General features: G+C 37.3%; 2 protein-coding genes across 4 annotated transcripts; both read left to right on the forward strand.

Moving 5' to 3' along the window:
* Positions 1–26715: 26715 nt before the first annotated feature.
* On the forward strand, positions 26716–51265 carry LOC306754537 (immunoglobulin-like and fibronectin type III domain-containing protein 1; the record flags this gene model as incomplete). Its single annotated transcript, XM_079238555.1, has 27 exons — positions 26716–26892; positions 34477–34513; positions 35504–35563; positions 36570–36692; positions 37481–37523; positions 37618–37783; positions 38163–38367; positions 38863–39135; positions 39245–39622; positions 40202–40354; positions 41049–41171; positions 41717–41842; positions 42555–42677; positions 43166–43288; positions 43408–43524; positions 43742–43866; positions 44962–45103; positions 45246–45539; positions 45744–46037; positions 48628–48804; positions 48886–49014; positions 49134–49442; positions 49993–50078; positions 50202–50394; positions 50478–50774; positions 50859–51185; positions 51261–51265. 27 exons carry the CDS (start codon positions 26716–26718, stop codon positions 51263–51265), a joined length of 4605 nt encoding a protein of 1534 aa, XP_079094681.1.
* Positions 51266–52989: 1724 nt separating this feature from the next.
* On the forward strand, positions 52990–59006 carry LOC306754766 (uncharacterized protein). 3 transcript variants are annotated; one of them, XM_079238848.1, is made up of 5 exons: positions 52990–53563; positions 55232–55719; positions 56132–56198; positions 56713–57382; positions 57477–59006. In XM_079238848.1, coding segments are annotated over exons 1-5 (1509 nt in total). In that variant the 5' UTR covers positions 52990–53281; the 3' UTR covers positions 57479–59006. The 3 variants fall into 3 exon arrangements, with proteins under 3 accessions (XP_079094974.1, XP_079094973.1, XP_079094972.1); XM_079238847.1 differs by having other exon boundaries at positions 55235–55719; positions 56132–56294; XM_079238846.1 differs by having other exon boundaries at positions 52992–53563; positions 56132–56294.
* Positions 59007–72089: the final 13083 nt, after the last annotated feature.

Below are 72089 nucleotides of genomic sequence, written 5' to 3' on the forward strand. Positions count from 1 at the left end.
ACAGTTCGTTGCAGTGTCATCTATTGGCATCCAGTCAGAAAGCAATCTTGTTCCTGGTTGGCCCATTAGTGATGATGGAAGGAATTATCCATTTAATTCCCACAATAAAAGATGGCGGAGACCTTCCTGGGCCAATGATCTAAATATCATGAGGCATCAGTAAATTAGCCTATATGGAAACCACCGTTTCTCAATCTGACAAAAATAACAGGTATGGAGTAAATTATATTACTGCAAAATTATTAAAGACAAGGTGTAATGCACATGCCACTGTCAGTTTGGAAAACTAAACATGTAACATTTGTAATGATATGAACCATAAACTAAGCAGTAAGAAAGATCCATTCATGGCATTGTTGCTAGTTTCATTTACACAAGAAGAACCTTTCTAACCTCATGCAGGAAAACTACAGTTATGATAGATTTAATTCTCCCTTTTAAAACCCACAGAATAAATTAGATAAAATATTTATCTTAGCTGCGAATTCAGCTTCCAGAATTAGTTTAATACAAAAAGTTCAGTAACAGCTTTAATAATAAATGTTTTGGTAATAAATTGTCTAAATATGTAAAGATACAGTGTGCTCTTTAACATTCATATTTTTCTCCTCTAATACCCATTCTTTTTCTTTTAAATTACCATAACACATGCTTTTAATTGGCAAAGTATTTCATGAGCAATACTGTTAAGATAGAACACCTATAATGTTTCCTGCTACTGACATTCAAGCGACATTAGAGTGCCTCAAAGTATTAATGGGGAGAACTGGTGCTACAATGGAGATGAAAGCCATCAACATTTTATGCATGTTCCAAACATCTTTTTAACAAAGTGTTTGCTCAATTTGTTTGTACAAGAGCATCGGTCTGAATATTTCTAAATGTTTAAATGGCTTGTGCATCTTAAGATGACATGTAGTACTTTATCACACATTATGCGTGTACGACAACTTTGTTGTTCTTAGTTTTGACAAGTTAAAGAGTTTATGGACATGATCTATCAAACAATTAGATGGAGAATTGCCTCAACACTGGAATCCCATAATTGAAATTCAAATAAGCACATATCTGCACAAACATTTAAATCACTGGAGAAGAAAGTCATTATGCCTAATAGCATTTTTTCCTTGACCTCAAATAATGTTGAAAAAGCGCATGACAACATAATGGAACCCTGTTGAGGAATGATAAATCCTCGATCTGCAACACACACTTGAGTCCATCTTTAAATCTGCAAACAAAAACACTGTGCAACAAATTGTGCATTTAACAAAGTATATCTTTATCCATCCATTAACTACAAGGTGCGTCATCTTGAATATGCATGTTTCCCCTTTGGTCAAATATAGTTGTCATGGTATCTGACAACAGATCTACTTAGCTGCTGTACGCCAAATTTACTTTGGCTGTGTACAAGTATCACATTTATCTGTTAAGCGAGTACTGACTACTTAGGGAGAGTTGAATGAAGAAACATTTATGGTGTCAGAAAGTACGCAGTTCTTTTTTTTTTCCTGGGCAGTAAATGCTGTTGCACAATTTAACACAGAAGGTCAGCACTGATATGCATTTTTGAGTATTATGAGGAAAGTTTCTCTTTACAACCCCCACTCCCCGCAAATGTCTGAAGCCACTTGTGTTATTTTCTATTCACCTTACATTAATTTCAACACATTGTTTCCGTGTCATAACTTATGAATTGGTCTCGTGTGTGTGCCTGCAGTTAAAAGGAAAACGAACAGATCTGTTGGTTTTTATAAAAGATACTTTGATATTGAACAGCTACATTATTCTGTAATTTATACAGTAAAGAAACTGGTAATAAAGACTGCAAAGAATCTGGTTTAAGAGGGAACATTAAAACTTGAAAAATCTTAAATTTGAATAGAAATTTTACTATATTTTGGGAGCTTAGCCTGCTTTACTTTTGTTCTTTTAAAAGCACTGCATTGTGTGTTCATGAGCATGGATTTTTCATAACTTCAGTGTAATAGGGAATATTTCTAGCATGATGCCATTTGCCACTGCATATTTGCATAGTAATGGCTTAAACAGAAAGAAAATGTATATTAGCGAAGCTGCTTCCCCCTGATGGCCTTATCAGAACCTGCCCACCATTTTGTCACTGCACTGCTACCACAAGAAAATTGGGAAACTGCATTTCCACTCAAGCAGAATTATTATACAGTACCATAGCTTGTTCCCAATGTTGTGTTTAATGGAGAAGGAGGAGGCACAGGTGGCCCTGGCAGAAGGACTGCAAGGACACCTGCATAATCATCCAGACCGTCGCTGAATGACACAAGTCCAGTCTAACCATATAAATAGATCAGTTCACTCCTCCATCCTGCTTTTCTTTTGCAACCATTTTTCCTTCACGTTTCTCATTACTAGCTGACGTCACCGTGTACCCAAAGGCTGCTTATCACTCACTCACAGCTTATTCCATGGTTTTTTTTTAAATAGCGCAAAAACAACCAGTAAATAAAAAATTGTATTTCATTTTAAATGAAATAAAAACCATTTAATTGATATTTTTATATAAATCAGCAGAAAAGAAGAAGCATATTAGGCATGATGCCAAAGTGTCTGCCAAAATTGCTCAGGACATCCTGTAATGTAACTGATGCATGACATGTTCTGTAACCGATGCTAAAATCATCATGCCATCCCAGAGTGCAATTTATAACAATTATTATTAAATTATTGTCATAAATTAGAAACTTTGGGACATGAGCAGTCCTTTTTTTGGATGAAGTACAAACCTGTTTTTAAGATAATGAGACTTTAAATTACTTTTGTTATAACTTTTCGCTGTAAAGAAGACAAGATCAAAGTATGTCAACTTGACTTTGTGGGGTTGGTGAGCCTTGCAATAATTGCTAGGAAATCACTGCCAGCTCTGTATGTATTTATTTTGGAGTCCATACATTAGGGCTGCACGATTACGACCAAAATGATTATCACAATTTTTTTGAATCAATATTGTAATAATCCCGATCATTCATTGTGTCTGGAAAAACATGTATTTTCGTTCCACCAATTGTAAACAATCGACCTGGCAACATTTTTTAGTGAAAACTGAAACTTCAAATTAAAATATGTGATAAATACTGCAAAAATAAATAAATAAATAAATTTACCTAATGCTTGAGAATTAAAAACATTTTAACTGAATGTGTTCTTGCAGAGTGCAATCTCAAAGTGAAACTTAGTGGAAACAATTACAGCTTGTACTGAAAAAAACCCTAGATCTAGGACATAGGGCCTACAGGTTTTTGTTAACACTAGCTTGTCAACATTTTCTGGCTTGAGAGATGAGTGAAGGCAGGTCACTACACATTCCCCCGAGCTAAAGACAGTTGACACTTGTTGCAGGAATGCACAAGTACGTTTGAGCCAGCTTTCGAAGTCATGGGAAGAGTCTCTGATGTTCCTTCAACCAGTCCAGTGGGTTCTCTTCACTGTCAAGGCTGGCACACTGTAGGTAAGACTGGAGCTCAGAGGCAACAGCCTGTTGTTTGGTGAGTAGAGGGTCTTAGTGTGGTTACCTCGGTGATCTTAAAGAAGCTTCCCAAGGTCTTCTTTTTCTTAGATGTATAGGGTGCATCCTTTGCAACTCCTCCACTTGGATCTGTTGGGCCTTTTACCTTGAAAAGTACATTGTAAAAGTCAGATGTGTTATGTCCTTTATGATATTCCTGCACCTGCAACATGCACGCAAAGGCAGCCATCTCAGATAGAATTCTGTTCAGGATCGATGCAGTACTGTCCTTACAAACGTATCACAGATTAAAGCATGGCTCAAGTGCAGAGGCCATGTCAAGCAGTTCTCTTGTGTCACTGGATCCTTGTATTTTTCCTTCAGATAAGTGAGGATTTGGTTTTTATGGCGTTTGTTAGATCTGCAACATTATCACTTACGTTGAGGATGGAGGAGCTCAACAGGTGGAGGACTGGCTTCACAAAAGAATGCTGACATACCTTTCACTGGACAGTGAATCAGTAAACTGAGGTTGAAGGGCTTTGGTGATGGCTTCCAGTACGTCAATGTCCTGCCATGTTGTGATGAGGTTCCGTGACTTTCAATCAGAAGATAAGACTTGGGAAATGGTAGCTCCCTTTTACACCTCCAGCTGTGGGAGAAACAGCTGACAAGCTTTTTTCAAATTCATACTGCTCGGTCAATCCGTGGATCGTTCATTGCTGTCTGTATTTGAAAATAACACAAGTCATGTTAAAATTAAACAAAATAAACAACATTGTATATTGTATGTATATTTATTCAATTTACTGTTTACATTATTGAAAATTTTATTTTAATCTTAGCGTATATAGTGTTTACATGTTATTTTGTTTAGCTTTTTTTTGCATATTTTGTTGTCTGCACGAAATAAAGCACATCATTTAATGAATCTCCTTTATTTAAAAAATAAAAAAAATAAAAAGATTTATTCATAGCTTACAACTCACCTATTGCAAGATAACACCTGTGGCCAAAGCACTGAAGTCTGGTCCATTTATTCGGGGGGGATTTGATGACATTAGAGCCACTGTCTGTTGTGATGCAGACAACTCTCTCTTCTTGCGGATTCCAAGAAGCCAGTGTCACCTTCAGTCCCTCAGCTATCACCTCTCCTGTGTGGTCTTGTGGAAAAAATGATGTTTACAAGCGATTTAATTTGGAAATCCTCGTATATGTAGTGAATCGTCAAGGATAGGTACGGTTTCATAATTCTGCTTGACAATGGGTCAGTCGTAGCTGAAAAGAACTCTAGAGCTGAGAGCCCCCTCTCTATTTCCTCCTGAGATTTTTCATACAGCGCAAGCAACAGCACTTTGAAAAAATAATTGCACAAAGGGATCTCATATTTCTTGTCCAATGTTTTGACCATTTTACAGAATTCTTCATTGCTCACTTTATTGATTGGACACGTGTCTTTGGCTGCATAAAAGGATTTTGCGTCTGTTATTTCACTGTGTCTTTGGGAGGTCAATGAATAGGGTGTTTCTCTGTGAAGAGTTGCTGTAATGCTGATGGATATGGACGGGGAATTGGTGAATTTACGTCGGCTTTGGCCTTCATGCATTCCTTGTATATATGATTATGATGCTTTTTCAGGTGGTTGAACAAATCAGTTGTGTTGCTCTGCTGAACAGCCACTACTCTGTTACACTCTTTACATAACATCACTTGCCCTGAATCTGAAACAAGTCCAGACAATGGATGTCTACCCGTTTCGAGACACAAGCTCCTCACCACGGTGACAGTCCTCCCCAGATGCCGCTGTATTTTCTGTTCTTGACATAACTTGCTCTCATCAGTCTAACAAGCTGCCAACTGTAAAAAGGTGTGCATGCTTGATATTCAAGCGCTTAATAAAGCCTTGACCACGCAATCACCCCTGGTGGTCGGCAGACTACTGGTTGAGAAACTGATCAGAAACGCACGCAGCAGAGCTCGTATTCTGACTGTAAATATTGTTGATGATCAGATTTATTTAATTGTGGCCACCAAAACCATGATCACAATCAAAATCCAATTATTTGTGCAGTCCTACCATTCTTGGACGGTGACATCACTTCCTGTTACTTTCAAAACACTATGTGTTTTGAATTTATAAAAATGTATTCATTGATTTTTTTAACCCAATCCCAAATAACTAGTTACATTACAAACAAAACTACAAGGAATAGTGCATCCATTTAAGCTATAATGTGACTCAGAAATGACTACAATGCCAGTAGATTCAGCTGCATCTCTGCTCTGAACATGTATGGCAAGTGGAAGGTGCCAATTCTTTGCTCATCTAACAAGAGAAGGCACAGATGACCCGCACATCTCTACATTAGTAGTATTTTCTATCTTCACCACCCTGAGAGTTAACAAATAGCAGGAGGATTTTCAGGTGGCTGAAGTGACATATTGTTCAACATGTGTTTTATCTGCTGCTGTCCTCACCTGTGTGCGCACACACACACACACAAACACACTTCTGTGTGTATTGCATCGAGGCAGAAGTTGATGAGTGAACTGCAGAAAGCATGCAGAGAAAAATGATGTGCTGTGTTGTAAATAAGATAACATCAGAAAGTTTAGTTCTTAGTTCAAGGACAAAGTATAAATCTTTTCTTGAGGAAATGCAACCTTCAGGCTTCACAGTTTTAACAACAAATTGCATCTTGCAGTGAGTAAGTGAAGCATTTCAGAAGCTGTTCTCAACTTTGTGTTAGAATATAGTACAGCTCAGACTTTGATGTCATGTGGAAATCTTCATTTGGAAGTCTTCATGTGGGATACCTTCCACTTAAATTGGTGTATCCAAAAATGTTTATGTGAATTTCAAGGTAAAATCAATGTGAATGTTGGCTTTCATACCAGAATAATACAATATCACAATTATTTTACCTTCAGTGATTATTTGGTTTGATTGTCGTGAGTCCTTACGCTGCTGCTACACTGTCAACACAATAACAGCTCATGATTTAAGACCATCATGACTCATCTACAATTCCTCTTCTTATACCACATTCTCCGTTCATTCCTCTGCTTCACCCGCCTCACTGTAGGTATTCATGTGTTCAGTTAGCTGTGTTACTGAAGGGGCCAGCACATATGTCTCCCTGAACTCTGTTAATAATTTAGGCGAACAGCTATTCCTATAAAAACCCTATCTATATTAATAAGCAGCCTCCAACCATTTGGACCACTGAATGAAGGTTAGGGTCCTTTCATCGTGTCTGAGGTGCCGAAGAAGGCTGGTCTTCACCAAAAAAATCTCAGGCAGTATGAATGAAAGATACAGTGTGATAAACAGGTCTGATCAAATTTATCATGCACTTTTACTGTCTTCTTAAAATGAACAGATTCAGTTTAACCCCAGTGAAACATACACAACTTGTCCAATATTTTAAGTCTAAAAGCCCTTCTGCACACTGGACTATATGGTCACAATGGAAGGAAGTTAGCGGAATATTGGGCTCTATTTACTTTTTATGGGTCCTTCTGAATTGCTCACGAGAATTATGGCATCTGCTCTGTCAAGTCCAGAAGGCACAAATTAGTTTGAATTCATTTGTGGAACCAATGTTCATATCCACACCATCAATCCTAAAGTAAATACTAAAATCTCCAAATTCTGCTGAAGCACATTCAAATCCAAGTCAAAACTTTAGAAAAAGTAAATATGGCTGTCATAAAGCAAGGCACTGTTGTGGAATTAATTTAAATTTTTATCTGTCCAAATACCTTGTTTTTAAGTAACTTTTTCTGTTTTGATTTGCGTATATAGAATTAATCAGGAGATAAAGTCAGTGAAATGTCAATGAAAATTCAGTGGAGTGTATATTATATTAGATAATATTTAGATAAATAAGTAGAAGCAACAAATTCAGAACTCATCTTTGCCATCTTCTGTGTTACAAAGCACTGACACAATAACGTAAAGAGGTCTTTGGGTAGATTTAGAGCTTAAAATTTTGCTTTAACAGGAAGTCACTGTTGGAGAGGTGTGGGAGATATGTACTGATCACCACAAGCTGGGGAATTGCATGAAATGAAGATTAAAGGCAAGCAAAGTGCAGTATTGCTTTAAATTGCCCCACCCATTCAATCTGTTTCCTTCCTTTTCTTTTTCCAATGAACTCTCAATGACACTTTGTCATTCCTCACCAGGACATCTGCTTAAACATGTGGCCATTTGTCTTTATGGTTCGTAATTCACTTTTCAACAAGAGTGGGGCATGACCAACCTGCTGGAGTGTTTTCTTTTACTTTGTTTTTTCATGGTAAAGCTATTTAAATGCATCGGAAAGTAATTGGCTACCCCAAGAAAAAAAAAAAATTAAAAAAAAAACAAACAAACAAAAAGCTCTTCATGGCCAGGAACAGAAAATTCTCCATGTGTCACTCGTGATGGTTTTGTGTGTGAAGCAGTTATTCACTGTCAGTATTCAACAGCTTGCTTTTAAGTTGTGTGGCCTCCCTCCAGTTGGACAGTTTGCACTGCTGTCTGCCACCTGTCCTATCAGTGCTATGCTGACATATCTATTAGAACTAAATGAGTTTGCTCTGAAGATTATTATGCTGAATTTTGGCATCTGCATTTAAAATGAAACTGTAAAACAGCTATTATCAAAATACGGTGTCAACATAGAGAATGAAGAGACTGGAATGATAGTTATATTGTCTTTTTCAGTAAGAAGAATAAGAACAGGTCTCATAGTCCCTCAGTACAACAGTACATGTGCAGTAAGCAGAAACAAACAGGGTTTTACATGATGTTATAAAACTACACTTTGAAAAATATTTGAGGCCATCTTCACTTTCTCCAAAAAGACATCTCTGCACACCCACCACATTATGTATCCTCCACTGCAGAACATAGTGCAAGACACAAAACTGGAAAAACTAAAAAGGGGGATGTGGTACAGATCACTTCTCACTGTCAAGAAACACGTACATTTAAAGTTATACTCTCTGAAGGTATCTGACAGAACAGCTGTATGATCACTGTGGAATAACAAGTTGAATGTCATCCAAGAGTTTTCAGATGTGCTTTTCAAGGCAGGTACTGTTACGTGAAATAAAATTACAGGATTTGATGATCCATCTATTTTTAGTGCATTTATTGGAGGCATTTGAAAATGGTAACCTTCTCTACAGGCTTTACCAGCATGGGGGAGGAAGTGACAATATTCTAAGGCTTCCCAGCATGATACAATCTGTCAAACAGTTATGTGTGGAAACTCGGTATTGAATTTACACAGAGAAACAAAAGCAAAGCTTAAGAAACGGATTATTATCTAATAAAAAAAATCAGATTCAATCTTCCAATTTCACACTGATAAGCCATGAGCTAATCCTTTCAGACAGAAAAGGGAAAAATTGTTGCTCACGGCACAATGTTTGACATGTACAGGGAAATGACACATTTGGCATTTCAAAATGAACTACTACAAACATTAGCTTTATGAACTCAAACAAGAACTATCACGCAGGTAATTTATCTGACTTATAGTACAAATGCAAAAACAAACTGGAAAGTCTGGTCCCAGCTTTAATGGCCTCAAATTCCAATTTTTTATTCTTTTTTTACATTATGTTCTTCTACTTTCCTTGAAAATGGTTATTCCGTTGGAAGGCACAAATTAGTGTGCCAAGTTGAAGAATTAAAAATGTTGATGTTCAAAGCCGCCCCTGTATTTCATCTGGTTTAATGTTTTTCTCCTCGTATTGAGGTTGAATCCCAAATACAGTCTCAGTCCTAACATAAGCCCTTTATAGCACCACCCCCTCAAAATATCTCATAAAATACAGCATACTGCTTACTGTGCTGGAAGACCAAAAATGGAAATTGACATAACACGTCTCATTATTTGCCTTTCACACTTGTGCATTAGCCTCAGCATACAATTTCAAGGAAAAAGAAAGTGAAGAATTACCAGAGAGTAAGTTTTTAATCTTTTCAGTATACCTCATCTGTTCTCAGAAGAAAATGTATATATTTATTGACGCACAAAAGGATATATTTTGGATCAAGCAGCTTTGGTCTACTGTGTGTAGTTGGTGGTGGATGTGTGTGTAGTTGGTGGTGGATTAGTGTGTGTTTGCAAAAACTGTCTTGGCCCAGCAAAAAAGATAAAACATCTCACCACATGTTGGAAAAAATACATGCCTCATAGCAAAAGATCCCAAACTACTTAACTTTTTTATATATAAGAAAAAGAAGAAATTCTCATAAATTAAATTAATTAAGTGCCTATAACTTCGTACTCTTATCTCCTAGTCTATTACTAAATGTCAATTTCTTGTCTGTTGTGTTTTACTTGATTAGATGTAAAGTTAATTTATAATTCTCTTTTGAAAATGTTTACACAAAATGAAGTTTGATCCTGAGCTGAAGAGGTTCCTTTTGCCTTACCTAGAGCTTTATATTTTTCAGGTGTTGGAGGTTAATTTTACTCTTCACTTCTAGTCTTGTTTCTGAACAAAGGTTTAAAGGCATGTTATGGAATGTGGATAGAATGCTGTAAAATGCATGGTTTACTAAAGCTTGCCCCACAAGTACTATCCCGTGTTTTACCTGAGCAAAACCATTCACATAGCCAAGTGCTGGCTTTTCTTAGTTATAAGACATACAACAGTCAGAGGAAATATAATTATTAGATTCCATGTTGATGCATAGTATGCAGTCATGTTCTTTTGTCCTCACAGATGCAATGTGTTTCACTTGTTTGGAGTAATACCTCTTTTATAGTGAATAATGGTTCTCTGAACAGGGAAAGAATCCAAGTTCTACCAATAAAGTGGCAGAGGTATATCATAGCCCTCATTAAGCAGAGCCATTATGAACCTGCTGGTGCACAGTGCCACAAGACAGGATGAAAAACTAGCTTGGTGGACTTCTATTCCTCTACACTGGGTGAACAATGCAGTACTCCTCTCCCTTAATATCATTTCAGCAAGCCCAATAAAGTGGCTGTATATTCATGCGGTGTCGTTTTTGTTCAGTAATAAACCATCTGTTCTAAGTCTCTATAAATTTACCTATTAGGAAAAGGATTTAAGGAAGCAGGGGTCACCAACTCTTTTGAAACTGAGAACTACTTCATGGATGGAGTAGTGCAAAGTGCTGTTTGCTTGCTCACACTTACAGAAGGCAGAGTTCACCTTAACTGATTTTTTACGTTCACGTCTTAAAAGCCCTGCTCGATCAAGTCTTAAAGCTGGGGTAGGTAATGTTCAGGAGCTAACACGATTTGAAAGTGGCACCCTGTCTTGCCACCCCTCCTTTGGTTTTGCTCCTTGCGTGATCCAAGGCTTTTTTGTTTACAGCTTTTTCCACCAACGATTTTCTCTTTCTCAGCTGTTTAGGGGGAGGAGGCAAACAGACCAAGCCGGATCGGGGAAATCCTTCCTGCATTTTCTCAGCCATGTTTGCCTTCTGACTTTCTTCTTCACTACTTTGTATTTTCATCCTAACAGGCTATTTATATGCAGGGTGTAGCTATCAGGTATGTGCTGTGGGAGGAGGGGAGCCGGGAGAAGGAGCTTACGGAATATAAGAAATGAACAACTTCATTTCAGTCCGAGCGTTTAGATTGGTCAGAGTTTTTACAGATTTACAGAAAACTGAGGGATCTAACTATACTTCTTATTGTTCATGATTACAAAATGTACAGACTACTATTAGGATGAGGAGCAACTTCACACAGAGTAAAAAAAAAATGTCTCTGAGCAAGATTGCTGTTGAAATCATTGCTCAAAATACATATCTAAATGTTTTATCTTTAGTGAGACCATATTTGAACATACATAACATTACATCACATTTTAAAAGGATCACTTTTGTAACTTTTTTACCCAAATTGTCAACATGTTTAGGTCGCATTTGTATGAAACAGAACCACTGTTAAGCTTTTAGCAAATTACAAACTGCTTCATGTTTTTAGGATTGATCAGTTGTGTAAAAAAAAAAATTTTTTTTTAAATGATCAAATCTAACGACATTCTTACTAAACACTAAATATGCAGCACTTGTGCTAAACACAACAAATGTAACACTTTTAGCAAATTATGAAAAATTCTCCATGTTTGTAGAAATAATCACTTACAAAAAAAAAAAAGTCAAAGCTTCAGACAAATCACGTTTATACTAAAAGTTAAACCAAAAAGGCAGGTGGTTTTTCACGCTGCTGTGCATAGAACATTTCTGCATCTACAAAGCACTAAAAGTTTGGTGCACTCTGGTGGGCTTTGAGGTTGAGGTCATTTTGCAATTTTAGGATTTCAATTTCCATCTGTCCAGCATCGAACAGGGGCCCAGTCCTTAGTCGCCAACACCAGTGTTTCCAATGGTATTTTTTACTCCACAAAGAAGCTCAAACAGCGTTGTAGATATCGACTCTTTGGTGAGGACATCTGTTAATCTGTGTCATGTTTGCAGGAGCAGAAAACATCTGAACATGCATCTGAACTGGAGGAAACATTGATCCTGTGCCACCCCCCCATTCTCAAGGGGTCTGTTCTGCTTAACTATGGTTCAAACTCAAGTTTGACAGACAACAGTTTTCAGACCTTGCAAAGCAGTTGTGGCTTGCGAGAGGCTAGCAGTGGCCTGGTCTCTCCCTATAGTTGTATTAGTTTCATCACCGACATGAGGTCTTTATTTTCCATGCCTGAGAAACTGAGCAGTTAACAAAATTTATAAGAGTAAAGGCTAAAGGATGTGCACAATCCTAAGGAGTAGTTGTTTGAGTCCATCATTGCATCAAACAAAATGTGTTTAGTTATTCAAAAATAGAAAACACTGCAGACAACTGTTCATCTAAGTAGGAGTGGACATCTGACTAATTTGATTCCACTGCAAAATAGCAATGCTCAAAGAAAATGCTGGAAACTGATATCAGCTGTACATTGCAGCTTGTAGAATGTAATTAAAATATTCAGTGGTAAATTTGGAAAAAACTGCGACCCTTCATTAGATTGAGAGGTTAGGATAATGAGTGAATGAATGAAAATTTGTCACAAAAAGTTATTTAGGAAAACACTTGAAAGTTTAAAAGTTTAACTTGTGTTGAAGGGTTAAGTCTGTTTGTCCATGAGAAATGAGATCTTTTTTGTTGTTCACAAGGCCACAAGAACAAAATGACGTTATGTTAGTCTTGTGGAAGTTATTGGGGACATCCTGCAGCTTGCACTTTATGGATCAGTCAAGCAGAACTGATTATGTATTAGGTGACTGGCCGAATATTTGATGTGGCCATGGTTAACACAGAAAAGCATGAAGTTGTCCTTCTGCATTTTTTTCTGGATTTTATAAACAGCTGATTGAGGTGGTGGGCAAGTATGAAAATGTATACAACATGTGACATTTAAAGGCATGGATATTGTTGCATGTATCTCTGCTCTACTACAAACAGAGCTTCTTGCAAAATATGAAATAACCTGGTCAGATATTCATTGCACACAAAAACACAGACAACGCCCCACAGTCCACCACATTGCTTAGAAAGCTTATTGTGGAGTATGAATTGACCAGACCAAAACTAACTTTTCTTTTTTGTTCTTGCGGCCTCGAAATAAAACATAAAGTTCTATTTTGTTATTCTGTTTGCACCTGATATAAAGTATCAGGTGCCACATGCAGCATATAGTCAAACATCAGGTAAGTGCATACACCAGATGCATGTTTTCAATCAGTCAGTCGTAACACAGGTGCACACACTAATGGTTATTGTGCATGCCATGGTCAGGAGTTGCAAACATGGGCACCGCTCACATGCTCTTTGAGCACACAGTAATACAACATTTTACATGAAAGTTTTGGAATTCAAGTATTGAGAAATTTTTTATTTGTCTAAACAGCTGACGGTATCTTGTTTCCATAGTTACAAGCTGACGTCCGTGATCCAATTGGAAAGAGTAAAGCATTATGATCATTTCAGGCAGTTGTGATTTTAAAAAATTTTGTTTCTAGGATACAAAATCATGCTGTCCCTGTGACAGGAGTTTTACTCCCTGGATGATAGCTTAACTCTAAACTGGTTAGTTGTAACCCTCAGACACAAATAACAAGCTGTCTGTTTAAACACGTTACTTTTGGTGTAAAACTGGCTTTACCAGAGAACTAGCATCACATTTTATGGCTTTGTTGATGTTTCCTCTTTACATAGTACTACATAATACAGAGTAATCCACTTTAATATAGTGTTTTAACAGATAAACTAAGCCACATGCAAGAAAAATAACCTTCTGCGTTGTCATCACAAACTTAGTGTATAACATCAGCCAAATTAAAAAAAAAGACTGTAGAAATTATCCTAACCGCTTAGTCCGAGGAAGGGTCACAGGGAAGCTGGAGCCTATCCCAGCAGTCTTTTGGGCGAAAGGCAATGGCACGCCCTGGACAGCTCGCCAGTCCATTGCAGGGCCACACAGAGACAAACAACCACTCCCGCTCACACTCACTCCTCTGGGCAAGTTAGAGTAACCAATCAACCTAACATGCATGTCTTTGGACAGTGGGAGGAAGCCAGAGCACCCAGAGAGAACCCACGCATACATGGAGAGAACATGCAAACTCCACACAGAAAGGCCACCGTCCAAGCCCCGCCCCAGCTGAGGATTGAACCAGCAACCTTCTTGATGTGAGGCCACAGGGCTAACCACTATGCCACTATGCAGCCCCTACAGAAAGACAGTTTCCTGAAAATGGGAAATGACACACTGTCACAGTTGTCATTTAGTCTTATCATCTGGACCCACAGAATTAGTCCGTGTACATGAATTATTGGGTTTTCACATCTGCTTCCCATAGTCCCATCGAAGCAGTGAAGTGATTGCATTATTTTTGCAGACTGTGAGTACACACTAAGCACTAAGTTTGCCTGTTATCAATGCTTCAGGCCACAAACACAGCACTTGGATGGCACGTAAAGAAACAGACTATTGTTACATAATACTGTTTTCAAGTGAGGGAAATACACAAAGAGCCCAGAGGAAATTACTGTTATACATGCCATGTTTCCTGATGACACCAAACCAACTGAGGCCCTTTCTAACTGGATCTTAGAAATCAAATCATAGAAGGCAACAAACTCCCTTCAGCTCAACCAGGACAAGACAGAGTTTTTAGTCATTAGCACTGGTGTGGAGAAAGAGAAACTAAACAACAAACTTTGAACAGTGTTGGTAAAACCACGTGAACAGATGAGAAACCTGAGAGTCATGTTTGATTCTGAACTGAGGTTCAATGTCCACATCAAGCCTGTCACCAACACTTCTTTTTCCACCTTAAGAACATCAGCCTCCAACCGTTTCTCTCTAGAACCAATACCGAGGCTGAGTCATGCTTTTATCACTTACAGGAGTTGATTATTCCTCTCCTTTCTGGGTCCCAATGAAAACTTTCAAAGCACTGCAGTTACTGCAGAACTCTCCAGCAAGTTGGACATGTAGGACAGCCACATTCCAGTTCTACAGTTTCTTCACTGGCTCCCAGTCCACCAGTCCAGGTTGATTTTACGGTTCTTCCGTTGCTTTTTAAAACTCTTGGGCCTCCTTATCGTTCAGACTTTTTTAAATTCTACTAGCCCTCCAGTGCCATCAGGTCCTCCGAAAGGCAACTACATATAAGAAACATTCACAGAAAGACTTGTGGTGAATATTTGTGTATGTTTTATGTTTCACATATGTGGAACAGTCTGCCAGAAAACCAGAAGGTATACAATTCTGTTGAAGTTAGATTAGTCTTTTTACTCTGACCCTAAATAGAAGGTCTTTCTCAATTAGATTATTTCAATGTCAAGTCGTTTACTTTTCCTATGGTGTTTGTATTCCTTTGCATCAACGGAATAAGCTCCACCCAAGACAATATTGTGGGATCTATTGTTTATTTTAACAAAGGGACTATTGCAGGAAGAGACAGAAACACACAAAAAAATTGCACTGCCTACAGTGCTACTTTGCAACACCTGTGTCAGCTGGACTCACAGCAGTTTGACCAGCACTTATCTATGAAGTACCCAAAATGTCTTGTTTGATTTCTTGCTTGTGTTGTTCTCACTCAGATGTAAGTCAATTTAGATAAAAACATCTGCTAAATGACTGTAGAATAGAATATTCCTATACTATACTTTCTTATTTCTGTACTATTTTGCAATATAAAGTCAGTTTTCCTTTTATTAATCTAAAATTAAGGACAGTCTGATTTAATGAATTTTTTATTCTTAATATTTCTTAATGTGTTATCTTGTGTTTTTATTACTTTTCAATTTTACATTATTTGATTTTTTGTCTTCAACATTTTGTTTCAGCTCTAGTTATTCTAAAGTGCTTATCAAATAAAGTTGAATAATCACTCCAAATCACCTTTATTTTATTTATTTCATAGTCATAATCTTACCAAAACTTGAACTGTTATTTACTCCAGCATTTCCTTGACCTGGTAAGTTGGCCTTCCCACAGTTTCATCTTAAATATGATTGGCCTTAGCCATACTTCTTTTCTTTTGTGCTAGTGTTTTTTTCTTTTTTTCCAGCTCACGGTGGCTCATCTGTCCTGAATAGGATTTTTTCTAATCTACAGGTCCAAGTGGGATCAGCTGTTCCGTTGGTGTGTCGTCTTTTGATTGGCTCCTGTTCAACACCAGGCAACCCCGGATTGGTCCCTGCCAGTCCCCACAGCTTTGAAAAGTCCCGCTGCTGCTGCCTATGTTCTGGTGGCAACACTCTGGCAGCAGCAGTGATCAGCCTCCCGGTCCTCACATTTCTGATTATTGTGATTGTCTGGTTCCAAACTGTTGTGAGTGGTCTGTTTTCTTTTGTTATATAAACTATCTTTTGTAAATAGATTATTTCTCGCAAGCCGTAAGCTGTAGGAGTGGAATGCCATTTTTCTTTTTTGGGGGTCTTCTCCTGTTTTTTTGGTAGGGAGTTAAGGTTAGCAAATGTGTTTTGTTTATTTTCCTGTAGGGCTTACTAAGCACAGGGTTAAGTTAGTCAATTTTGTTTGTTGTTTTGGCCTCTGTTCCCCCTGACATTTTTGCTTTTGAGGCTTGGTGACACATGAATTATATTCCTGTAAATAGTTGATCATTGAAAATTTTTTATTTCTGATTGAGGGCCGGGACCAGGAATTGTGTTTTCTTTCTGTTGCGCTCCTACACCCTAGGTAGGATGTAGCAATGATTTTAACCATACATTTTTACTGACTGTTGTGAAGACGGTTTGCTTTTGTTACTGGTTCTTGATTTGTGTGTGAAAGTGTGTGCTTGTGCATCTGTAAACATTTGTTTGTTTTTAACATGTTTAAACATCATCTGTATGAGAAGTACGATTAAAAATAAAGTTTGACTGATTTATACCCACCAAATACAGACAGCAGGACGTATGTGAAGTGACATGCATTTTTATGTGAATGCGTGGGTTTTTCACCGGCTTCTTCCCACTGTCCAAAGACATGCACGTTAGGTTAATTCAGTGTTTCTCAATTCTGCACCCCCTGCATTTATAGGCAACCCTACTTTAACACAACTGAATTAAATTAAGGGCTTGTTAACAGGCTGCAAAGAACTTGGAAGTTGAATAATCTGACTCAGGGGCTTTGGAGGAAGAACATGTCTAAAACATGCAAGGCAGGGAGGCTTGAGGACCGGAATTGAGAAACACTAGCATAATGAGTATGAATGTGTGGCCATGTGATGAACTGGTGACTGCTCCAGGGTGTTCCCTGCCTCTCGTCTGATGATTGGTGGGATCAGCTCCAGCTTTCTGAGACCCGGTTAAGATAATGAATGAATGAATGAATGAATAAATGAATGATAGTTATTCGTCTTGCAGAGTTTACCAGATTTCAAACTGTTGAAGCATCGAATACTCCTACTGCAGCTACTGTTTTTAGTTTTCAGCATCTAGCTTGAAAAGTCTAAATTACTATTAAACCTCAGGTTCTGAAAAGCACTTTACAATGTGTTTTTCCATTGTCACACACACAATTGGTTCACCTTACAACATGCATCGCCAAAGGACAATTCAATATGCTGAAGGCCAGGAAATGAACCAACCATGCAACTAGTGTGAAACATGCTGTATCACCTGAGCCACAGACTTACAAACGCTATACTGACTTTGAGGTTTTATGTCTTTTTTTGTTTGTTTTGTTTCTTTGTTTTTGATTGTGGCTTTTTTTTCCCCAGAGGATAGAGTTGGGGATACAAACACATTGGTGGTGAAAAGAAAAATAAATAAATGCATGAGTAATAATAATAATAATTCTCTGCATCACCGTGATGCTTAAATAGACATAATTTGTTTACTATACTGCAGTGTTAAAGTATTTATACTGCTTCAATGGAGGAAAAATAAACCTACATCTAAAATATGAATTGATTTTTTTTTTCAGGGTTTCCTTCTTTATTTTGTTTATCTTCTAAATAGTAAATTGCATTTTTCTGTCTATTAAAATTTCATTTAAGAGTAGGACAGGTTACATTCAGGAACAGTTTTTAGGTGATGCAGGTATAATCTGTGAAGGGATGCAGCATGGACAAAAGAAAAAAATATATAAATATCTGTATAAGTGCGCAACTGAGCAGTGCTCAGTGCTTTGTTGATGTCCAGATGGACACGTTCTCATCTTTATCTTCATTACAGATAGTTACTGCTATAGCAACCAGTCTTCCTGGGCTCCATACACAAAAACAATGCATACATACATAAGATTTTAATGCATTTTAAAATTTAACAATATAGTACACACTAAAATATGAGATTTCAATGAACAAATACACAAATAAATTAACTCATCACAATGAATACAATTAAAGTCGACAACTTAAATTTGGCCATTTTTTAACATTAAGGCATAGAGTATCCGCTTTTTACTGCTACCTACTTTTTGTCTTGCAGATTTCCATTTCTTTTTAAACCAAATCTTGCTGGTAATGTGTTCCAGTGTGACATGGCTCTATACATTACAGTTTTCTTTGATGCATCGGCTTTTAGTACTTGTATTCTGAAACATTTCCTGCATGCATGTCTAGTACTATAGCTGTGTTGATCAAATGTATGTTAGCTGTGATCAGGCTATAATCTAGTCTGTCTTCTACCTTCAGCCATGACAGCTTGGTGTCCCTTCTACAAAGCCTCTTATTGAGCAGTTCAGGGCCAGACGAGCTGCTCTGTTCTGAGTTAGCTGGATCTCATTAAGCCCCCGTCTAGAGGCATTAGACTAGACAGATGGACAGTAATCAAGGTGGGAAAGAGCTAATGACTGTATTACCTGCTTCAAACTAAAATCTGACAAATGACATCTTATGATGGTGGAAATACCTCTACTCATTTTGGCAAACATATTGTTTGTGAGTTGACCATCAAATGTGACCCCTATTAGCTTTGCTTCTCTAACTTTAGATAAGACTGTTTTTTTTTTTTTAAATCTTTTTTCATAGCACACTTGAATCACAGATCCTTGGATTTTGAGATGTTTAACTTCAGCCTTTTATCAGGCACCCAAGCTAACTCTAGAGATAGATGGAGATGCAAAGTTCTTGTGTTTGTGCTTGTACATCAGATGCTGAGTGAGATCAAAAGAACATTGAGAACTAATGGATTAATTTGTTCAGGAGTAAGAGGATTAGCATCGAGGATGTCAGCATCTCAAACCTGAATAACTTCGTGAAAGTCTGTAAATTCTAACATGAGGGAAAACTAACTCCTCTGAAAACTGAGCTTGGTGTCTAAGAAATAAAAGGTTGGAGAAAACATGATAGTGAGTGATTCTGCTGTTAGCCAGAATCATCCTGTTAGAGACCACTACAGCAATCTGAACTACAATATTAAACTATCTAAAATCCAAATTTAAAAAATGGTTTTTAAGCTTTTTGTTTGCTGCAAATGCCAGAACTCTATTAAAAGAGACTGGTTACTCGCTTAAATTAGGAGGAAAATGTATTTAATAAATAAAAATGACTATTTCACTAAATTTTGTTGTAACCCTTTGTATCACCAAATATTGAACTGCACATACAGCCTGAAAACATGATTGTCCAAGTCCTATTTTGATCAAATTGTGAAATTTGTCTAATTCTACTTTCCAAACACTATTATTTCAATGTACATCACTGTACATAAAACCTTAAAGTATGCCTTGGGTCAGTGATTCTCAAACTTTTTTCATCACTGATATGTAAATTTCCCCCATCCAACCGCCACTACTTCATCAACCCAATGCCTGTTTTCTGTCTTCACAGAAATGTGCAGCAGGTCACCCACTATGTTGAACAACTGTGTTATCAGAATTTGTTGAAAGTGCTCCATAATCCTGCACAGAACCTTATCGGACCTGTAGTTGTGAGATATTGTTGAAACTGAAGTTCCTGTTAATGCAGAATGACTGTTCTCTCTCATCTTAAGTAAGCTGCTTCATCCCTTAGGGCTGGGCTACTGCACATTTTGGTATTAATCTGATACCAAGTAAATCCAGGGATGGTATTGCTAATACCTATGCCATACCAGTATTTTCAGCTTTTATTTTATGATCATTTAATGATCATCCAAGGATTTTTGTCAAATAAAACATAAACTAAATGGAAGAACTGAGATTTAAATTTAAGCTTGTTTTTGCTTTCACATTATATAAAATTACTTTTTTTTTTTTAACCAAAATAAAATAACTCCCCTTTATTCTCTTATATCATACATGTTTAAGAAAAAAAAGCCAACTGTGCAAATAGTTAAAGAAAACCAATATCTGCCATCAGTTGGCTCTTGTTCATTTTCTTTGGATGGTTCTATCCAGCCATGCAATAACAGCAAAATGACTGTAGTATTGTAGTGTTCAACAGTGGTGTCAGTAAAGCTGCAACCTAAACATTTCATAGACTGTGCAGGAAGATCATATATGACAGCTTGCTGTGAATTGCAAGACAAGTGGTTGGAACAATTATGAGGTAAATATATTATCAATTATTTGCAGTTGGCTGTTGCTGTGAAACGTATGTTCTACTTGCTTTACTTTCATTTTTTGTTTGTTTTATACACATAGTGGGGCTGTTGTCAACGATGCTACTTATCGGAATATTAAGGAAGTAAAAAACAAATACCTTTGTCAAAAGACTCATTGTCATGGATATAATACCTTAAAATTTAAAAATTAACCTATACAAGCTAATCCACTGAAGATGAACAAGAAGTAGATCTAGATCTAAAAGAAATGTGTTTTAACTGTCTATACTTTAACTTTATTTTACAGACTAATAAATGTTTTTTTAAAAAATTGTAACAGATTCATGGTTAAAGTGGAGAAAAACAAACAAGTGAAAGACCAAAAGACAAAAAACCAGCCAGAAAAATTTACAAGCCATCGACCTAACTAAGCGCTCAGTGATTATTTGTCAATGCTGGTTTACTGGGAGACTCGGCCAGAGGGGTTTCATCAATTGGTGGAAAATCACAGAGGACACATCAGGTTCTTAAAGCAAATTAAAACCAGCCCATAAACAATAATCACTAGACCCACAGTAAATTGATGAACAGGAACTATTCTCAGGTTATTGATAAGTAAACAGAAAAGACAATAGCTCATTTTCACTCAGTTAAAGTCAGTGTTACGTTGTGATGAAAGAAATACTTAGTGGCACACAAATAAATTGGGGACAGATAAAAATCTTTCGAGGCAATCCTCTTCTATAAAACATATTTTTTCATGAGTCCAGTTATTTGGAAAGGACATCCTGTATAATTTCTGGAAAATTATTTATTTCTTTTTTAGAAAGTTGTACCCTTCTACATCATCACAACTATTCAACGCCTGTTGCAAAAAATCTGGCATTTGGTTTCATAGTAACTCAAATCTTAATCAGCACAAAAAAAGTCTATTTGAGAAAATATGAGTTCATGCTGTGATGCATGCATCAAACTTCACTGCAATAAATAGAATCAGCATTAGTATCAGTACAGCTTAGGTAGCAGAAACTTTGTTTGATAGGTTTACAGTCAAACCCATCACACAAAGATGAGTGGTAAATGGGCTGTAGAAAAGCATCCTCTCTATGTGACAGAGGCCACAAAACGCATTCCCCTGGAGTTTCTGAAGTGCTCTCACTGACAGAAGCACATCATATCTGTCGATTTCAGTCTAAAGGATGTCTTGACCTAGCCTGCAGATGGGGGCATTTGTCTGCTGGTCATTGGAGTGCAGTCAGAAGTCATTTAACATCCACTCCAAAAATCCAATGAAAAAATTTACTTGTAAACTTACCACAAGCAAGTGAGTCACCCATTCTATATATTCCCATCTAGACTCACTTACACATCATTCACAGTAAAACATGAGATTGTGATTTATATTTGAACTTATATTTCCCCGTTTCACTCTCAAAAACTAGAGAAGAATATTTTGACAAATGTATATTCCTTTCTTTTACATCTGACAGATAGAACTACATAGTTTCTGAAATTACAGCTATACAATTGAAAATGTATCGGAAGCCTACTAACCATTACTGTCTAAGTAATTTTTTAAAGGGCTCAGTTTTCTGAGCTTTCTACAGTGTTACGCTGTTGAATACGGAGACATATGAGCAGTACAATTTATTTATCACCTAAATGCCTGTTTGAGTTTTCCAGCACTCTCTACTTTCGGTTTCCATAGCGAAGGAAACTTTTGGTTTTATAGAGTTTTTTTATTTTGAAAATTTTAGTGACGTGATGAGGGACTCAGCGATTGGTCATCTTTTCAAGGTTGTGCATGTTCACGAGAAGAAAGCCACAGCCACCTTCACTGCTCAATCTAACTACTAGCAGGTGACCAATCAGACGCAGCCTGCAGGCAGGATTTAGGGTGGAGCCTTCTCTGTTCGCTGGTTTCTGGCAGAGACTGATCTGAGAGGATCTATACAAAATTAATGAAGGGGTTGTGAAAAAAGCTTTGTTATTTCTTGCCCTTCTGGAATTGCATATTAAAATAAATTAGACTGATATGTGCATAATAGAGACACTTCAAGGTTTTTTAGCCAATATATGACTTAAATATTTACACAGTCACACTAATGGTAATATTGTGTGAATTTTTGAATGAAAAAAAAAGGTATATTGAACCTCAACCAGATTGGGTTAAGCCAACCATAGAATCCTGGATAAATGGTATTTTACTACCCGAAGTAGGCTATTGTGTGTTCCAATATGTCAAAAAAAGAGCATAAATGAATTTATTTCTGGCCAGTCTAATTGTACTCTGTATGCTGGCAATATAGAGCAGTTCAGTTTCGGTATAAAAAGAGTAAAAATTAACAGGCCTTGTCAGCAAATGCTTTCATATATGGAAATATTGAAATCTGTGTCTATGACAGAAAGTACTCCCAGAATGGGACAGAAGTCATGAAATACAAGGTTTTTGGGCCAAAATCTGTTTTACAAACAAAATTTGTCTTGTCTTACTTATTAATTATAAAACAAGACAATATGAACAATAATCATTTTTCTTGCTCAGATGGTTAATTTGTGAAACAATGGCACCTATGAGATTTTGTTGTTGTTGTTAAACAAAAGCAACCTAATTTTTTCAGTGATACAGTATGCATCATAATCGACCAAGAACAAACAAAGACATTTATGGTTCAAATTAAGGAGCAATGATTGAGCTAAATTTCCTAAATAGGTCAAGCTTTTTTTACGAATAAATGGAGAACTTATTGTCTGTGTGTGATAAGATGCTATATACAGTCATTCTGTTGTTGAATACTTCGTCAACAAATTAGTTGTAGGTGGTGGTTTGCATGAGAGTAGAACTTATATGTATTTTTACCTTACATCCTGATTATGAAGAAATATTGAGACCAGAAAAGAAAATTTAAATTAAAAAAAAAATTAATGTTATTATTTTATAAAAAAAAAAAATCCTCTTGTGGTTAATTCCAAACAAAATTCAGTGGTAGAAGTAATTGGTTTTCTTTTTCTTTTTTTTTCTTTTTTTTTTTTTAAAGTAAAACCTAAGGCTAAAATGTAGTTTCAGGACAACTTTTTTCATCATCATTGAAGAACTAAGGTCCATAATTGTCACAGGATTATGTGCTGCCATCATTCCTAAGCTTTGCACATTAAGGAAGGAGCTGTAAAGAAGAGCTATGGTCTCTTCAAGTGGAGATATACAGCAAGCGGGGTTTCACATGACAAATGAGGTGACAAAAGGGTGACCGCTTGATTAGAATGTGCTAGATCGGTCCAGTCCTTGTGACCTATGACAGGAACAGATGAGTGAGGGAAAGGTGGTGATAACGCCTGTGAAAGTGTTTCGTTCTTGACAGGTTCACTGGTTTGGGATTTTGGCAGACGAATAAAGGATGACTGCAAAGGATGTGGATGACGGCTTGTCTTGAAAGGTGTGCCAATGTCAGGTCCATTTCTTTTTCTTGTCTAACTCACATTTGCAGTAACTGGCATCAAAGACAAATTGTACAGCGTGTCATGCACTGATTATTGATACACGACAGAGTAAAAAGTTGGAGGATTTAACAGAAAATAGCAGGTAGACATGGCTCAGGTTTTCCTGAGTCGTGACAGAAGAAATTAATCTGATTTCCTGCTCAAAAAAATTATTTGCAATTATTTTCATTAGTAAATTATATCCAATACTTGGATGTAATCCCTAAAGTATGACGGCGGTTCAAGTGTGGTTTCTAATTTCTTTTCAACAAGATCAATCCAAAATCCTTTGAAAGACTGAATGAAGACGTAAATACTTTGGTTTATTTTATACACCTTCAGATGATTGTAATTGACAGGTCAGTGAAACAGTCTGCAAGTAATTTAAATTGGAACATTAACACAGTGCATAATCAATAATTCTCTAAAAGTAGAGCTCTTAGATGACCAGTGTATATCCTAAGAAATCCAGATAGCTTATCCACCATCTTTTGAATTAAGCGTCTCTTCTACTGCAATGCAGTTAAGCAGTGGTTCAAAGACTGATAGGCTTTTTAGACCTCCCCCCCCTAATTCACTGCTGCACCATTTTGTTAAGTGGACGGTTAAGTATTATGGTCTTGCTGAAGAGTGCTGTGTTGGTTGGTGGACCAGCATTTGTTGAGAGATAAGGAGCCGCAGAAACCAGTCATTATAACGGCAACAACCCCACCAGTTTGATTACAACTCAAAGTGTCACAAAAAGCTTTGCTCAGAGCTGTTATTGTTGGGAGAGATTTGGTCATGCTGAAGCCTCAGCAAATATCCACAGGTGGATATTTGCACATGGGTGGGTATTTGCTCACCACATGGTGTAAATATCCACATTGTAGCTCTCAATATCCATTTAAAGAGGTCAACTAACAACTGAACTGTTGATTTAATTTTTTTTTCATAAATAAAGGAAATATATTGAAGCTTAGGAGAATGTATATAGGTGATCAATTCCCCATTAAGTGAAATGATATATTATGTTTAACAATATTGTACATTTCAGAGGTGGAAAATAGGTTTTGCTTAGCTTCAGTTTTCCTTTTAAATTTAATTATTTATCTCAATAAGGCATATTTGAAATACAATCATAATGTCTTTTTTATATCCACTAAAATAATTTCCTTTCAAAGGATTCAAGAAAAAGCTGATAGAATTAAATCTTATTAAAAAAAATAATATAACTGATTGTTTTTCCTTTTTACATCAAAATAATTCCAGTCAGTATATTGTTTTAAATATTTGATTGGAAATAGTGTATAAAGTATTGAAAATAAAGGTGTTTGATCAACAAACAACAAAATATTCATGAAAAAGAAGTACCTTGAAAAATGATGCCGTAAACAATATCATACATGGGTCATTAATTTGATGCACTCTTAACAGGACACTATATTAATGTAATCTTTACAAACCAAGGAGATTCACTGCCATCTTGTGGAATTAGAACAGGAAATGCATCCTTAAAATCATGTTGAGAGGAAAAAAAAAAAAGCAGCACTTTAGGACACAAGCTACAGAAAAACAAGCTAAACCTGCCCATCAAAATGCATATCACAGCTACTGAGGTCCTGTGATCCACACATCAGAGAGTAATGGAACTTACTCTCGTTGCCTTTAGCAATGGCCACACACACACACACACACACACACACACACACACACACACACACACACACACACACACACACACACACACACACACACACACACACACACACACACACACACACACTACAACATCCTGTTGCCAAGTCCCCATCTCATCCATTTTACTCTACTGTGAAGTGTAAACGACCTATAGCTGTCTCTGCAAAAGAAACTGTCACATGTTTATGGTGATTTTGTCAACATCTTATCCAGACTGTCTTCTTCGTTTTTTCTGGTTCAGTTCCTCCAACTGTGACAATAAGTAGGCTGGCTGAACTGGAGCCAGTCAGAACTTATGGGTCTGCTGAATATATTCAAATATGTTCATTGCCTTTGCCTGTATTTGTCTCATTTTGTGTTACAGAAATTTTAATTCATGGAAATGTGATAAAGCAGTTAAATGAAAATGTTGCAAATACTCACAGCATCTGTATACGTTACCCATCCAGTGAAACTGAAAATAATTCATGAACAAATGTTTTACTTTTGTTGGTAATGAGAACCTTTTTCTCAGTGACAATATTTCAATTCTCACTAAAATGTAAATTAAAGTGTACTTTAAAAAAGCATGAAGATACTTTTTGACAGTGTGCAGCGTTAAATTCATAAATGAGCATTACAAAAAACTAAGAAGGTTATAATAAATCCAAATGCAACTTATACTTGAAAGTATTACTTTCTTAAGTTAATCTGTTTTTATGGCAACCTTTGGTTCATGTTCACAATACACAATCTGACAACCCTTCACTGTGAAAACAGAGTAGAGAGGTACCATTGTTCTAATTTGACACAGTATAGTACTGAGAGCACAGGTTTCTGTAATTTATACTTTACCCCTTAAAGAGTTGGTAGCACACATTGCCCTGTTTTCTGGCTTATCTTCAGTGTTAAAACAATGTACTTTCATCTTAAAGCATCACTTGAAACTTTAACAACAATAAAATCACAAACTGTCACACATTGTTCAGCAGCACTATCACATCAAAGTTCCTGTATTTCTTTGGGTGTCCAAGTATGGTGCTCCAGCTAAACCCTTTTAAAAGCATGTTTTTGCACCGGAAGGGACAACCTCTGACTGTAGCAGGATGGGACTTGTATGACTGTTAAAACATGTCAGTGTTCCTAAAAGAGGCTAATAAGACCAAACGAGGAAACAGTCAACATGAGCTGGGAACTGACCTGAAAGCTACCTCCCAAACACTCATCAGGAGTGGTTCCTCTTGGGGAAACCTAGCCAAGCACAAGCAGCCGTTCTCGCTCTTCATGCAGAGGGGCAGTTCGGGCAATGTAATAGCTAACAGAGCTATCAGCACTGTAACTGCACTAACCTTCTGATTGAAAGCACACATTCTAAAGAAAACATGACCCCTTTGCCACCTCCATATACACTCTTGTTTTACAGGGAAGGAAAATCTCTTCCTCAGATTGAAATAATTAGTCTATTTGAAGTTATGACGGGGCAAAGCTAATCCTGGGGTACCAAAGTGAAGGAAATAAATTAGTGTAAACAATCGTGCCAAGTCCACTTTAAAATCGATAAATTCCATTGCATTTTTTTTTTTTTTTTACTAAGCTCCTGTCAAGTTCTGGTGCAGATCCATGCATGTGCAAGACAGCAACATCTTTAAATAAACAACAGGAAAGCAACTCAAACTCAGACTTCAGAACTGCTACAAATAGGATAATTTCTCCATCAAAGTGCTTTTCTTTAAGTTATACCGCTTGTTTTGATGCATTCAGAAGAAGAAAACATTGTCTTACAGGTTACATACTTACAGGTTCTATGATGACTGTATCTGACAGAACCTGAACACAGTTTTCATTATATATCTACTTTCTGATTTAAACAATTTATGATCTTGCATTCACTCATAGCCAGTAATGCCAGGTGAAATTGTATATATATTTAACTTAAACTGTGTGGTGAGATAAGTTGCATTTTAGTGCCATGTTTCTGTCATTCCTAAGCTCTTTAGGCATTTCCATAGCATAGTGCTGATCCCAGCTAGACCACGTTCCAGACGAACATTTATGAATCTTAATAGTTTTGCTGAGGCAAATTGCACTGGATGCCACTTGAACCAAAATAAGCTGTGAAAAATTGCAAAGCCTTGTTGTGTCTCTTCCGCTCTAGAATGAATTGATTCCAATATAGCTGTTCTGAGTGAGCATGCAGACAACAATCAGAATGCCAAAGTCTAAGTGTTTAAGGCACACAGATTCTGTGTCAGTGAGGAGAATTAATGGTGCTTGGAGCCTTTGGAGCTGTGAGTAATGAGGATGGAGACGGGCCACCAGGAGGATGTGATGAGGATTTAGAATGCAATTCATGGCAGTAAAGTACTTCATCACAAAGATCTCTTCTCCCTTACTGCAAGTGGACAGAGTTTATAGTCAAATCCCTTTCCTGTCTGTTTCATAGCACACAGATGACTGTGTGTGAGTCCTTTTGCTATCATATTATATAGGTTTAATGTAGAACATAACATTACTAAAAATTAAAATGGTAATCAAGTTATTAATGTACTTTGATCTTTATTTAAAGTAATAGAGCGGCATTCTAAGTTTTAATTACATTTTTTAATTAAATGAATCTCTAAAACTTATTTACACTCAAGACATAATTAACAACCACTCTTTAGCTCTATGAGATCAGATGCCTGTAATGAAGAAGTGTGTGTTTTTCACAGGGTATGAAACGGCCCAACTAAAAACCTTAAATGAAGTTTTTAAAAAAAGTGCTTTTCTCTTCTTCTGTATTTCTAAACTACTTAGAGCTCATTTTGATTAATCATCAGTTGGCAAATTTTCAAACCAACCTTAGAAAATGATAAACGGTCCATGTAGAATTTAAAGCATCTTATTTTCCAATGCAAGGTTTAGCTACAAGCTGCAAGCAATTTCTTTCTAATCTATTTTCTAAAACAGTTTAAAAAAATATAATATTCTTATTGTTAAAATCTTGATTAACAGATCAACAAAACTCATCAGTAAATTTAAAAATACAGATTTAAAAATTTAGCTTATCTGAAAATCTGGGAAAAAAAATCTGAAGCTGGAAGCAGTGACCGTGTATCTTCCTGTCACAGTAACCTTGCAGGCAATCAGTGGCTCTGGGAAATCACTTCAAGAAATAGTCTAACACACAAAACCACCTCTTCCTATTTTCACTCCATGCAAAAAGAAGCAAATCTGAATGACAATAACCCTCTTTTCCAGAATATCTAACTATTTAAGTAGCACATAAATTCATATTTAAAAAGAAAATGTCAGAGTGTGAAAATGTTATTGCTGCATGTTACAAATCTGCGCCTCAGTGTTAAGTATTACTCATTCATTTCTAAGCCACACCAGCACACAATGTCCCATTTTCAGCTGCACGAGCTGTTAAAATTAAACCTGTATTTGTTTGGCCTTTTCTGCTTTGGATACCAGATCACCTCTGGATGCTGGTAATCTCATCAGAAATAGCTTTTCATCACTGAACAAAGACGCCTTAGCTGCTCTGGTCTGAAGCCCAGAAATAAGGGGCACAGCATATGTGGCACACAAGTCTTCCACCAGCTTTCATAGATAATTCCTGTGACTAAAAAAAAACATCCAATTCCTGTCTTGGAGGGATGGCAATACAAAAAATACAAGCTTCACAATCACAGCATCTCCATTACTGTTCTGTTATCTTGATGTCAAGACTTTGCCATGATCTCGAGACAACAGTGGTCCACTGGCATTATTGTGGCGATGAGGGGAAACTCTTGTTGAATAGAAGCAATCACAGGCCTTTAAGTAGAGAGAATGTATATATGTCTGGAGAACTAAATGTTCCAAAGTAAAAGCTGAACAGTCGCCAGTGAAACAAATTCATCACAACAAGCAGCACAAGGCTAAATTTACTGCACTGCTTTATTGCAGTTTTTCCAGAAGAACAGGTTACCTAAAAATTTGAATAAACCACTATTTTACAAATGAACATTTTGTGACAATACTTTCTTTTAAATGATCAATATCAATTCAAAAAGTGAACTATTGTCAAGCCATAACACCTACTTTAAAATTTTCATCCCAATAAATAGCTGAATTTAGCTTCAGGTTTTGTTTGTGAAGCAACAAAACCCATAACATCTAGATCAAAAACATTGCCATGTAAGCCTTGTACAGGCATGGTGACTCCCATGTGCCACGTGGATACCACATATATATCTTGGTTCTCAAACCTATCAGGGCATTCATTTCTTGTGCGGTTAACTTCTGGAGAAATGTAGTCAATAAGCAAAAGCAAAAGCAAAAGCGGAAAACAGATGCAATTCTTAAGCTGTTTTGTGACTAGATCACTGTGAGTCTCAATTAAGATAATCTAACACCTCGTTGAACAGTGAGTAACAAGGACTCTGCTGATGTACTGTTAAGGTTTCCCCCACAAGAGCAATCACGCTACAGAGAGACAGGCCAGGCTGTCTAGTTAGCACCTCAGCGGCAGCTCTCTGTGGTTTGCCTTGACTGGAATGACAGCTATGCTGCATGACATTTCATCAATATTGGGAGGGTAGGCCGAGGGGGTTTAATTCCTAATCTAGCTGGTTTATGTGAGCTCAGGCCAACTCAAGAATCTATTGAACTGAATTAGAGGTACTGTAGATGGAAGGACAAGCATGTCAGGATGCTGGTCCTGTTTGGAACTTGTAGTAGATTTTATGACTGTGCAGAGACATTCAGCATGCTGCATGCTTGTATTGCCATCTATTATTCAGCACAAAGACAGTTTCCATGGTGTGCCATTTCACTAAAGTACCATGGGAGCAACTGTTACCCATGTTGTGCTCATAATTCCAATGCCATGGAGACAACACTGAGGACTGGGGACATGTGAGTCACAATGCAGAGATGAAAACATGGTGAATATGTCAAAGATTACTTCTAGACATGAAATTAGTCCATTTGGATCTAGAACTTATGAACCATCTGAAATATAAACTGCTGAATGGGTTCAGGTAGAATCAGAGGTAAACACTTTAACTAAGCCAGAAAAGTTCATCCTCTCTATAAAATGCATATTAGAAACCATCAGGTGGAGGATTAACTCTGCATCGTCAAAGATCACTATTTCAGTCTGAAGTTTGTTACATACTCCACAAGAAGCAGGAACTTTGTTCTTGCTCTCAAGGCCACAGAAACAAGAAAACAATTTGCTTTCGCCGGGTCCATTCATATACCACGAGAGGCTTCGTAAGCAAAAGGACAGGAATCACTGCCGGTGGTGATGTCTGCTTTATGCACAATGAACCCTGTTATTTCAGATTTAATGTAAACTTTGTCCGCGACAGGGAGGGTCTGTGTGTGCCACGTGGTTTTTTTTTGTACTTTCTCACCTCCTTGATCAGCTGTTTTATCAAAACAATCCATTTTACCTGCATCAGCAAAAATTCGGACACGGCAACTTTCTGGTTTCTTGGTTGGACATTTGAGGTTGCTTGGTTAACATAGAAAAAGCATGAAGCAGTTGATCAAAGTTGCTGTGTCAGCATTTTTGCTTCATGCTTTTCTGTTAACCACGGCAAACTCAAATGTCCAGTCAATCACATGATACTTCTCGGAGCCCCACAAGAAAAAACTTCTGCCAACTCTATGTGTAGAGAACAGCGTTCAACTCAAGAACAAAAGAAGTTTTTTTCCCCACACCCTCGAGAACAAGAACAATGTTCTCGGTTCTCGTGAAGTACTTAGCAGGCTGAAGTCATGGTTCGTCAGTTCTGGCTAAGGGCATGTAACCCATATGCTGCTATTTCCGTGGCTTCACACTTTCTGCCATATCAACATTCATTTTAAAAATGTTAAAACAATCACAAAAATACATTATTATACATTCATTGATATTACAATATTTCTCTGCTACCATAGTGTGAAGCAGTTATTCAACAAAGTATTTCATGTTTATATTTGACATTTCTTATGTTTAATGTTATTATTCAGCTCGATGCTTCATTCTGCTTTAGCAGTGCAGTTGTTCAGACTTGAATCAGTGAATTTATTTACTGATTCAATTTGAGGACCATGAATTTATGAATCAAGCTGAATGAATATGTTCAGCAGAAGTGTCACCAGACCAACAAATAACAATAAATAGCTTTGACATTTCTGAAGCTGTGCTGCTAATGTGACAAAAAAAAAGTTTCCATGGAGAAAACAAAACAGAATACCTTCCCAACAAAGCATGTTTAAGTTAGCCACTCATGTTTATCATCTGCTTGCAGGATTAGACTTTCAAATGCAATATTAATAGTTCAATGTGCACATTTTAAAGACAGACATAGTAATGTAGAGTCTGAGGCCTAATGTGACAAATAAATTAAACATTCTGATGCTTGACCTTTATCACCGACAGCTTGTCCTTCATCGGATGTTCCTATTCTAAAGTCAGGACTGCATCAAAGACATGAAAGGAAGAGCTTATACTTCATAAATGTCATAACCTTGATTATGTAATGCATCGTAACATAAGAAGTACACTGTAGACAAGAGGATTACTACCTTGTTAACAACATGTGATGTTCCCTTGTGTATAGATGTGGTCTATAATTCATTCCAAACATTGTAAATAACTTGGAATAAACTTGCATAACATTGACACTTTTTAAAGTTTAAAGTGTGGTCAGCATTTCTGTCAGAGTTTTCCAGTAGCTTTACAGTCTGAGTTATCAGCAATGCTTTCCTGTTCCAAGTAACCTGCAAGCTATCATTTAGGTTGCAGCATTTTCAGCAGTTTTAAGAGCTCTGAGTTGAAAATCAAAGCTTCTGAAGAACCAACTCCAAGCTGCTTCATTTATCAGAATGAGCCAGTTCTGTGTTCTTTTAACTCAACTGCAACTAAACTCCAAACTAAAACAAATCCTCACTAACCTGTAAATCACCTAACACTCATATGCTTAATTTGGAAGAATCAGAAGCCATAAAACCATAAATTCTCCAGTCTTTTTTTTTACATGTCAGCAGCAGTTCTTTGAAAGATGAGTATGTTTTCATCAGTAATTACTGCTATGATGGACACACCTCATGATTAATTTGTCATTGGTAGCCCTTCCTCCTCCAGGAACACCCTCCACCCCCCACAGACACAGTCCTAAATAATAGCCCACCCGCAGCATCCATCTGACTAAACAGAGGAAGCCTCTGTTGACAACCACTTCCTGGGTACTAGGCTACAGGCAGCAAAAGAAGACATTCCCCAAAAGGACTTAAAATCCAGTAAACCCCAGGAACCAGCAGGTTTGTGCTTCTCCAAAGCTGTCTTAGAGGGAGTCATCATACAGCCACAGAGAGGTAAAAAACTTTTATGTCCTTTTGTGTTCGTGTGTACCATGAGTTATTACATCAGTCTGCTTTCATTTATTTTATCAAACTGAAAAACTAATGTGAATCTTACAGCTGGGAAATTTACTGGCTGATTTTATAATGAATCAAGGATTTCTACTTGAAACACAAAAGGGTTGATTCTCTTTTCTTTTTCTGCATGGTGATTTTATACATACTTTCTTTTGCTCATTTATCATTTTATTAAAGAACATGTGGCCATTACAGAAAACCTATTCATCGTTTGGTTCACTGAGTACTTGATATTTTGTTAAGCGTCTACATCTGAGGATAGTTGAGAACAGAAACAACAGAGCCATATTAGTTGATGTTGTGTAACCATGTGAAGTTTTTACAGGGTCACGGGTAAATGCACACTGAAAGCTTTGCTTCATCAGCATTTGTTGTACTGTAACTTCAATTATGTAAGTGCAGCAGGCAGACATGCATGATGCAGTTAGTGCATGTCCTCAGTCACATCACCTGCTTCACCATATATAAAAAAAAAACTCTGCAATCAAGTCTCCACTAAAATATTCATTAAAAAGATGGTTTGATGTCCATTTTCAACAGTACAGACTCCACTTGCATGAAAACAGGAATACATGGTATATTACAGATATACTGGGGATGACATGCAATTATGGTACTCTTGGTCCAACTCAACTGTACCATCACACTTTAATTATGAAGGTGATTGCTGACAGGAAAAGGACAACAGTATAGTATATAATTAAAGACAGCACATAGAGAATTGTATACATCTTTAAAAACTTGAAGGACAGAACCAGGGGTAAAAGGGTGTGATTAAAACTTCATTTTAACACCGAAGTAAACTGGAAACTGAATTGAACAAACACATAGGAAGTGCAGGGAAATTTCAGGGACTTGGTTGAAACTCTAAATTCTGACTTGCACAAAGCAAATTTGACTAATGTTTCACTAAAAACATTCATTTAATCAACACCACTCTGGAGACAAACTGTTTGTATCGTTAGCTACACAGCATAATGGCCCAAGTCATATTTTGGCCAAATTATGAGAACTACGCTGATTCATCATACATATTCATTTCCAAAAACCTTAAAATATGACTTAGGCAGTTATGCAGCAAAGTATATGGACGACAGAGGCATTTTTATGGATTCATAATTGTTAATTAAGCCTATTTCTCACTGCACAGACAGCAGCCCACATTAACTCACAACCCTCAGGTTAAACAAAAGGTGATGTGTTAAAATGTTGATGTATAAAAAGCATCAACAGGAGGGATGCAGTGGGTTTGTCATTTTTTTACAATAACATTCTTCATTCACTTAGCTACGGAATATACTGCTCCAGTGTTAGCAGTCCTCTAAAATGCTTGAAAACTACTGTCTCTATTTGGAAGAACCACAGTGAGACAGACAACCTTACCAAAAGCTGTCTGAATGATGTTTAGAAATTAAAAATACCTCATAGCAGGAAAAATAAATGTACAGAGTACAACATAATGCTCTGTAACACTAATGTCTTTACTTGCAACAGGCACGACTGACTGACCATGATCCCTTTCTGTTTGCAGGTAACCATTTTGACAACTAACTCTTGCCAAGATGTGGAAAAGAACAAAGAACACGGGCCAGTCTAATACCAGATCATGTAAAGTATTGCATTGCCTTTTTTTGAGAATTTTTCCCTTTAGATTTTACTTAACCCTTCAGACATTTGCGGAAGCTAAAAATTACTAAATATTTACATCTGTTATATTTCACCAGGTAAGAAATTTGTAATTAAAACAATGAGTAACGGTACATTTTGAGAATGCAAAATTAAAGTATTTTGATTCCTTTAAACTGAAATTATTTTTTAATGGTTATTTTTTTAAAGGATTATACAAATAATGCTTCCAGTGTGTATTTGCTGCAGCTTTGAAGTCATCAACCTGGTGATCAAGACTAAAAATCTTTTTGATAAAAAATACAAACCTTATACCTTAAAGTAAATAGATAAATATTTTAAAATGTGAAATAAAGAAAGTTATATACAATGTATCTGAAAGAAAAATTCCATTCATGAATTGTAACAAATGGAGCTTATCTGCAAAGGCAAGACTAAATTACTTTCCATGTCACAGAAACAAAGCCTACAAAGTAAATCATTATTGTTGTCATTACACCCTCTCTTTCCTCTACTGGAAAAAGTATTTAAAAAATGGTCTGACACTTTTTTAACATTTTACACAACAATGATAAAAATGATTGAACCTACAAGATGATACACATTATGGAGCCTCCATTTACTGCTAACAGTCTGCTGGAGTTTCTGTAACTGACCAACTCTCTATGCCTTTTTTCTACACCTAAATGCTTCTCCTACTTCAAATAACATTTCCACAAGTAAATGCCTGTTTGGTATAACTTGCAATTTCACAGAAGAAACCAATTCAAAACATTTTCTATTGAAGATGGTTTATATTTCTGTAAGTCATGAATCATATGATGTTCCACAGTAGCTGCACAATATTCCTTCATGTATTTCTGACTTATCTAATGCATTTTCCTCTTTCATGTAGGTTTTTCTCTGGTCCACCAGTACATTCAGCGTTTTAATGAGGTGTCTGGCAATAAGACAGGTAAAATAAGAGTGCTCCTGCATTTTCTGATTGATAAACTTGATCATTTTTAGATGTTACAAATAAATGACTAAAATGACACACAGTCACAACACACACGATGAATAATAGAATCAGTATTAAATGTGAATTTATTGTACCCCTTTGTGTTAACCGTGTTTACTCTGTGCTCAAAGTAGTGAGGGTGGCAGGCAAATGTTTTCATAATAATCATATCATCTGTTGATTACTATTTTTCCCCTCATCAATTCCTGTGTGATCATTGATCTTGTCCTATTTAAAGCCTTAAGAGCAGAGCGACTGTGTGAGATTGCAAAGTCAACTTCATGCATATGCTTTGTGTAACGAGAGAAACATCTGATGCTTTGCAGAAGTATGTTTTACAGTATTGCAAATCCCTTTATAGACCAATTGCAGCCGATTAATTAAATGCTCTAATATAAAAGAAGAAACTTTTGAATTGTATATTTTCAAAATGTAGTTTGCTTGAACTGTTTTTCCATCATTGCCTGCACTACTTTTAAGCAAACTTCATAACATCAATTAAAAAAACATAACATCAATTATGATGGTTACATGGTTACATAAATAACCTTATTCAGATGTACATGAAGGGTACGTTCCCTGTTTTAATTTTTACGTTTTTCCAATTTCTGATGACATCTTGAATAAATATTTCTTATTAATTTAAAATGCACTCGATGCAGTGTAGCTGATACTGGAACTTGTCAACCGCTTATGGTCCTGCCACTAGCAGCAAATTCTTGTCTTAATAATAGGACTATAATGAGCCTCTGGTCACTTTTCCCCCCAACATGACATATTTGTATATAGCTGCCGTAGAATCAAGCCTGCTTTCAATGCACAGAGCATCATTGAGGACATGTTTGACATTCCTGACATCTGCTGGTAGCAAATGAGAAGTCTGTTTTATTCTAAAAGAGCAAAAATCTGCTCTCTTATAATCTGATCAAAGTCTCTCTGTGTCTCTCTTGACTTTATTTAGCCGCCATCCGTAGAAGATCTAAGACCCCTGGGGTGATGATCACACAGTATTTAGCAAACTTGCCAGAGGGTAAAAGCACCCCAGACTTTCAATGCAAACCAGTACCAGTAACCATAAAAGAAGGTATGTCTCTATACCATAAGAAGCCCTAAAATGAAACCACAAGGTTACAGAAAATGATCGTCATAGTGTGACTAACACTAACAAACTTGTCAGATATTAAAATTATCCTGCAATTATGTGAAATTAAATTAAACCATCTTTAAACATGTTCTTTAGGAAAAATGGCTGTTTTCAAGGCTGTGGTGACAGGGGATCCTAAACCAGAAGTTTCTTGGAAAAGAACTAAAGGAACTTTGTCAGACAAGGCAAAATTTCAAAGAAAATTTGAAGAATCAACAGGGGAATACATATTAGAGGTGAGCGACTCAACTCAAAAGATTATGTCACTGGTGGAAAACTACTCATAACTTCATACACAGTTTTGTTTAAACTTTGCAACACTGAAACACAGTAAAACATATTTATGTGAATTCAATACCTTGTTTTTTGTTATCATCAGATTCATAAAGTGACTTCTGCAGAGGCAGATACATATAAATGCTGTGCTGTGAACGACTATGGCAAAGCTGTATGTACAACAACTTTAAGCATAACTGATGGTAAGATGTTCATGTTCTATACTTGTAAACACATGCGAGTGTATTCGCTTAATTGTATTTCCCGCAGATGTTTAGTCTTTTAGGCTTAATTTTTTACTGAATGGAAAACACAACTAAACATTTTTAGGCCAGATACATTTCTCCATTTCAGAAAGAAACAATCATTGTGTTTTAGTTGACTTTTTTTAGTCAAACATGTGCAGTTTAGATGCATAAATATAAACTTGGTCTGAATTTTCATATTTTCAGCTGCAACAAATCCCGCAGATTTCAGAAAATTGCTGAAAAAAAGGTAAGAATGCAAGAAACTGAAACAAAATCCCGTAGGAGTGTGTTTTATAAAAATGACAAAAGGAATGCAATTAAATGTTTGTGCGATCTTTTAGTAAAGTCGCAGATGGAGAAAATGATGAGAAATTCTGGGATGCAATGCTGAATTCTGACAGGAGAGACTATGAGCGCATCTGTTCTGAGTATGGCGTTACAGACCTAAACATGGTTCTCAAAAAGCTTGAAGAGAAGAAGAAAGAGAGAAGTCAGAATAAGCAAAAGGTATGGAAATCATTCCATCTCTATTCAGTTATATTATCCGCTGTGAAGTCATCCATGTAGATTTCAGTATAAAATAATTTTATTTAAGGGAACAGACATTGGTCAGGTGTGGAAGTCCATGTTTATTCTAAATGTTTACAACTGTGTCGTAATGTTATAGTCAATGATTCAAATTCATGTTTTCTTGTACCACTAATGTTCCTACTGTCTGCAATAAGTCATTATTTACACAACTGCTATGTTAGTAATGGCTATTTACTATTATATAAACTAGCAGTTAAAGTATTGCATAAAATGAAAAATGTAATTAATGCCCATGATGACTTTGACTGTACAAGGAATCAAAGCCTTCATAACAAACAATTTTGTGTATCAGCAGGACAATGTCATTTGCTCTGATGATGATGATGCAACAGAGAAACATGGAAACAAAAGTGTTGGGAGAACAAGGGATGTTGGCATTAACGGTCAAGTGCAAAATGACATGGTGGTGCATCAGGAAGACGTTGAAGAGGTAAATTTCCTCAACAGACAGCTAAAGGAAGCAGGTGCTGAAGAGGACTTCTTACTCACAGAGTTTAGACGTAAGTTACACATCCTGAATCTTCATGGTTTCCTCCATATGTGAGGAAAGTAAACCAACATCTTGGTTCTGGAAATTATCTCTGCTTTTGTATTGCTGACAGCTTTTAGTTTAATTTTGAACAGTTAATTAATTTCCCACACTTATTCTTTTTTTTGTCAAAATAATCACAACAGTACAATACTTCATGTCAAAGTCACTTATTAACTCTGGTGTGATAACTATTAACACAGCTGTTTATAAAGCTGAGGATTAAATAATGTCCAGTATTTCATAATCTTTTTTTTTTAATACATTTAAGAAACATTCATAAAGGTAAAACTTAACATTTTAACTCTGTGTTCATTTGATGATGTTTACTTTCTGAAAGTCTGGATAAATTACCCTCATAAAGTTGCCCCTGTCTTTTATGTAACCACACTTTTGACCTTGAAGAAATATGTAAAATGCAGATTCAAAGTGCTCAAGAAATGAATTTTCTTTCTTTTTTTTCCAGTTTCCAATGTGGACTTTGTTATCAAAATTCAAGAGATCACAGTTCAAGAGAAAGACAATGCTCTCTTTGAGTGTGTTTTGACACATCCACTCTCAAAGATCACATGGATGAGAAAAGGTGTGGTCCTGGAAGATGGAGAAAAATATGGTATAACTGTGTCCGGCCAAAAGCTGATTCACAGGCTGCTGATTAAAGACTGCAGTATGATGGATAAAGGCATCTATTCAGCTGTGGCTGGTATTACATCCTGCAGTGCCTGGCTGGTTGTAGAAGGTACAATCTTATAGTACAATGCAACAACCATCTGATAACGTCTAGTCTTACGATGTAAGTGACTTTTTTTTTTAAGGAATCCATGATGTGCTTTTGTGTATGCTTAAAGATGAAAGACATGCTGCATCTGGTGGCAAGAGGACTCTCCATAAAACTGCAGTGGCTTCTGGAACAAAAGCTGACCTGGAAAATGTGGCCAAAGAGCAGCAAATAAAGAACCAAGAAGAAATAGAGAAGATTTTGGCAGCTGTAAAAGCAAAACATGCAGAAGAACAACTGAAAGAAGAAATTGCATTGACATTTAGTAGAGAAGACTGCAATGAGATGGATAAAAAGGGAAAAGCAAAATGCAAACTCTCAAAAGATAGCAAAGCTCTGAAAGCAGACAGCTCAGGATGTGCAGCAGATGGAAGAGAGCAGCTGAATACAGGTGACCCCATGAGGACAAATTACACCAAAGGTCAAAGAGGTTTTGACACATTAACAGGTAAAGTGTATATCTCCCTAACAAATGCATGTTCATCAGAACATGTCGTTAGGAACAAACTAAGATCAAAGTTAATGTGCACTGTCAATCAGTCCGGTTCTCATTAGTTATGACCAGCTCATGGTTTTTTGTTAAAAGGTGGTCTTTACTTAGTTAAGTGTGACACAGTACGAACAGCTCTTAAATTTACTGTTTGCAGAAATAGTAGGAGATCTTAGTTAAATGGAACTCAAGTTATCTAGTTAGAGGGCCCATTCAAATTAAAAATAAAACAATTGGCATATGCAAACTAGAAGCAACTTAGGAATATTGTAATACATTAGACATTATACTGGTACTTAAAACACTTCATATCCTGTACAATGGCAGGTACAATAGTCAGACAAGCATTTAAATAAAGGTTTTCATTTTACGACTAGAATTTACAATCAGCATCTTTTACAAAGTATCATTCTTTAAATATCAATTTAGAAATGGACATTTTCTTTGCCACTGAATAAGTCTGTGGAACATTTTTCTGCTGATTTAACATAGGTGATGTTTCAGAGTTTCTTTGATAAATGTGTTTTGTCTGTCCAGAGTCCAGTGATGAATGTGTTGAGGTGAACCAGCACCAAATGCTGACCGAGAGTCAAATTAAAATAAAAAAATCTAGTGGAAATAAAAACATAAGAGATTCTGCCAGAAACCAAAAGACAGCAAAGAAGGTCCAATGGAAGGAGGAAGAGTCTGGTAAGGAGAAAACACGCTGATCATGCAGATGACGTACTTTATCTGTGAGCCAAAATTAAACATATCAGACAAAATGGTAACAAAATGGTATTGAAGCATTTGGCAAAGCTGATACAGATGACTGCAGTTTTTATGTTCAGCTGAGTAAAAACAACAGGAATGAGCCAGTAAATGCTAATTTCCTTAATCAAATTTGTTCAAATTCTAAGTTTAAAGAAAATACAATTTCCTGACCAAATAACCTACATTCATTTAAGGATGTTTCACTTTTAAGACAAATTTTTATTGGCTGTAAAAAAGGAAAAAAATCAAAGTCTTGCTCTGCTGTACAGAAACAAATATGAATAAGAATCACATGACCGCAGGGAATGGTGCAGTCATAAACTATAACTTAGTCAAAGTTTGAGCAAAGTCAAGATACAAGGACGCCATGCACAATACAGAGGCAGCATACATCAAAACTCCTTTTCCACTGTTTAAGTATTTTAAAGCCATTTTGCAGACTCTTTTTCAATCTGCAAAAGTAATTTTACTTCCATCATTAACTCAGGTTCATATTCAGCATTTTTCTCATTGACTGTGTGCCTTTATCTCCAACTCCTTCCAAGCTACAGCATTAATACAGCATCAACTTCTTTAAACTCCAAAGCTTAAAAGATTTAAAAAGCAATGTTTATTGTTTCATTGTTTTCAGGTTGCTACACAGATCCAACTGAACAAGCAAGTGACAATGATGAAAATGGAGAAACTGCTGGCCAGACAACACGTCAAGGAATTTCTAAGAGAAACAAAAAGCCGAAGGACCATGTAACCAACGGTAACAGACTGCAAATTATTCACTACTGAACAGCGCTGTATAAATTTAACACCATATGACTGTCCGGTTCCATGATGCTGATCATACTGTCCCGCAGTTTGTTCTTTAATATGCAACCTTTTAAAACATGCTTATCATTGATCATAAGTTTGATCAGAAGATCATCTTCCACATGAAACTTAAGTTTAATTAAACAAATATTACCCTTTGCAAGGCTGGAAAACACACGATTTTGGCTTGCAAAGTCAAATTATGTAACCTCATGTCAGAATATGAACTGATCTCCTCCTAATGTATCAACCTAGCACAGATAGTTCCGGTGCCCATTGTGCTAAAAAGACTGAAGCACTAATGCCTATAATTGTAAAGGGCATTAATTCAATTACCAAATACATAAAGGAATGTAAGCAACACTGCTAAACAAGGCTAACACCACTTTGTAAGTTTGTTTTGCAACTGTATGAAACAACAATGTAATAATATTCTAAACTTAAAATTCACTTTGTAAAGCTGCTTGGATTGTATTTCAGTTGTTTTCCTTACAGATCCACATGAACAAGAAAGTGACAATGAACAAAGTGACTATGATGAAAATGATGGCTCTGCTGGCCAGGCAAAGCATCAAAGAAGTGCTGAGAAAAGCAAAAAGCCAAAGAATGCTGTAGCCAATGGTAAGAATAGGATCCACCAGTTTTTACTGTTGTATCAAATAAAGTTATTTTTGCTCCATGATGCCATTTATACTGCACAGGGAAAGAACAATTCTGTTTATGTGGCACAATTAATTCAAAGTGTACAAAAAAAACCAACCGGGGAAATAATACATGTGATATGTTAAAAACAAAATAGTATATGCAGCCAAACTTGTGGAAGATTACATATTGTATGTTCAAAAACATAAACATATGTTAACTACATATTGACATGGACTAGTATGTTGCAGCTGAAAGTCTTTTTTCACTGTTATTGTGCCCACTGTACACTTTTAGATGCAGTTTTGGTCTCTGAATGCAAACTTTTAAAAAATGCTTTCCAAGGTGAAAAAAATTGTACTTCAAATTTCACACTCGTGTTACTAGAAAACTGGAGATTCTGGTTTGCTAAATCATATTAATCAAATTATGGATTCACCGCTCCTTTCCACAGTCGGCCAGACAGCTCTGGAGCCTACACTGCAAAAGGGTTTATGCAGAAATACCCTGTAAAAGATACATTTAACTGCCAACTGTATTAAGCAACAGGGGCATCAGAATATAGCAGGTGCAACTGTAAGATAAAATTATGCCATTCTGCAAGTTTATTTTCTAAAAATTGATCAATGGATTTATATTCAGAACTTAAAATCCACATTGCAAAGTTGTTTTTGTATTCTTTCCCTCACAGGTCCAGATGAACAATTAATTGATGATGAACCAAGTGACCGTGAAGATGAGCCCTATGCTGGCCAGACAAAGCGTCAAAAACTTTCTAAGAAAAGTAAAAAGTCCAAAAATGCTGCAGCCAAAGGTAAGAAACCACACATGGTTTACTACTGTAGTGTTGTATGAATTTAAGGCCAAAAGTCACAGACATTGTTCTGCTCTGTTATGACATCCATATTCTCCCAGAGTTTGTTCTGTAATAGGTAAAAAGGCCGATATGAATGTGCTTTGAGTGTGAGTGACTGGATGTTTTCTCTCTGGATTGGTTTTATGACTGACTAAGAACAGTTCCATGGCCCTGATTTAAATAATCTGATAATAATTAAGTAAATTATTTATTTATCACGAGAAAATTATGGTGAAAACCGTGGACGAAAAATCAGGTATGGACTCTCTCAACTTCAATAGTTTAGGGAATCATTTATTATCAATATTTTATTATTATATCAGCTTTTTAAAGGAAAAACTTTAAAATAATAGTTTGTTTTTTTTAAGCTATGGAAATTTATATTTGTAAGAGTTCAGGAAAAAAAAAACATAGTTTGTGTATTGTTAAAATTAATTTCTACACAGATTCAAATGAACAAGCAAGTGACGATGAACCAAGTGAAATTGAAGACGAAGACTCTCCTGGCCAGGAAAAACATCAAGGAAGATCTAAGCAAAGCAAAAAGCCAAAGGATGCTGCAGCCAATAGTAAGAAACCAAAACTGATTCACCAGCGTATATAGTTGATGCATGCATCTCTTATTCATTTGAAATCATTAAGACGATCACAGTGACAATAACGTCCTGCACATGGTGATTTTAAACAGATGAAAGTACATTTTCTGAAGACTGCTGTGGGTGCAGAGAGACTGAAGGAGTTGGCAACTTTTCCTCACATGCGAGACGTAAACGACAAGGCCCACTCATAGAGGATATGGTGATTGGTGAGAAATCCACAAGTAACTGTATCATGACCAAAGTACTAGAGTACTGCAAATCCAACACCTCTTTGACCTATTACAACAAATATATTACTTTTTTTTTTTTTATTTCTTTTTCATTTTCAACCTACTACTTGTCTGTTTATGAGACATATTTGAAATACAAATTTGAAAAAAATAAACGAAAAAATAAACTAAATCCATTGCTGGCTGTTCTTAGATCCAGGTGTTTACTTCATCTTGGGTTTGTCTGATGTCAGTGCCATCATCAGCGAGACTGCAGAGTTAATATGCAAACTCAGCAGTGAAGACTGTGAGGGAGAATGGTTCAGAGATGGCAAAAAGGTAAGTCATAAGCATCAGACTAATCTTTTTTTTGCTTCTGTGTCTTTGGCCATCAAAGCATATTATCGAGTTGTTATCAGTTCTATAGGCATCGTGAAGTTAATGTCACCAACAGCTGTAGGTTTAGCAAAGTTATAACCACAAACACAGATTAAGGTCCGTGTTTTAGTCCTCTATCCTGACACTGTAATATGAGCTAATTTTTTTCCACAGAAGGTAAATTTGCAGAATGTATTACCGTCAAGTCAACTTTTGAGGACAATAGTTTGCTTCTTTTGTGACTTTAAATAAATGAAATAGATTTTTCCTTCTCATTTTGGATAGCAACACCATAATAAATGCATTAAATCATAAACCTAATGACAGGGGTGTCCAGCTGCGCTCCTGAAGGGCCACAAACCTGCAGGTTTTCCATGTATCCCTGCTCCAACACACCTGACTCAAATTAATCATTGTGCAGAACTTATACGTTGTCAGATATATTTAATGTGAGCCAGGTGTGTTGGAGAAGGGATACATGCTGGACAATGGCTCTCAAGGACCAACATTGAACATTGGTCTATAGGCATGGATGATTGTGTTTTATTGGGTACATGTAATGATGTCCTATTTCCTGATGCTTCTTTTGATGGGTCATTTCAGGGAAATAATATTCTTATGATTTAATGCAGCCTTGCAGACTTATTTTCTTTATTTAAATATAAAAAAATTAAATAAGCTTAGAACTCGGCCAGACAAACTTGTTTAACATCTTAATGAACAAGAATATATTCAGTCTAATAATACAACAATGCAATATCCATAAGGGTCTCAATAAAGTAATAGTTTATTTGTTTTGTAATCAGATTTAACAGAGTCAAACACGTTAGCTGCGACATCATCCCAGGCTATGGCCACAGTTTTTGATGCTACCTTAACAAAACCTTAACATTACTATTTCATTTGCTATTTTTTTGTTCAAATGTACAATACATATTTGGATTTTGTCTAAATATATTTATTTTATGTGACTACACAGCTCTAGGATCCACACTGTTTCTCACTTTTAAGATAAAATTAACATACATTTTTTGTGTTTGCTTCATTTCCCATCAGATATCTCCAGATGACAATTTCTCCATCACTAAAGATGGAGCAATCCATAAATTAGTCATAATCAAGTGTGAAGAAGAGCATTCTGGGAAATATCGTTTTGAAGTAGATGGTCGTAAAACAGAGGCGAGGATCAGCGTTAAAGGTATGACGATTATTAAAGAAAGCAAAAAATATTTTATATTGTTAAACAAGAGGAACATTTACAGTCAGCTTTGGAAGAATATCAACACTGAATCTAATAAACCATGTCACCATATCTTATCCTAACTGGACCTTCTGGTCAGATCCCCCCAGGTTCAACACTGAAGACCTCAAAGTTTTCACTGAACCTCTGACGGTTAAAGTGGGCCACAATGCCATCTTCAAACTGCAATTCGTTGGTCACAAACCCATAAAGATTCAGTGGTACAGAGAAGGAGAGGAACTCCAAGATGACAACAACACAAAGATAGAGAAATCTGAGAGTCACAGCCGTTTGCTCCTGATCAGATGCCAGAGGAAGGACACAAGAGAGATCAAGCTCAAGCTCAAGAATGAACATGGCTTCATTGAGGCAGTCTCGCAGCTTATTGTGCTTGGTGAGTTATGGAAAATGTACAATTCACTTTATCGATGACGTTGGGGTGCTGAACACATGGTTTGTTAAAAGGTATTTTACCAAAGATGTTTCTCAGCATCATTGCCAACGCTTCATTGATACACACCCTGCTTAAAAATACATCTTCCCTTAAAAAGGTAGCAGAATATTTTTGTCAAGTTTGAGCATTTTCTGTTTGTTTCAGACAAACCATCTTCGCCTTTGGGCCCTGCAGAGGTAACCGAGAGCTCCGCTACATGTGTTGCATTTAAGTGGCGGCCTCCAAAGGATGATGGTGGTTTGCCAGTTATTAGCTACACTTTGGAGCGACAACAAGTGGGACGAAACACCTGGAAGAAAATAGGGGAAGTAGGCGTGCCCTGCTACCGTGACACAGATGTGGACCGTGGACGGAAATATTGTTATCGCATCCGAGCAGTGACTTCAGAGGGTACAAGCGAGGCGATGGAAACTGATGAAATGCAAGCTGGCACATTTGGTAAGCCAAATCAATACTAATGTAACATAAATTAACTTGTCACTTTATTAAATTCACCAGTTATTCAATAATATTTCTTTATTATTTGTCTCACTTAAAAATGATTTCTATTGTTGGAAAGCCTATAGGCCTTTGGTTTGTTGCTGTCTACGACTGTGTTGAAATGTGGCAAAATCTGCAGACTACATCAAAGTTTCAGCTCATCTGGATGCATTTTGCCCCCATTAGTGTTTAATCTGGACCATTTCTGTCAAAACAATATGACAAGATTGGTCGAAATTGTTTTACCCGATAGATTTTCTTTTTTTTTTAAAGTTACTGTTTTACTTTTCCAACAACTAAATAAAGGCAGATATTAATGTATATAATTATAAAAATTACTTACCTTGTAGCTCTCTAGTAATAAGGTATGTTCAAAAATAAAACCATTTAAGCCACTGGAAAATATCTTGTGTCCATTCCAGCCAGTAAAGCTCCATTAAAGCACAGTTGCCAACAAAATATTAAAAATGCACACTTACAGTTTGCAGGTCTACATTATGAGTGTGTCTGCCTTGATCACGACTACAAGTTGCCTTCTAGCCACAGGAGACTCCACAAAAACTTGAAAACTTCTGCCAGAGTTGGAGAAAGTCCCTGTCTGGAAAGTCCAAATCACCATTCTTTCTGATCCAATTATTCCTGTTAATTTGAGAGACAAAGCCTTACCCAAGTAGCATCACTCTCTAAAAGGAATTGACCTTTTATGGTTATTTGATAGTCAATTACATCATAACACCTCATGGCTACTTAGCATATTCAGTAAATAGACTGCGAAGTTGAAGAGTGCGAAGTTTATTCTCTAATAAAACATAAAACATGCTAATATTTATAAATTTCAACAAATAATTTTGTAAGACATTTAATTATGCTCCAAAAAGGAATACCATCTTTTAAAATAGACCTGTTTATATAACTTAATGGAACAACCTTGCTCAACTGCGGATATTTTTATTTTTTTAGTTACTTTTACTTACTTAACTGTATTTACTTTCTTATAGTGCTTTTGTCGAAGACCATTAAGTTACGAACGCAGTTAATAAGTACTTTTCTGTTGGTTTAATAGAAATTTACCTTCGTTTTAACAAGTGTGACGTGAAAATGGAAAGAAGAAAACAGTTTATTACCATCTTGTGGCGCCTTGTGTCGTTATGACCGAAACAACGCGGAGTTTCTCTGAAAAGGTTAGACATGACAGGATTCCAGTAGAGGTATGGGCGCAGGTAGTGGATTAAAAATATTAAAAACATCAAAGTTTCGCGTTTATTTTGCATATTTTATGAATTGTAATCAGAAACGTACGACGGAATATCAGTCACTGTTCCGCGGAAGGAAAAGCACAGCTGTTACTAATCACGTTAATTAACTCCGTACTTTGCCTGTTTGCCAACCAGACAACATGATCCTTTCTTCTTTTTAACCCATGTACGTTTTTCTTCTGTGCGGCATGCTAAAGTGTTTATTTATTTATATGGATGCTAAAATGTGGCACGTGACAAAATCTCTGTGTCGTAATTTTCCCTACATAATGTTCTGTGTTAATTATTTTCACAAGTCATTGTTAGCGGCTCAAAGCAAGTCACATTTCATTTTGAATGATGAGCAGAAAAACCCCCAAACTTTTTTTTTTTTTAAATTTTATATTTATAATAAAAGGGCAAAGTTTTGTCATTTAAATAAATATAAACTTTTTTTTTTTTTTTTTTTAAATGCTGAAATGTATGTAGATTCAGATATAATTCCAGAGGGAACCTAATTCATTACAATGCTTCTGTAAACAGGAAAAGCAACATTCATAAAAAAAAATAAAGGTGAAAGTGAAATAAGAGTGAGATGTTGAATTCAAGAAAAATAAAAGAAAAAATACAATACTAGGCACAGTAATTACAAAGAGATAAAGTTCTACTCCTCTGTCGCAGAGTTATGGACTGTGATGGCACTGGAAGACAGCCAAACATGGCACAGCTCTCCAGCATTAACAGGACTATGTGTAACATTTTCAGCAGCTTGAACCCAAAAAAACTCAGAAAACCTCAGGACTGTCAAAAGTAAAGATTTTATTTGGATTGCCAGTACATAAAATCCACCAGCTTGTTTCTCCGAATCAGTCGTGTCTGGAACAGGGAATCGGAAGGCGTGATCCAAAATACAAAATCCAGTCGACGTTCAGAGTTACAAAAACCAGAGACCTAATCAGTGGAGGCAGAGTTCCAGACTGAGGCAGGCAGGCTCAGAAACCAGGAGGAAGAAAACAGGTCATTCACAGGCTGTCAGGAAGATGTCCAAAAGGCTTGACGTGTGCAGGAGAAAAAGCTCTGACGACCTGGCAGTCAGAAAAAGGAAGGACTGCTGCTTGATAAGATGGAGGCACAGGTGAAGGGAATTAGAGTCTAATCGTGGTGCCTTCAGGGAAGCTCCGAAAATCCTCTCCACCAAGGCGCCATGACACTGTGTGCATGACATCACAAGTAAATGACAGAATATCTAAACTGAAGCAAAGCAGATTGTGTCTGACAACATTTATCAAAGTGACTGTTTCTGCACTTTTCAGCTTTACCTGCCCCCCCTGCCCCTCCAAAAGTGATCAGTGCTTTTAACGACTGCATAAACCTGGCATGGACTTCGCCAAGTAACACTGGAGGTTCTCGTATTCTGGGTTATATTCTGGAGAAACGCAAGAAGGGGAGTAATCTCTGGACTGTGGTCAATGCAGATGATATTATAAAAGGTATTTATTTTATTATGAGTAAAGCGATAATTCTACTGACAATTACATTGATGTTTGGTGTGTTTCTCTCCTGACTTCTAGAGAAAAAATATGCAGTGAAGGATGTTGTGGAAGGTATGGAATATGAATTCAGAGTTTCTGCCATAAACCTCTCCGGATCAGGGGAATTTAGCAACGCCTCAGAGTTTGTCTTTGCACGGGATCCAAAGAGTGAGTATTGCAACTGTTCCTCCTACTGCAGCAGAATGAGCAAAACATTATTAACATATCCTAACAAATAATCATACACATAACTACACGATTAATATCTGATTATCTTTGTCCACCAGAGCCCCCTGGAAAAGTTATAGGCCTGAAGGTGACTGAAACGTCCTTCACTAATATGATCCTGACTTGGACCAAGCCTGAGGAGAAACCAGGCGAACAGGATGAAGCTAAAGGATATTTTGTTGAGATTCGACAGGCAGACTGTATTGAATGGTCCCGATGTAACAGCACTCCCATAATCATGACTTCCTTCAATGTGAAAGGCCTTAGAGCGATGGATATGTACTGGGTGAGAGTGATTGCTACTAATGATGGAGGAGAGGGTGCCCCTGCAGAGCTGCCCAACTATGTCCTTGCAATGCCCTTACCTGGTATGTCAACCCTCCCTCCCCAGCAGACCTTGAAGCTTCTTTTGGTTTGTTGCAGTGACTATTATTTTGGAGAAATGGCAAGAGTTGCATGGTTAAATTAATTGCTTAAAATCACATTGTGCTGTGACAGTCTGTAGCTGTTTAAGGGGAAATGGCTGCGTATCCTTAGGCTGTTGTTTTCTGCAGAATAGCATTAATGTGGTATGAGAGGAATTGTGACATAGTAAAATGTGCAACCCTTAAGTTTGTACATTATTGCAACTATAACCACTTGCAGGTGAAAGTGAAGCAGAAAAGTGAGACATTGAGCATGAACTTTATGTAATCAGACATACAGAGAAGAGAAACATGAATGTGATCACATACTGGAATGGAAGATACATTTCTTCAATGCACTGAGAAATGTAAATGTGGTATTCATATAGTTGTTATTATTATTACTACTGTGAGGCTGCAACATTTTGTACTGTGATATTTATCAAATGTTATGTCATAAGATCAAGTTTGTTGATGCTATCTGAGACGACTCTTTATGGTTTCTCTTATTTAGTCAGGCCAAAGTTCACCAACAAAAAGATGAAGAGCTTCATGGTGGTGAGGGCAGGGAACTCTGTCAGGATCACAGTAAACTTTGAGGTGGAATTTATGCTTTATCTTTCATTTTTTTTGACAAGCTGTGGATTTTCACAGTTCAGGTTTTCCCTGTTGCTTCTAAGAGTTAATTATGCTGGAATATTCTGTTTATTCTTTGTGAAACAGGCCTCCCCACGGCCAGACATAATGTGGCTTAAGGACAATGTGCCCATGACGAAGCGTGTTACAGTGAGTAACTCTGACGGCTCATCCCAGCTGCTGATTCCCAGTTCCGAGCGCTCTGATTCTGGCATCTACTCCGTTTTAGTGAAAAATCTTGTCGGCCAAGAAACATTCAGCACGGAGGTTAGGGTTACAGGTAAAACTAAAACAAAGACTTTTTTTTTGACAGTTTTAAATGTCTTTTAACTTATCTAATGAAACTATAAACTGTAATTCCAGATGATCCGAAGCCTCCTGGAGCAGTGGAGCTGGAAGAAAACGTTCCTGGCACAGTAACAGTAATCTGGGAACCTTCTCCTGATGAGAAGCGGGACGATCGTCTCCACTACACTGTGTCCAAACTGGACTCATTCAAGCACACATGGACCACAGTGGCTGACAGGCTCTTCAACAACAGGTTCACAGTTTGCAACATAATACACGGGAGGGAATACCATTTCCGTGTGTATGCCAAAAACGACATGGGCATATCAGAACCCTCTGAGTCACCAACATGGGGGATGGAGAAGAGGAAAGGTGTGTTTATGTTTGTTACATTTTCAAAATTCTTGTTTGTCCACTTTTTATGACAATTAAAATATGTCATGCCTTCTCTTGCAGAGAAAGTTGTGTCATGTGAGCCATCAAATAAAGCCTGTGATTTGCAGTGCGTGCCATCTTTTATCGTACCTCTGAAGCTCCACACCGCAACCAAAGGATACGAATGCTACATGAGCTGCGCGGTGAAGGGAAACCCCACACCAAGAATCACGTGGTATCGAAATCACGTCAGTCTAAACACCGATACTAACTATTACATCTCCAACACTTTTGGAGTGTGCTCCCTGCTGATCCTCCATGTGGGTCCCAAAGACATGGGAGAGTTCAGCGTCATCGCAGAGAACAGCTTGGGGCGAGCAGAATGTTCCACAGTGCTCAGTGTCAGAGGTAAGAAGGAAACAGTGACATTTAAAGCAGGGGAAAAGGAACGTTGTTGATGTTGTTTTTCTGTCTCTCATTCAGATTAAAGAAGCTGAAGACGTCTCCGTTTTAAAGATTCGCTCTCCTGTACCAGATGATGCGAGAGGTTCTGCTGCTTTGACATCACGCAGATGCAACACTGTTTGTTGGACAGTCGCTGATATTAAAAATGATTTTCTTTACTGAAACATTGCATTCCTGTAGGCCTGTGAAACTTGTTCATATATTATAATCATGATCATCATAGTTTTATGTGATGTCTTACCAGTCGATTGCTGTTACAACCCAGTAACGCCGCAGCTTCCAAAACTATACTTTACAAACCATTTATGACAAGATGTTGAGATGTTTTCTGTTCCTTAATCTTCAATTTTAAGTATAAATTGATGTATTTTTAAGTAAGAATATTAATACGGCAAGATGTTTGTTTAAGTGAATAAAAAATTATTTGTGGCAAGTACAGAAATGGGAGCAGATAAATATGGTCAACTTAAATAAAGGTTTTGATTTGATCCTTTTGACTGATATAATTTCAATAAGAATTCATTCATTTAATATCCATATGGGCCGATGTTTAGGGTTTTGTGGTGAGAATCAGAGGTTAGATACATCTGATGGATGACTGATGAAAGAGAAAAGAACAAATAAAATGAAAAATAAATGCAAAAATGTCTCAAATCTCTCATTTTTAATTTCTCTTTGCTTTTTAAAAGAAAAAAACCTCAACTAAGCAGAGTGGCTTTTTTATATGACATCACAAGCCAAACAAGCTGGGAACAACTGGTTGATAAGGTCTTCCCGATTGATCATTTCACCTTGATGTGGACATAGGAAGTAGCAATAAACAGGGATGATCTAATCAACAACTGAAGCTATAAAATTAAATCCAAGGGGATACTTGTGTGAATTTAAACAGTATATGTAATTTTCACACCACTGATTACAGTAGATTTTTCTCTTCTTATAAATGGTCTTGTCCAGCATTAAAGTAAGCAGAATTATAATTTGTCTGCTGTGTTGTGCTGAAATAGCAAGTTTGCTTTGCTAAAATGAGTTTTATATGTATAAAGTTCCCCTTGATAATCCGAATTCTTATTTTATTTGTTCCTTACTTTGAGTAATTGTTTATGTAATTTGGGTAGTAGGACTGGACCTGACTTTCAAAAATAAACTAAGGATGAGACCAATGTGAATTTAAATGGTATAAATCAGTGATATTTCTTACAACTAATTACAGTGGGTTTTTAACACTTCTGTTTCGTCTGAATCTAGTAAAAACTGAAAAGTGAGCTTTTTATGGTGATGTGGAAACACACGGTTAAAAGGATATCCCAAACAATAAATATGATCAAATTCTCATTTAACTGTACTTTTGTTGAAAATTGAACATGAATTGAAAGGGCATTTATTTATTCATTTATCTGTTAATTTATTTATTTGGTTGTTTGTTAATTTATTTATTTACTCAAGCGAAGAAGTAAAGGCTTTGGCCTTTAAAAGAAACGTGTTTCTGCAGTCATGGACGGCACATAACATGACAGCCTCATCTTAGTTTTGTTTCATCTTAAAAGGTTACCCAAAAAAAATTTTTTTTTTCTCTGATATAATATATCTATTATAATTTTGCCACTCCTCTCTGAAACACGACAGCAGGCAGATCATTAGAACAGATGTCAGGTCCGACGCTGCGGCAGTCTGTAGTGGCGCACAGTGCTGCGTCCACCAGCGGACGTGCGGTGACAGCAGCGCACATGGCGGTGGGGGGGGTTCAGCCACTCCCCGTGACAGCCACCCCCTCTTGTCTCCTGGTGAATGGAGAAACACACTACCTACGGTCCACGCCTCCTTCTCTTTATCCACAGCTCTGCCTCCACACCGTCAGCTTCGTGTCGCCTCCATCTGCGCGCTGATTTAATCCAGGACAGATTTGGGCAACTGCACTAAGAGGATCCGTCAGAAAGTAAACCAGCGCTCCCAGCGCGCTTCAGACTTTTTTGACCCACAGGCTCTTCGGGTATCACCTCTCTGCCTGGCGAGAACATTGTGTCCTCAGTTGGAACAAAATGACAGCCAAGCATCGGAAAGGGAAAAGCAACCACAAGCAGGAGGACAACTTTTTCAAAAATGAAGCGATTGAAACAGAAGTTCGCCCTGGAGGGGTAAACAACTCCACTCCGCTGGCAGTTTTAATCTTGATCATGGTGGTCGGCGGGGCCGCTGGCGCATGGTTCTTTTTCCAGCAGCACCAAACTTTAACCTACTTAACAGACAACCTGATGGGCATTCAGATGAAGATAGTGAAACTGCAGTCCTCTCATGAAGAGCTGCGACAGTCAAAAAGTAAGGTAAGGACCTGGACTGATTCAGTTACCCACTGGAGCGTGAACTGCTCTGAGGCTTGCAGACCAGAATGACCTCATGGCCTCTTTAATGAATGAACTATAAATCTTACTTTCACCAGCCTACAACTGAGACAAACCCTCTTTGAAAAAAAAAAGGAAACAAGAAAAGGCATTAGGATGCATGCAAGTTGCAAGCAAGGAAAGTTAAGAGGTGCAGGCCTTTCTCAGATTTCAAAAGGCCAAAAGCTTCACTGGTGTGAACAGAAAACGCTGCTATTTCTAACATCCCCACAGCTGCTGATGTTTGTAATGAGGATCAGTCCAAGACCCACAGGAGCACTGGCTTTAACTTCTGCCATTTATCAATGTCTTTTCCTTTCAAAGGTTTTCTTTGGGAAATGTTTTCATTATAATATCAGACACACAGACCTTTTGGCTGTGCAGAAGATGCTGCTAAAAATAATCATAAACAAGACAGTGATGTGCCAATGCTATATTTAGTCTGATTTTGATACCAAACACCAGTGCAGAAGCTGTGCACAGGCCATGCGAAGGATGGGAGAACAGAAGGGGATGTTTGTTAAGCATCTGTGATCATCTGTCTGCATGAATCAGCTGAACTTATCATATTCCACAGTTCCTGTAAAGTACAGAGTATTCCACCTGTTTACGAATCACGGAGCAGCTTTGGAAGACGAGCACGTTTTCAGGCGCAGAGCCAAACTAAATCCACTCTCACGCCTTCCCTTCCTCGTGTGGCTGCTCACTCAGCCCAGGAAAGACAGTGTGGTTAAAGCTTTGCACCAAAACAGCTCTGCTAGCTCAGTCTTGTTGAGCAAATATTTCCTACCCAAGCAGCAAGCTGTTGCTGACTCATGAGCTTCCAAAGTTTGAGGATGGTGCAGGGATGTTCACTCATTCAGGCATTTTAAGAACAGCTATGCAGAAATACTGCACAGTCCTGTTTAGCATGGCTACAGTGATTCCAGCTTTGGTTCTGATCAACTTGACTTGACTGGGGAAGGAATCATTCTATTCCACTGTGTTTTTTCAATAACTTAATCTTTTTTGCCTTATTTCTTTCATTCCTTTTTACTTCTTTCAGATTTAAGTAGAAATCTTCCTTCCTTAAGTAGAACTTCCTCCCTGAAGAAGAAAAGTCCTTCCTCCAGGCATCTCATTTGACAGGAGAATTTATGCAAATCTAACCAGACTGGTTTAAAAACAAGTTTCAATAATCCATTCATATGTTTATTGTATAGCTGACTTCATTTAACATTCAGAGGGATTATAGAATCCTTTTAGTTCAGTGTTTTTCAACCACTGTGCCGTGGCACACTAGTGTGCCGTGAGAGATTATCAGGTGTGCCCTGAGAAATTACCCAATTTCACCCTATTGGTCTAAAAAGCAGCTCTGTGTTCATCAAAGCAGGACCCAGTGAAAGATAATAAAATTCCATGTTCTTGTGTTTATCTGATTTCTATTCAAGAGGCTTTGACAAGATGGACTTTACATTAATAATATGGACTTTAAAAAAAAAAAAAAAAAAAAAAAACATTTTGGTTTGTGGTGTGCCTTGTGATTTTTCAGTGTGCCTTGTCTCAAAAAAGGTTGAAAAACACTGTTTTAGCTCATCTTGGCTTAAACACCACTCCTGTGTCTTGTTGCAGCAGCACGTTTCAGAGGGTGTGGAGACTCGCCTGGCTGCTCTCGAGGAGTCTTATGCACTTACTCAGAAACAGGTGGGAATGGCTCTGGCTACAGCCGAACAGCTGAAGACGTCTGACCTCCCAGCCCAGGTGCTGTCCCTCCACACGGAGATGAAAGCCCGTTTGGCAGAGGTACAGCAGGCCACAGTGTCTCTGGAGCAGCTCAGCCAGCTGCAGAGCACGCTCCAGGAAAAGAGCGAGGAGTTTGAGGACATCAGGACTCAGGTGGCAGGCTTGGCCACACTGAACGGCAAACTGTCCCGTAAGGTTGAGGTGTTGACAGAGAGCCTGGGAGCAGCGGAGTCGATGCTGGGTGAGAAAGTCGGTCAGATTGCAGCGCTCAGCACCACTCTGGATGGACAGACTGCAGAGGTGCTTGCAATGAAGGATCAGCTGGACAAATACCAGGCTCAGCTAGAGGCCAGTGTACTGGAGGTGGCTACAGTCAGGTAATGTATTAAAAAAGAGGGGAAAAGGTGCTTTTAAAGCCGTGTGGAGAAAATAGCTCACTTCCTCTGACCCATAACTTAATGTTGGCTTAGTCAAAGCGCTCTTGGCTGCCTGCGTTGCTTTGTTGTTATAGGCCGTCGTTGCTTAGCCTCATATCCACATTATGAGATTTCCCTGATCTGTGTAAACATTTCCTTTGTGTTGAGGACTTTTGAAGCTGATAGGTTGGGTCAGAATATTCTTTCTATGTAAAATGAAGCCTCTTTGAAGCCCCTGTAGACATCAGTCATTTAGCTCCAAGTCTATCAGACTGAAAGAAAACCAAACAATGAAACCATTAGTGACCTACCACCAGGATTTAGGATGATCTTCTAAATGATATTACAGGACAAATTCCCTTCTGTCTTTCAGAGAGTTGCTTGAGAACGAACAGTCTCTGGGGCTCCAGCAGGCCAGTGTAGAGGAGCAGCTCAATACGGTACGTCAGAGTCTGCAGGATCACAACTCAGCAGCCCAGAGTCTTCACTCTGAACTCAGGACTCAGTTGGAGAGCATACAGAAGCAGGTTACCCAGGTAACCAGTGCACAATCCAGTCAGATGTAGCCTGATGATCTATTTTAATTCTCATTTTCTTCCACTATGTTCATAAAGCCACTCCTGTAGCCGTCTGTATGAAGCAGTTTTAGAATCAGTTGTTGTCTTGGCTTCAACTATAATGGCAGAATGTGGCAGGCTCACACACGTGCTGTCGCTGCACATGGTCTCTTTACTATTTCTGTACACTCTGTGCCCACAGGGAACAATAATGAGATTTTCATGTCATTAACTCGAAGGAACTAATTGCTTGGCACAGATTCATATCTGCACTTGTACTGCCATTCATACAACATAGATCCTTCTTCTGTATGTCATTTAGATCTTATCGCATTCACTGAGACACCGCGGTGTCCTCATAACCAACCGTGACATCAGTCTGCTTTCCTTGTCTTAGCTGGTGGGAGAAACACAACCTCCTGCTGAGACTTTGGAGCAGACGGAGGAACATGCTGTTGCAGCAACTGAAGAGGAAGCAGCAGAGGCAGCTGCAGCTGAAGAGGAAGAGGAGGCAGCTTCTGCAGAAGCTGATACAGAAGAGGAAGATATCATAACAGAAAACTCAGAAGAAGATGAAGAGACACCACCTGCAGGTGAAGAACAAGACCCATCCTCTGTAGAGGATGAAGGCACAGATGCAGCTGAAGAAGGAAAGGCAGTTTCACAGAATGCAGCTCCTGCGGAGCAGGAGGACTCTGAAACCGAAGAAAGTGTTGCTGAAGAGGAGGTAGAGGCCGCAGAGGAAGATGAGACAGAACAGGATGAGGCTGCTGCCGCATCAGAAAAGGAAGAAGAGGGCATGAGCCAGACGGAAGAGGAGGCAGACGTTGTAGAAGAGGAGAAGGAAGCTGATGAGGAAGAAACTCAGCTGGAGTCGGCAGTAGATGAAAACCAGGAAGTGCTCGATGAGGATGAGAGGGAAAAAGGAGAGGAGGAGGAAGATCTTAATGTGGAAGAGGAACAGCAGGATGTAACAGCTGAAGAAGAACCACAGGAGCCAGAGGAGGAGGAAGAGGAGGAGGAGGAGGCGGCGGCATCAGAAGATGACGCTTCACCAGAAGACAAATGTAAGAAAAGACAAGTTTGACATCATTGCAGTGGTTTCTGATGAAATGTCTTTTCATACATCATCCCACCGTCTCCTGTCTTTGTGTTTTACAGAGAACATGTTGCCAAAAGGAGATCTTTTTCCATGCTGGAGATTTCCACCAACAAGAATGGGAACTCTCTGACTAATGTCACTTTCTATAACATGACAAAAAAAACTGTAGGAAGGCGTTATTGTTTGCTGTTTAGGTGCAGTATTTATTACCTGGTTGCTCTCTGAGAGGAACACCTAATCAGAGGAGTGACGTCACTATAGGCTGGAGTCTGAGTGCAACTAGTACCTCAAATGTCTGATGACTGTTAATCAATCACTCACTTAGGTTTTTACCAGCCAATAGCAACCTTTAAAAGCCTTAATCCACTAAAGACTGTTTCTCTACAGAATATCCACTCGTCCTAACTCCCATTTGTTCCTCTAGGTTAGTTTTCTGCGCCTAACCACACCCCCACCTAACCACAGCACTTAAAGAAGCCATACGGAGAAGCCAATGCCTAAACTGCTTATCAGTGCACTTGAAGCTATAAGTAATGTCTGTCTGGTGACATTAAAATATGATTTGTTTGGTTACTGCCTGAAATGCATAATGAGTGGGGAAAGAAAGGGTTGTAACTTATTTTGTCCCTGATGTTTACATGAGCAGAATCGTCATCTAGCATAAGACAAGAAAAGCATTTTTGATATGATTAAAAAAAAATGTTTTAAAGTATGACTTACTGTAGTTTATGTTGTTCTTTGTTTCATGTCATTTTTAAAATATAGAATTTAGGTTATTGTCTCCTCCCCAACTTTTTAAGCAATGGCATTTTCTAGTGAGACAAATTGCATCTGTGGTGTAGTTGGAGACGGCCAGCTCTGAATGCTCATTAAACTCTGAGAGGAAAGACAACTGCTGGTTTCACAAAGACAAAGTAAAGTACCTCAGGGACAAATTGTTCTTTATGTAGATGGGGGAACCGTCACAGATCTCAACCCCAGTTGCATCATAAATCGTCGGTCCCATACGAACTCTAAGTTATATGAACATCACTGTGTAAAGCTGTTTGACAACGTAACACATTTCCAGTAAACTTGCATGTGGACAGTTGTATGAAGGTACTACAAACAACCAAAGCTACTCAGGTTCAACGACATTTTGGGTCTAATACAACTACTGCTTTACAGGTTCCTGATTTAAAGTTTTTGTCGCAGCATCTGCCGTCATTGATCGAAATGAAGCCACATCGATCACATCAGAAAAATGAGCAGGGAGTGCCGGTTTTTATAGATCCTTACCCTGCTGAAAATGGAGGACTAAAAGAATAAAGGCTTAAGCACATGGCCACATCAGAAGGATTTTCCTTAAGATGCTCTGAAGAAAAAATCTCAATGTGAATTATTAAACAGTGCATATAAAGTAATAAATGTTGAGTCTCTGCTACACACAGAATGAGACATGTGACCAGGACAAAGATGGTATCATTTACTGTCTATTTGTGTTTTTACTAAACGTGACTTTCATTGTGTCAAGGCTTTGGCAACTTGTCAGCAGAACGTTTCTCCTGTTTTTCAAATAAACCCTGGTTCTTTCCTTTTTATATCCTGGATTCTGTGGTGTGTTGCCTTCATTATGACCAGCGTGTGAAGCCGGGTAAAGGCTGCTCTGCTTTCCAGGGGTATGGTGGCTTTTGCGGTTTTATTGATTGATTCCTTTATTTTGAACAGTAGTTGGATTATAACTCAAACATAGATACAAAGCAAACAAAATTAAGAGATGATGCAAAAATAAAAACCAACAAAGGAGCAATCTACGTGTTTGGAAAGGAGTAGGAAGAAGTGTAAGATTTATTAAATCCTGCTTCTTTTTATAAATGCCACATAATACACATAACTCACACAAATACGTAAACTATGTTCATCAATCCAAATATAAGTACATGAGCAGCTACAGGGTTTATTTGTACAGCAACATTAGGTTAAAACAAAGACATGCAATAAAAACACTTCAACTTAATAACCCCCATTTTGGCCCATCACAAAACAATCAGCCAGACAGGCAATGACCATCATGTAACAAGCAAAGTAAAACTTGGTAAAAACTGAGTGGAATCACTTAAAAAACAAAAGAGATGTGAGGATCCAGGACTTAGTGTAAATGTGGGAAAGAAGAAGGTTACTCGAGGAGGAAAACTGCAGAATGAAATGGAGTAAAGTTACTGAGATGTACATGCGGAAGTGAACTTATAACAAACAAGCAAAGACCAGAGCCCTTCAGCTCTTGTCTTTGAGAGAGAAGTCCTGCAGGTTTTAGAGGTTTCCCTGCTGCAACACACCTGACAATAAATGGGTATTTTGCAGAGCTTGACAATAAGCTGCCCAATGCATTTCATTTGAATCAGTAGCAGGGAAACATATAAAACCTGAAAGACAGAGGTCCTCAAGACTAAGAGCATGTCACACTTAATATTTTAACTCTTTATAGGGCACTCAATGAAATACCTTGAAAATAGACATTTTAACCTAAAATTGTCCTTCTGGTATGTACCAAGACCTCCCTTCTGTTGTTACATTAACAAAAAAAAAGTTTCATGCTGAATATGAAAGAAAACAAAGAGATCAAAAGTAGTCACTCGCATGAAGGATGAATGACTGTCATTAAGTAGACAGACAGACATAGATAGATAGATAGATAGATAGATAGATAGATAGATAGATAGATATTTCCATCCATTGTTGTACCACAATGTTGTATTGATGATAGGAGTGTCTGACCACTGCACAAAGCCTTCTCCAGTACATCCCAGAGATGGGGTTCAGGTCTGGACCAAGTGGTGGGAAATCCATGTGTGAAAATAATGCATCATCCTTCCTGAACCACTCTTTCACAACATGAGTCAGGTTAATTCTGGCATTATGATATTTCAATAAGCATGTTTGATCAAGTAGGAAAAAGTCCATAGATAAAACCTGTTTATTCAGTATATTCAGGCAGTCAGCTGACCTTTAGGAGCATAATGTTATTGAACCTGGACCTGAAAAAGTGCAGCAGCCTTAGATCATAGCACTGTACTCACATGATGGCTGCATGACTTCATCTGCCTCACCGAACACACCCACCACTCTGGAACAGGTTCAATTTGGACTCATCAGACCATCTGACCTTCTTCCATTCCTCCCAAGTCCAATCTTCATGCTCCCTAGCAAATTGAAGCCTTCTTCTTTGGTTAACCTCACTGATCAGTGGTTTTCTTATGGCTACACAAGTGTTCAGTCCCACTTTCTTTAGTTCCCTTTGTATTGTGCATGTGGAAATCTTCTTACTTTCACTGTTAAACACAACAGGTCTTTTTTACCATTTAATTTCACCAAATGTTTACATGATTGGTGATCACCACCATTTAGGATTGTTTCTGACCACATTTCTTTCTGGAAGATGATGGTTCTCCACTGTCCTTACAGTTTTTGATATTTGGAGTTTTTAACCCAATTTTAGTCGTCTCTGCAATCTCTGTTTATCTTTCCTATGTTTGATGCAAGCCAGTGATTTGACCCTTCCTAAAAAGATGAACATCTTCTGAATCTGTTTCCATATTTTGGTAAAGAGCACACACCACCAATTTATCACATTTCTCACAAGTGTAAAAGCACCATCATCTTCCTCAGAACTCATTTTACTGTACGTTGATCAGTCTAATAGTCCAATGAGTGCTTGTGAACAAAATAACCACCAGAAACCATCAATCACAATCACTCACAGGAAGTTAGAAGGTCTGGAAGAGTTGAGACACATGGACCTTTTAGAGCCTCTGAATTAATAATTCATGAGGTAACATGGATGCCCTGCAGCCTGTATATATAATAATACATTTATTGATTTCATAAAACTGATTTCTAAAAATTGTGCACCAACACATTTTCTTTTATTGTTTATTTACATCTAAACTGTATCATCTCAACAAATCAATCTCAGCATTTCAGTATTTGATAAAAAAAAAAAAAAAAAAAAAAAAAATCCACCAATTTGATGACATGGAGCTGTGTTTTTTCCCTTAGTTTCTGCTGCAAACACTGAACCAAATTTATTTGGTGGAGTCTGTGGGTACAAATATGTTTGCTGCTCATGTGTTTAACTGGCCTTTGTGGACTCGCTTGCATCAGCCCTTTGTAGATAGAAGCTCTAAATTGATTGTGTATGCATCATCCAGACAGGAAGTCTGTGTCCCTCTCTCTCCTCTCCAGCCTGCTCCAGTCAGTTTCTCCTCTCATCACTGCTGCAGTGTCTGACCCTCCACAGGGACCATGCAAGCATTTGTTTCCAGGTAAGTTTTGATGTGGGCTGAGTCATGCTGATTCTTATCTTGTCAATTTCATGGACAGATTTTCAGATAAATTAAGTTTAACTCTAGGAAACCTGCTGGCATTCCTCTTCTTCAGCTTTATTTGTTCTGTAGGTATGGAGTAGTTTTGATTTTCTGGATTAAAGCTACTCTTTGTGACAAATTTCTGTATAACAAAGCTGAAGAATATTGGTTTATAGGGAAGTACAGACATCGGTGTGTGATGCAAGCAGTGTTGTTTAAGAGAAGGTGAATAAACTGAGACTTCTGAGTTTCTTTTACTAAATTCTACCTGTTTTGTTTTTTGTTACGTTGCTCCAGGATTGCCTGGATCAGTCAGTGAACCTGGGCATGATTGCAGATAATGTGTGCATGCTAAGTTATGTGCATTATATCCAATAGATTTAGTTGCTTGCATGCCCGTTGGATGTCTGTCAGCATTCGGGGTGACTCCACAACCAGGAAATCAATAGCAGTAAAAGTGTAGCAGAGGAGGAGCTAGCAGCTCTGTGGGTAAAACAAGAGCTGCTGCTTGTTCAGCTCTTTATTTGTCTGTGAAGCTTCTGGCAGATTTTGTGCTTGCATCTGCTTAGTTTCTGATGAAATGTGATCTGATGAAGAAGCCTACCTGGAAAGAGTGTGAAGTAGAAATTAGTTTCATGCATATTTCTGACACAGCTTGAGGTTAAACTAACAGCAGCTGGAAACAACAGTGAAAATCACTCACATGTTTGATTTGGTTGATCAGTTTTCCTAATTAATTTGATTTCTTCTCTGTTTTGATATTATTTTTAATTTGTATTTTTAGTCTTTAAGACTTCAGCAGTGATGATGCACAGTACTGACATTTTGGAGATACTCGGTAGACAAATGTTTTCCACTTCATTAAGCTTGATTACTGAAGTCAGTGCTGATATATTCACCTGTTTTCCTCCAAACTACACAAGCAGAAATAAAATGTAGTGCTTGTGGAATATATATTTGGAAATGTAAGTGGGGAAATTATATATTTCTGCAGCTGTTTTGGACTAAAATATACAGATATTGTTGCTTTTAAGGCCATTCCTCACCCCGATAAGGGATGATGAAACAGAATCTCAAAGGAAAGCAAAGTCTCGTCATGCCAGACAAACTCGCCGGTCAACACAGGTAAGACACAAACGACTAATGAATCATGCTTCAAAATGAAATAGAAAAAAAACAGTTTGACATGAAGATATTTGAATATCCTGCAGGGTGTCACACTGACAGACCTGAAAGAGGCCCAGAAGACCTACAGCCTGCCTCACCAGGACATAGGGAATGAAGAAAGTAGCACTCTTGAAGACAAGCCTCATCCCAGGAGTGACACAACAGACAACAGGGGAGCTCAAACCAACCTGACTGCGTCCAGAGAAACAGAGATCAGTCTGAAATGGAGCAACATGGACGAGGTTATTAATGGATATCTACTTCAAAACCCCATTCATGCTCTCTACAGTTGAAATGGTTGATGTGGAATTTTCCTTGATATTTGTGATTTACGTCTATATACTGAATCGTTCTATTATTCACAAACAGGAGGGGAATGTGGAGCACAGGATAGAAACTCTTGCTGAGCCTCCAAACCTGACATATTTATCTGTGTCTGGATCCTGCAGTGTGCCTTACAACAGCAACAGCTCCTTCAGAGGTGAGATCATCATCATTAGCTTAAATTCTCAGTTTAACCGTCTGTATTTCTTTGTAACAGAGGTAATAAGCTGTCATTATGGTTTTCAACTTGGTCATATTTTTACAGCTGTTTGTAGTTCTTTCCACTTCTAGTTTTCTGTACAGTTCAGAAGCACCTAGTCTTTGTTTTCTGCCACATCATCTATTAACACCAGGTCTGAAAAGACCATGGATGCCATGCCATTATCCCATATTGCACTGCAAGATTCACATTATAGGAATTTCAAGCCACCTGTCATTCTGGTGCAGGATGATGCTTCTGACGTGTCCAAATAATGCTGTTACACAACTGCTTTGACTTGAAATGCATAATTTGTTTATAAAATTGAATGTACTTAAATTAAATTAAATTGTACTTTATGCCTTCAAATGCACCACGCAGTGCACAGTGTCTGAATAAGGGGATGAACAGATGAAAGAACAGCAATTTCTAAAACCTTTCCTCCAGTTTAGATGTAAATACTTTCAACAGCTCTATCTTCATGAAGCTATGACTTCATTAATTATTAACCTGCTAAAATATAAAATGTAAGTCTAATTTCCAATCATATGTACAATGCAAGTCAGCTCAGGATCAAGTGCAAGATATTGATTTCCAAAGAACAAAGTTTTAAAAAAAATTATTTGTCTTCTATTATTTTTTATTGTTGTTTGATTGTTAGGGAGAGATCAGCAAAAACAAAATTAGAAAAACATAAAATTAAAATGTCAAACGTATGATTTGAAGGTCACCAAAGAACACTTGTGGAAGTTATTTGATGAAAAGGCTACCATCTGGACACCCCTTAACAGTAAACCCTGTTTTGTGCATGCAGTTGGAGAGAGATGGTGGAGGGATGAAAATCAGAACCCCATTGACGGAGCAGCACAGCTGACAATTTCTGCAAGCCATCGACAAAGACCAGTCTTCTATAACGCTGAGGACACAGAGGTATGCAGAAAACTTTCATGATATATTTTAGTTTAATAACAGCAACCCCCGGATAAAGGTTCACAGGCTGAACTATAATTAACCACTAGATAGCGCCAACAGATTATTTCACTTTATTATTCACGATTTCAAAGCTGAACATCAAAATGGGGAAAGGAGGTGTTTTAAGTGATGTTGAACGTGGTATGACTGCTGGTGCCTGATAGGCTGGTCTGAGTATTTTACAAACTGCGGATTGAATGGGATTTTCACACAAAAACATCTCTAGAGTTTACAGAGAAGGTGTGAAAAAGAGAAAATATCCAGCACACAGCACTTGTCTGGTCCAAAAGGCCTTGTTGATGTCAGATGACAGAGGGAAATGGGTGGACTGATGTGAGACGGCAGAAAGACAACAGGAGTTCAAAAACATGCTTCTTACAAGCAAAGTATGTAGCATACCAACTCTGAAAATGCAACATGTCCAGACCACACCCGGTGCTTCTTCTGCCAGCTAAAAACAAGAAACCAGTGCCACAAATCTCACAAAGACTCATCAAAATTTTAAAAAAAAAGAAGGAACATTGCTTGATCTAATGAGCCTTGATTTCAGCTCCCACATTCAGATGGTTGGATCAAAATATGAAAGCTGCATCTACTTTACCCAGGCCTGGACTGGTCCACAGGAGGAGTGGGAAAATTATTGGTAACCCAGGCTGTAACTGGTCTGCTTGTAAACTAAATAAACAACTGGAATCAATCCACAGACGAAAGGATTTGTTCTTGTCATTAGTCACAATAAACCTGTTATACAAGTTCCCACCAGCAGCAGCGTCCAGCCGGCAGCAGCAACAGATCGGTCAAAAGACGCTTGATATAGGTGAGACATGTGGTGATGAGCTGCAAATGTGTGAATATACACTACTCACAAAAAGTTAGGGATATTTGGCTTTCAGGTGAAATTTATGGAAAATGCAATATGTTCATGCTACAGCGATATATCATAAAAGTAAGACATTTAAGTAGAAGGATGCACTACTGATTTCCTCATCTCAAAAAATTCATTCAACACAAAAGGTAACAATGGTAGTTACACCACAACAAAAAATGTGAACGTCTCAATATCTCGTCATGTGCCCTTGAGCATCAATTACAGCTTGACAACGACGTCTCATGCTGTTCACAAGGCAACTTATTGCCTGCTGAGGCATGGCATCCCACTCTTCTTGAAGGGCAGCCCTCAGGTCATTGAGGTTCTGGGGTGCAGGGTTTCGAGCCTCTACATGACGGCTCAGCTGATCCCACAGGTTTTCAATGGGATTCAGGTCTGGAGAGAGTGCAGGCCGTTCCATTTGAGGTACACCAGTCTCCAACAGCCGTTCCCTGATGATGCGCCCTCGATGAGCAGGAGCATTGTCGTCCATGAAGATGAAATTAGGCCTGTGCTGTTCATGTAGGGGCACAATCACTGGATTAATGATGTTATTCAGGTAGTATGGGCTTGTCACTGTACCATTCACAAAGTGTAGGGCAGTTCTGTACCAAGTGGACACCCCTGCCCACACTGTAACACCGCCACCACCAAAAGCTCGCCTGGTGACAACAGTGGCTGATGCATAGCGCTCTCCCTGACGTCGCCAACATCGTTGCCGGCCATCATTTCTGCTCAGTGTGAATCGACTTTCATCAGAGAACAGCACTGAGGCCCACTGGTTCCTCGTCCAGCGTAAATGCTCCCTGGCCCATGCAAGACGATGATGCCTGTGCCTGGTGGTGCGGTCAGGTACCCGTGCAGGTCGTCTAGCACGCAGACCACGCTGATGGAAACGGTTTCGAATGGTCTGACGTGACACTTGGGTGCCTCTCACCTCTCTTAAACGTGCCTGGAGTTGAGTGGCATTCATCATCCGGTTTCTCAGGGCAGTGTTCACAATGTAGCGGTCATCAGCACGGGATGTGGCCAAAGGACGTCCACTTCTAGGCCTTTCTGTGACTCTTCCAGTCTCTCGATATCTCTGTTGCAACCTGCTGATGACACTCTGTGACACTCCAAGCTCAGTGGCCACTTCTGTCTGAGAACGTCCTGTTTGAAGCATCACAATGGCAAGGGACTGTTGTTCCATTGTTAGGTGTCGTCTTGGTCTCATGGTGTCAAAATGTGAACAGCATGATGAGGACAACTGTTTAAACACCAGCTCTAATTGAACCAGGACATTTATTGGTCAATTCAAGGATCACACACCTGCCGTGATTTTTGCCGTTAAGCTCCTTGTTAGAGAACAGCAACTTGAGCAAAATTTATTGAAACATTTAACAGTTGGACATGTGCATTTAAAAGCTTAGAGAAGATCACATTAAGTTCACCTGTACAGGTTTGAATGCATTTTAGGCTTGTTGTGAAATTTCACCCAAAAGCTGAATATCCCTAACTTTTTGTGAGTAGTGTATATATATATATATACTGTTGAGATTCTTTATAAACAAAATATACATACAAAACATACGTTATACTGTACATACATACAAATAATACAAAAGCGAGGAAACCTGCTGCGAAAAAAAAGAAAAAATGCAAAAGTTAAAGTGAAAAGATTATGTCAAAGACCAAATCATTAGTGTTACCATCAACATGTGGGACTAAATCACAAGCCACTCTTTTCCTCTGTTGTGCCCCGATGGTGGAATGATCTCCCAAACTGTCTGCTCTGCAGAGTCCATGTCAACTTTTAAGAGCAAACTAAAGACTAAGCTCTTCAAGGAGCACTTCTGCATTTAAATTAGCTATATTTGTCAGAGGAGTTGGAAAACTTGGAGACCAGTTCTTTGCAACAAACATGATGGTATTATCTCTTTGTATTTTAACATAGGTAATTTTGTTAGAATAAAATAAAATAAAATTCAAAAATAAAATAAAATGAAATAAAAATAGAATAATACATACACTGTACATATATACTTATAACTAAAGCAAGGAAACCTGCTGTGAGTTAAAAGAAAAATTCGAAACTTAAACAAGATGATGTCATGTAAGACCACATACTATACAATATAAGGTACATACATAATCATAAAAATCAGAAAAAACTTGCTTTGAGAAAGAAAAGTAAAGAAAAATGCACAACTTAAATGAAGAAATTATGTCATGAAATTACACAAAATATACAAAATACTGTACATAAATACCTCTGACACTGAAGCAGGGAAACCTGCAGACAAAGAAAGAAAAATGCAAAAGTTAAACTAGAAAATGATGTCATGAAATACCACAAAATATACAAAATACTGTACATAAATAACTCTGACGCTGAAGCAGGGAAGCCTGCTGAGAAAAAAGATAAATGCACAAGTTAAATCAGAAAATGATGTCATGAAAGACCAAAAAATGTACAAAATACGTTACATAAATACCTCTGACGCTGAAGCAGGGAAACCTGTTAAGACAAAAAAGATGAATGCACAAGTTAAATCAGAAAATGATGTCATGACAGACCAAGAAATATGCAAAATACAGTACATAAATACCTCTGACGCTGAAGCAGGGAAGCCTGCAGAGAAAAAAAGAAAAATGCAAAAGTTAAACCAGAAAATGATGTCAAGAAAGACCACAAAATATTCAAAATACTGTACATAAATACCTCCAACGCTGAAGCAGGGAAACCTGCTAAGGAAAAAAGATAAATGCACAAGTTAAATCAGAAAATGATGTCATGAAAGACCAAAAACTAGGCAAAATACTGTACATAAATACCTCTGACACTGAAGCAGGGAAACCTACTCAGAAAAAAGAGAAAAATGCACAAGTTAAATCAGAAAATAATTTCATGAAAGAAGGAAAAATATACAAAATAATGTACATAAATACCTCTGACAATGAAGCAGGGAAACCTGCAGAGAAAAGAAGATAAATGCACAAGTTAAATCAGAAAATGATGTCATGAAAGACCACAAAATATGTAAAATACTGTACATAAATACCTGTGACACTGAAGCAGGGAAACCTGCAGAAAAAAAAAGAAAATGCACAGTTAAGTTAAACCAGAAAGTATTTTCATGAAAGAAGGAAAAATATACAAAATAATGTACATAAATACCTCTGACAATGAAGCAGGGTAACCTGCTGAGAAAAAAAGGTAAATGCACAAGTTAAATCAGAAAATGATGTCAAGAAAGACAAAAAAATATACAAAATACTGTACATAAATACCTCTGACGCTGAAGCAGGGAAACCTGCTAAGAAAAAAAGATAAATGCACAAGTTAAATCAGAAAATGATGCCACGAAAGACCAAGAAATATGCAAAATACTGTACATAAATACCTCCGACGCTGAAGCAGGAAAACCTGCTAAGAAAAAAAGATAAATGCACAAGTTAAACAAGAAAATGTCATGAAAGACCACAAAATATACAAAATACTGTACATAAATACCTCTGACGCTGAAGCAGGAAAACCTGCTAAGAAAAAAAGATAAATGCACTAGTTAAACCAGAAAATGATGTCATGAAAGACCAAAAAATATGTAAAATACTGTACATAAATACGTGTGACGCTGAAGCAGGAAAACCTGCTAAGAAAAAAAGATAAATGCACAAGTTAAACCAGAAAATGATGTCATGAAAGACCAAAAAAAAATAAAAATACTGTACATAAATACCTCCGACGCTGAAGAAGGGAAACCTGCAGAGAAAAAAAGAAAAATGCACAAGTTAAACCCGAAAATGATGTCATGAAAATAAAAAAATATACAAAATACTGTACATAAATACCTCCGACGCTGAAGCAGGAAAACCTGCTAAGAAAAAAAGATAAATGCACAAGTTAAACAAGAAAATGTCATGAAAGACCACAAAATATACAAAATACTGTACATAAATACCTCTGACGCTGAAGCAGGAAAACCTGCAGAGAAAAAAAGATAAATGCACAAGTTAAACAAGAAAATGTCATGAAAGACCACAAAATATACAAAATACCGTACATAAATACCTCCGACGCTGAAGCAGGGAAACCTGCAGAGAAAAAAAGATAAATGCACAAGTTAAACCAGAAAGTGATGTCATGAAAGACCAAAAAATATGTAAAATACTGTACATAAATACGTGTGACGCTGAAGCAGGAAAACCTGCTAAGAAAAAAAGATAAATGCACAAGTTAAACCCGAAAATGATGTCATGAAAATAAAAAAATATACAAAATACTGTACATAAATACCTCCGACGCTGAAGCAGGAAAACCTGCTAAGAAAAAAAGATAAATGCACAAGTTAAACAAGAAAATGTCATGAAAGACCACAAAATATACAAAATACCGTACATAAATACCTCCGACGCTGAAGCAGGGAAACCTGCAGAGAAAAAAAGATAAATGCACAAGTTAAACCAGAAAGTGATGTCATGAAAGACCAAAAAATATGTAAAATACTGTACATAAATACGTGTGACGCTGAAGCAGGAAAACCTGCTAAGAAAAAAAGATAAATGCACAAGTTAAACCAGAAAATGATGTCATGAAAGACCAAAAAATATGTAAAATACCGTACATAAATACCTGTCACACTGAAGCAGGGAAACCTGTAGAGAAAAAATGATAAATGCACAAGTTAAACCAGAAAATGATGTCATGAAAGACCAAAAAAAAATAAAAATACTGTACATAAATACCTCCAACGCTGAAGAAGGGAAACCTGCAGAGAAAAAAAGAAAAATGCACAAGTTAAACCCGAAAATGATGTCATGAAAATAAAAAAATATACAAAATACTGTACATAAATACCTCCAACGCTGAAGAAGGGAAACCTGCAGAGAAAAAAAGAAAAATGCACAAGTTAAACCCGAAAATGATGTCATGAAAATAAAAAAATATACAAAATACTGTACATAAATACCTCCGACGCTGAAGCAGGGAAACCTGCAGAGAAAAATGATAAATGCACAAGTTAAACCAGAAAGTGATGTCATGAAAGACCAAAAAATATGTAAAATACTGTACATAAATACGTGTGACGCTGAAGCAGGAAAACCTGCTAAGAAAAAAAGATAAATGCACAAGTTAAACCAGAAAATGATGTCATGAAAGACCAAAAAAAAAAAAAATATTGTACATAAATATCTCCGACGCTGAAGCAGGGAAACCTGCAGAGAAAAAAAGAAAAATGCACAAGTTAAACCCGAAAATGATGTCATGAAAATAAAAAAATATACAAAATACTGTACATAAATACCTGTGACACTGAAGCAGGGAAACCTGTAGAGAAAAAATGATAAATGCACAAGTTAAATCAGAAAATGATGTCATGAAAGACCTAAAAATATGTAACATACTGTACATAAATACCTCTGACGCTGAAGCAGGAAAAGCTGCTAAAGAAAAAAGATAAATGCACAAGTTAAATTAGAAAATGATGTCATGAAAGACAAAAAAATATGTGAAATATTGTACATAAATACCTGTGACACTGAAGCAGGGAAACCTGCAGAAAAAAAAGTAAAATGCACAAGTTAAACCAGAAAATGATGTCATGAAAGACCAAAAAATATACAAAATACTGTACATAAATAGCTCCGATGCAAAAGCAGGGAAACCTGCAAAGAAAAAAAGATAAATGCACACGTTAAATTAGAAAATCACGTCATGAAATACCAAAAAATATGCAAAATATTGTACATAAATACCTGTGACGCTGAAGCAGGAAAACCTGCTAAGAAAAAAAGATAAATGCACAAGTTAAACCAGAAAATGATGTCATGAAAGACCAAAAACATGCAAAATACTGTACATAAATACCTCCGATGCTGAAGCAGAGAAACCTGCAGAGAAAAAAAGATAAATGCACAAGTTAAACCAGAAAATGATGTCATGAAAGACCTAAAAAAAAAAAAAATACTGTACATAAATACGTGTGACGCTGAAGCAGGAAAACCTGCTAAGAAAAAAAGATAAATGCACAAGTTAAACCAGAAAATGATGTCATGAAAGACCAAAAAAAATAAAAATACTGTACATAAATATGTCCGACGCTGAAGCAGGGAAACCTGCAGAGAAAAAAAGAAAAATGCACAAGTTAAACCCGAAAATGATGTCATGAAAATAAAAAAATATACAAAATACTGTACATAAATACCTGTGACACTGAAGCAGAGAAACCTGCTAAGAAAAAAAGAAAAATGCACAAGTTAAATCAGAAAATGATGTCATGAAGACCAAAAAATATGTAAAATACCGTACATAAATACCTGTCACACTGAAGCAGGGAAACCTGTAGAGAAAAAATGATAAATGCACAAGTTAAATCAGAAAATGATGTCATGAAAGACCAAAAATATGCAAAATACTGTACATAAATACGTGTGACGCTGAAGCAGGAAAACCTGCTAAGAAAAAAAGATAAATGCACAAGTTAAACCAGAAAATGATGTCATGAAAGACCAAAAAAATAAAAAAAATACTGTACATAAATACCTGTGATGCTGAAGCAGGAAAACCTGCTAAGAAAAAAAGATAAATGCACACGTTAAATCAGAAAATGATGTCATGAAATAAAACAAAATATACAAAATACTGTACATAAATACCTCTGACACTGAATGAGGGAAACCTGCTAAGAAAAAAAGATAAATGCACAAGTTAAATCAGAAAATGATGTCATGAAAGACCAAGAAATATGCAAAATACTGTACATAAATACCTGTGACACTGAAGCAGGGAAACCTGCAGAAAAAAAAAGTAAAATGC

Source organism: Telmatherina bonti, assembly GCF_933228915.1.
Source record: "Telmatherina bonti genome assembly, chromosome: 4".
NCBI lineage: Eukaryota > Metazoa > Chordata > Actinopteri > Atheriniformes > Telmatherinidae > Telmatherina > Telmatherina bonti.

Bases quoted from the DNA above. Each gene is read 5' to 3' on its own strand.
- LOC306754766 (XM_079238846.1), top strand. From the start codon at position 53,282: ATGACAGCCAAGCATCGGAAAGGGAAAAGCAACCACAAGCAGGAGGAC. The intron at 55,720-56,131 runs GTAATGTATTAA...TCTGTCTTTCAG, and splicing joins CTGGAGGTGGCTACAGTCAG to AGAGTTGCTTGAGAACGAAC. The intron at 56,295-56,712 runs GTAACCAGTGCA...TCCTTGTCTTAG, and splicing joins TACAGAAGCAGGTTACCCAG to CTGGTGGGAGAAACACAACC.